This window comes from Amphiura filiformis, unplaced genomic scaffold, assembly GCF_039555335.1.
Source record: "Amphiura filiformis unplaced genomic scaffold, Afil_fr2py scaffold_28, whole genome shotgun sequence".
NCBI classification, from domain to species: Eukaryota; Metazoa; Echinodermata; class Ophiuroidea; order Amphilepidida; family Amphiuridae; genus Amphiura; species Amphiura filiformis.
In genome coordinates this window covers 593,896-654,843 of record NW_027305492.1, presented here as the reverse complement: position 1 = coordinate 654,843, position 60,948 = coordinate 593,896, and the positions used below count along the sequence as shown (strand labels likewise).

The 60,948-nt window shown below is 37.4% G+C and overlaps 1 pseudogene; it reads right to left on the bottom strand.

Moving 5' to 3' along the window:
- Positions 1-8,455: 8,455 nt before the first annotated feature.
- On the bottom strand, positions 8,456-39,465 carry LOC140143787 (DDB1- and CUL4-associated factor 11-like; annotated as a pseudogene).
- Between the last annotated feature and the right edge of the window lie 21,483 nt (positions 39,466-60,948).

The following is a 60,948-nucleotide window of genomic DNA, read 5'->3' as shown; positions in this document are numbered from 1 at the left end:
AATCCGAGAATCCATTCTCGCAAAGATTCTCGTCAACAAAATTGCAAGAATCTAAATCCATGGATTCTTGCAAAATTCCACAGGGAAAATCCAAAAGGATTCTCACACTTGGTTGCTAATTTCTGACCCCGAAGGTCATTTGTGGCGGTGTTAAGAATCACCTTTTGCCTGAATATGTGAGGTCAATAAGGAATGGTTTTTATATGGAACTTGGTGGAAATGGTCAGCATTATATACCAAAATTTACAAGGTCACCTCAAGATTATCATGGATTATCAGGAATTGGCTGAGGTTAAATTATGTGAGATTTTCAGAAAATTATGATGGATAATGTGCTCTTGTCCCCACTCTTGTGGTACTTTTGAACAAGGTAATTACCCAAGTAGGCAAGACTTGTGGCTTGAGAACTGCAGATCGTTTATCACTTTTAATATCATGTATCATTTCTCCACTGTTCACACTGAGGCTGAAGGTTTATAAAGTGGTAATACTGTAGTGTTAATTTGCATGAGGGTTTTATTTTTATAACTTTCACGAATGGTGTTCCGTGTTACAACCCTGAATGGCTGGGCAATCAAAAAATAAATTTTGCTAGGTCACTTCAAGATTATCATGGATTATCATGACAGGTCAAATTAGTGAAGTATGTGAGATTTTCATATTATGGATATTGGGTCGTGGTGCGTACGGTAATTTTAAAAAGCAGGCAAGACTTGTGGTTTGAGAACCATGCACCTTGTTTGTGCGAATCATTTTTGCACTGCTATCATTTTAAGGTAGCAAGTGAAATAAATGTTATTTTCAACGTATTGGGAAAAAAGTAGATGTAGATGTAGAATCATTGTACTGATTGTGATCTTTATTAAGCATAAAATGAGTAAATAATTAAAAATGGAAAACAACTATTGTTTTGGTGATTTTTATGTTGTATTAAGGCAAAATTCTTTTTAAAAACGATTTGAAATACAAAAACAAATTTAAATAATGTTTTTCTTGGCTTTTTCAGAAATAATTGATTACTATACTATTGCCTATAGGTTTTGATATCTCAATCGTGGATTTGGCCCCTTGGGCCACAGACTACAAGGATTTATTAATAAGGATTTGAGAAGGATTTGGCCTGCAGGGCCACTGTCTTGTGGTATCTCAATTGTGGCTTTGGCCCCTTGGATCACATACTACAAGGATTTGAGAAGGGATTTGGCCCCTGGGGCCAATGTCTTACATGTATGGCATCTCAGTCATTGTTTGGCCCCTTTGGCCACAAACTACAATGATTTCAAGAGCAATTTGACCCCTAGGGTCATTTTCTTGTGATATCTCAGTCATGGGTCTGGCCCCTTGGGCCACAAACTGAGACATTTGAGAAGGGATTTGGCCCTTGGGGCCAATGTTTTACAGCATCTCAATCATGGATTTGGCCCTTTGGGCCACAAACTACAAAGATTTGAGAAGGGATTTGGCCCTTGGCCACTGTCTTCTGGTATGACAATTGCAGATGTCTGGCCCCTTGGGCCACAGGTAGATATTTAAGAAGGGATTTGGCCCCTGGGGCCAATGTCTTTAACCTGCATTGTAGATTTGGCCCATTGGGCTGCAAACTAGGACTTGAGAAGGCATTTGGGCCTTGAGGCCACTGTCTTGTGGTATATCTCAATCATGGGTTTGGCCCCTTGTGCCACAGATTGAGATATTTGAAAAGGGATTTGGCTCTTGAGCCACAGACTACAAATATCTGAGGAGGGATTTGGCCCTTGGGGCCACTGTTTTGTAGTATCTTAATAATGGGTTTGGCCCCTTAGGCCACAAATTTAAGACATTTGGAAAGGGATTTCCCTTGTGCCACAATTCCCATGGGGCCAATGGTATCTCAATTGTGGGATTGGCCCCTAGGGCCACATGCTTGGGACATTTGAGAAGGGATTTGGCCCCTGGGCCAACATTACGGCATCTCAATCGTGAGATTGGCCCCTTTGACTACAAAACCCTTGGGGCCATTGTTTTGTGGTATCTTAATCATGGGTTTGCCCCCATGGGTCACATACTGAGACATTAGAGAAGGGATTTGGCCCTTGGCCACTGTCTTCTAGTATGACAATTGCAGATGTCTGGCCCCTTGGGCCACAGACAGATATTTAAGAAGGGATTTGACCTGAATTGTAGATTTGACCCATTGGGCTGCAAACTTCAAGGACTTGAGAAGGCATTTGGGCCTTGAGGCCACTGTCTTGTGGTATATCTCAGTCATGGGTTTGACCCCTTGTGCCACAGATTGAGATATTTGAAAAGGGATTTGGCCCCTTGGGCCACAGACTGCAGATATCTGAGGAGGGATTTGGCCCTTGGGGCCACTGTTTTGTGGTATCTTAATAATGGGTTTGGCCCCTTGGGCCACAAATTTGAGACATTTGGAAAGGGATTTCCCTTGCGCCACAATTCCCTTGGGGCCAATGTCTAATGGTATCTCAATTGTGGGATTGGCCCCTAGGGCCACATACTTGGGACATTTGAGAAGGATTTGGCCCTGGGCCAACATTACGACATCTCAATCGTGAGATTGGCCCCTTTGACTACAAAACCCTTGGGGCCATTGTTTTGTGGTATCATAATCATGGGTTTGCCCCTTGGGCCACAAACTACAAAGATTTGAGAAGGATTTCGCCCTTGGCCACTGTCTTCTGGTATGACAATTGCAGATGTCAGGCCCCTTGGGCCACAGGTAGATATTTAAGAAGGGATTTGGCCCCTGGGGCCAATGTCTTTAACCTGCATTGTAGATGTGGCCCATTGGGCTGCAAACTTCAAGGACTTCAGAAGGCATTTGGGCCTTGAGGCCACTGTCTTGTGGTATATCTCAATCATGGGTTTGGCCCCTTGTGCCACAGATTGAGATATTTGAAAAGGGATTTGGCTCTTGAGCCACAGACTACAAATATCTGAGGAGGGATTTGGCCCTTGGGGCCACTGTTTTGTAGTATCTTAATAATGGGTTTGGGCCACAAATTTAAGACATTTGGAAAGGGATTTCCCTTGCGCCACAATTCCCATGGGGCCAATGTCTAATGGTATCTCAATTGTGGGATTGGCCCCTAGGGCCACATGCTTGGGACATTTGAGAAGGGATTTGGCCCCTGGGCCAACATTACGGCATCTCAATCGTGAGATTGGCCCCTTTGACATGACTACAAAACCCTTGGGGCCATTGTTTTGTGGTATCATAATCATGGGTTTGCTCCCATGGGTCACAGACTCGGACATTTGAGAAGGGATTTGGCCCCTGGGGCCAATGTCTTTTGGCATCTCAATTGTGGGTTTGGCCTCTTGGGCCACAGACTACAAAAATTTGGGATTTCCCCTTAATAAGGGCACTGTCTTGTGGTATCGCAATTGTGGGTTTGGCCCCTTGGGCTACAGACTTTAATCACTTACTACATTTGAGAAGGGATTTGGCCCCTGGGGCCAGTGTCTTATGGGATTTCAATGATGGATTTGGCCACAAACTACAAAGATGTACTACTATTGCCTATAGCTTTTGATATCTCAATCGTGGATTTGGCCCCTTGGGCCACAGACTGCAAGAATTGATTAATAAGGGATTAGAACCACTGTATGTTTTGTGGTATCTTAATTGTGGGCCACAAAGATTTGAGAAGGGATTTGGCCCTCATGGGCCACAAAGATTTGAGAAGGGATTTGGCCCTCAGGGCCACTGTCTTGTGGTATCTCAATTGCTGGTCTGGCCCCTTGGGTCATAGACTGAAGACATTTGAGAAAGGATTTGGCCCCTGGGGTCAGTGTCTTATGGGATGGATCTCAATGTTGGGTTTGACCCCTAGGGCATAGATTACAAGGATTTGAAAAAAGGGATTTTGCCCCAGGGGCCAATGTTTTATGGCCATCCTAATTGTGGATTTGGCCCTTTGGGTCACATACTACAAGATCTGAAGGGAATTGGCGCTTCGGTCCACCGTCATATGGTATCTCAATCACAGGTTGGGCCACAGTCTTGTGGTATCTCAATTGTGGGTTTGTCCTTATTTATTTTGACCTATTTCAGTGTTAAAATTTTCATGGGCATTTGGAAACTGTGGCCCTTGCCTTTGACCTTAGGGCCTGATAACACAAACTGACATCTTTGTCCCCATAGATTTCATGCTAAAGAAGGCCCCATGTCACAGGGGAAATAAAAAAGTTGCATAAAATTGCGCAAAGTTACTTGAGGTTAATATTTGGCAAAGTCAAATAGCAATAATTGTCAATAATGACAACTTTAGGCAATTTCCCATGCGACATGGGGCCTTAAAGAGGTTCAGATTTTAATTTTGCCCCTGAAATAATACACTTTTCCCCAGAGGAAAATACCTTGTGATATCAAGGGGCTAGAGCCAAAAGGCTTGAAGTGCATTTTTGGCCAAAATGAGATTTCATTACCAAAATAATCCTTACAACACTGGGCACCTTATGATTGTATACCATAAACAAGTTATAGCCACAGAAACTGTTAACAGTGAAAATGGAAAGCCACACTCTGCATGAAATATGTGTGAGAGCCAGAAGGCTCCCAAGTACTAAAATGCCTGTATCGTTAAATGGCATTTTTGTACTTTGGGCCTTTTGGCTCTGATCCTTTGAAATACACTCTCACACCGACAGATTCAAAATTTTAAAACATATTCAATTTAAAACAAGGTTTTATCAAAATATAAAAAGAAAATAGTGAATATCACTATAGTATTACAATACAGTGGCGTAACTAGGGTGGGGCAGGGGGAGGCCAAATTGACCAATTCAGCTCCGCGCGCAATTGTTTCAAGGATTGCCCGCGTCTAAGATATTCTCAGGGGTGGGTGGGTGGGTAGGGCCACCAATTTTGTTTCTTGCCCCGGGCGCTACCAACCCTAGTTACGTCACTGACAGTAGTATACTCTGAATGGTTGCATTGGCTTCCAGAGCACCATCTCCCAGCCAAAAATGACTACAGTTATTGGAATACCTTCAGTAACAGTAAATAACTTCAGCATCCTTTTTCCTTTGATGGACAGACTTCAGCTGAAAGACATTGATTAATGAGCACCATCTCCCAAGCCTGTAACTGAGGGGGGGGGCTAGGGAGACCAATTCCCCCCTCCAACACCTAGAATGGGGGAGGAGAAGTCCCACTTGGAAGCACAGCGGGCAAAAAAGTGAGGGTTTTTTTTTGTCTTTTTGGAAAAAAAATAGCCAAATTAAAAAAAAAAAGTCCACTTTGGCAGTGGGATAGCACATTGAAAATAGGACACCAATCCTTTGGTCCATTTCAAATCTAAAGTCCGTTTGAATCAGGGTTCCCAGCATTGGATCCCTGACAAAACTTCCAAATTCCATAAAAAATACTTCCACTTTTACCAGGGTGTGGGCTTTTACAAATGACTCCCTATAAAGACAAAGAAGGGAGAATTCTTTCCAAATGTATGAAATATGAACTTGGTAATGGTTGTTTGTAGTACATCAATTTGGATTCATACTTTCTAACTGCATGGAAGACACATGTATTTCCAAAAAATTGCCCTCTTGGGCTGGCCATTCAAATTCCCTGAGTATTCTCTTCTATTCCCTGTCTGGAAAAATGCATTTTCATTTTCCCAGAATGGCTGGTTATACCCTGTCAAATGAATCCAAATTGAAGGCTCAGAAACACATGGCCTCATCCCCACTACTCAAATATGCTCAGGTCAAAAATCCTATCTCAATACGGTATATCCGGCAAGTCTACTACCTTAAGGGTAGACGAGGTATTGTTGGTCGAAGCAACCTAAAAATCGATTTTCATTATCTAGATCAATATATTATTGAAAATTAACACCTTGATGTTTTGCAAAAGTTCATTCTACAAATCATAACAAACTTGCTTAATTCATTGTTTTTAATGAGTTATGTACGTTTTACAAAAGTGTTGTTGTTTCAGCCCTCTTTACAACGTAACTCAAGAACCACAGCACCTATAAAAGTATATCTGTGATATTTTAATTCTTCTACACGCTCGCTATGAATTGAGCAATGCAGTTTTTGCCAAAGCTCACTACCATTCGTAAGAATGCTGTGAACTACCAAATCACAATAGTTTAAAATAATTAATAACCTTAAAGAGGAAACCCTGCCAGAGCAATTCTTCTGGGGTGACCCAAACCTGCCTGGTTATCAAATTAATCAGCGACAAGGTTATCTCCGAATTTAACAGATGCTAATTAATGCAATTAAACATTAAAACATCACTCAGCACTTGTCAAATTCAGAGATAATCTTAACACTGATTAATTTGATAAGCAGGCAGGTTTGGTTAACCCCAGGAAAACTGCTCTGGTGGGGCCTCCTCTTTAATATAAGAGTTATATTAACATAATTTATAAAAAAATATATGGATTGTTATTGGGAAAATTCTCTAAATTTAACAATTCTTGACTAATGTAATACCAAGTAATGTGCTTATAAAGTATGATCAATATCTTCAATCACCATTTTCTGAAAATGGTTCAAATGAAGATATGGTCATGTGTTTCTGAGCATTCATAATCGAAAGTTAATATCACAACTGCATACATCACTACCAGATTCCTATGTCTGCAGACCCCAGAGTTACACTGCTGCCTATCGTTGCTACATGCTTCACTAGCATGTGCAGTGCCATGTGTACTACATGTAGTAAGTAATTCCTATATGCGTGTCATATCTACAATACCCACACAGTGCCAAATAAGTAGCTGGATAGACTATGAACCTCTGGGGTGTGAGCAAAAGGAATCTGGTAATGTATGTACCCCGGGGTATGTACCTACAAAACAATTATTATATTACATCATACCACACACTACTATAGCTTACTATGAATTTATGAGAGACATAATTTACAAGATAAAACCTAGTTACAATTTTGTATGCACATCACATACATACATGTACAGTACCTACAAACCAAGAAAATACATGAGTATGATTCAATGGCCATTCTTTTGTCCCATGGAATGGATTAAAAATAGTGTAATTATTCAAATTTCGGAGGGGACATTTTTCAGAATTCAAACAAAATGTGTGTGATAGCTGGTTTATAATACATACATGTACAACAGTGGCGTAGATTTCTTTTTAACAAGGGAGGGGGGATTTTTGAAGTATATAAAGTGGATGCAGCTCCTTCTGGTGACAGAATAAGTTTATGGTACAAATGTGTGTGAGAAATGTTGGCATAATTGAAGCTAAACTGGTGAAATATGGAGCAAAAGTGGAATAAATTTGCGCTAAAATTAAGAAATATGAGGTTAATTTGGTCAGAAACCCACATACATGCATCAACATGGTGGTGGTGGGGGGGGGGGGTGGGTAATTGTACATGTATGGACCATCCCTCCTATCAAAATATTGGGGGTTGTCTTGCCCCCCCCCATCCCCGGATCGATGCCTATGCCATACACTATTCCTTTCTGCTGCATTGCTGGGGCAGAAAAATACTCAAAAATTAAAACTTATGATGCTACAGTTCTTTTCTAGACACCCTGTATAAAACACTTAATAATATGTGACAAAATCTGGTCCATGGAGGCCAAAGGAGGCATTTTTGAAAATTTGAGTTAGCCTAATATTTTGTACAAGGTAATAACAAATATTCTGAAAACACCAAATGTCTAGCATACATGATTCTAAAGTTTTTTCTATTGTTTTTACTCCACATGTTTTGCCTTTATCTCAATTTCAAAGTTGCCGCCTATGACCTCCATGGCAGATCGTGTTACATATGCATTGTATAATATCACACACCATTATCAATTCTTTATGAATATACAAATAATTTACAAGATAGTATTACAAAATCATACACAAAACAACATATATATCACACACCATTTTCCTTTATACGAATATAAACATGTACAAAATCTAAAAAATAATAATACAAAATCGTGCAACTATTGATTTTGTATGTATGTATCTATACATATCAATAAATATATATATCACACACCATTATTAATTGTTATATAACAAGATAAAAAAATTCCTCTTCCTCTTCCATATAATAAAAGCTTCATATAATTCTCATGATTAAAATCTAAATTGTAATCCATTATTTTATCTGTAGCTCCAGAGAGAGCTATCAACTGTTTGACCTGTTGTTGCATGGTTACTTTTATAATTTTGTTGCAATTGCTCATTCCTTGCAGAGGTTGTCAGACATGGGTGGGTTGTGGCATAGCGTGGCTCATCATTTCGGGGGGGGGGGGGGGCTGATTGAGGGGGCACAAGCCGTTTTTGGCAATTTTCCTATTTAAAAAAAAAAATTTGAAATCGATTGGGGGCACATGCTCCTCTCGTGCCCCTATGACACTACGCCACTGTCTGCGAGTGGGTAGCACTTTGGTATGAAAGTACCCCCCTCCTTTCAGGTCAATAAAAAGATGAAAGCTCTATCTCGGCAAACAAGAGCGCACAGAGGTGACCAGAAAAAAATTAAATGTCGATAACCATTCTTTGCTGCCTACGTTCTTGTTGTCGTCTCTGGTCCTGTAACCTACGACTCTTCCTACGGAAGGCTCTGAAGATATCGGTATCATCATCGTCACTGGATTCACTATCGTCTGGGTCTTCATCCTCTCGGTAGTCGTCCTTTTGGTATGTCCATAAACCATGAGTGCCATCCCACTGAAATAAAAGATATTATAAGTTACATGAAATACGATCTGGTCTATGGCGGCAAATTTGAAATTAAGATAAAGGCAAAAATATGAAGTAAGACACAATAAAATACGTAAGAAAATCACACATTAAAAAACTTAGCCCAAGAACAAACTTAAGTCGAGGGTTGACAAACAGAAGGCCTTAACTCAAAAAGTGCCTTTTTGAGAAAAATGAGTAAAATAATATTTTGCATTGAGATGTGACCAAGTATTATTGTGCTATATAGATGCAATAGGAAGTTGAATTGAGTTAAGGCTTATGATTTTAAAAATCTGTGGGTATTACAGATTAGTTTGGTACCAAAATCTCAAAATGGCCAAAAGTGAGTTAAGGCCTTCTGTTTGTCAACCCTCGAAGTATGCTAGACCTTTGATGGGTTTTTTCCAATATGTGACACAATCAAGGGAAATAAGTCGGATGTCGCTAATATTGATTTTGAGATATTGGCAAAGAAAGTGTTAAAATTCTTTTGTTTTATATTGTTTTCCACCATTGATAAATTGACGTAACTTTGCAAAGAAAAGTTGTACAGCTCAAATTACCGTACTTTTCCTGACCAGACAGTCCATGCCAAAATTGTTACTACACCTTTACATTTCATCGAATCTCTTTTTGATGTCTGTCATTTTGAACATCACACTTGAAAGATGTATGCTATGTAGAAACTTTATTTTGCAATTTCATAATTTGCATATTATTAGCATATTTGCAAGAAAAAACATGAAAATCAATAAATACCTATATTTTTCACAATTTCAATATTTTATTAGAAATTAAGCATGTAGGCCGTTTGTTATGACTTGATGAATGAAGCTGTTAAACAGATTTTGATATTTTTGCTTATTTTTCCTTTTTTGCCCCAAAATGTGTAAAAATCAAAATTTTTTGGATGACCTATATTTTCTTTGAATATTTATAAACTTTCTTAATTTAGGTATAATACAGTGCAGAAAAAGATGTCAAAAAAATCTGTTAAACAGATTTCCAATAAATTGTTCCATTTTCCATTTTGGGTTAAATACTCAATTTTCATGCACGGGATATTTGAAACATAAAATGAAAACATGTCCATTGCACTTTTTCCTCGAGATGTACTATATAATATCAAGGTTACGGATATATTATAATCCCTTCTTATCTTCACTGATCCATCAGATACCTATTGTTATGATCAATGAAAAGGTTCAGAGCTGCGCTACTAATGGTCTGTCAAGTATCTATAGTTATTTTCATGACTGTGTCAACTCAAAAATCATGCAAGGTCGAATGTAGGAAAAGTACGATCAGTTGAGCTGTATCAACATGGGGTTTTCAGTTTCTGAAAGCTGTAAATGTCCTCTTTAGAAACATGTGTAAAACTCATTTTCGACCAGGGTCGACATGTGACTTCATTCCCCTTGATCACGTCACATATATTATGGTGTTTGTATAAGGAAATAATTATTATAGTAACTCAATTTTCAAAAATGCCTCCTTTGGCCACCATGGACCAGATTATTATGTCGCTTATGGATTCTAAATTGTCCTTTGTTGACCCAACCTCCAGGATATACTGCAAACAGTGGTCGCATTTTCTGCTTTCTGGTATATCAATGATCCCTTTCTCGGGGCCATTTAAAAATATGGATGGGTCATCTTTCCATTTTATCAAAACAAAGGAAAAGTTGTAAAAACTTTTGACAATTTGTTTGCAGTGGCCTTTGTCTGGGATAAATTGGGCAATTGTTTTTACAAAAAATGTTTTAAAAGCATTAGTTATGTAATTCAGCCTTTAAATTATCAAAAATATTTCATTACGTTTCAGGCATAATTGATTTTGAAAGTTTTGAGTGTCAACTTTTCTCAAGCTTTTCCTTATCACAGCTATGACCTGAAAAATATATGCGCAAGTGGAAAACTCTGCGAGTAACGCAAACAGAAAGATGTCGGATTATACATGCCATACTTACTGATGTACTGATAAGCTTGGGTTCATACGGATGCCAAGACACATCTCTTACAGTTTCATGGTGTGCATGAAGCTTGCTTACTACCTCCCTGTTAGCACATCATATACTAGGAGAAAAGACAAAGAGATTAGGATTAGCCATTCACTATATCAGAAATTCTCAGAATCCTTGTTAATTACTACACAATTTTGGTCAAATTTTAATTTGGTTATTCTTTGGCAAATATTATGGTATATTATTACTAACAACTGCTTAACTAATAAGGTTAGATGAAATAAAGGTCACTTACTATCTTTCCTGATAACTCTGTGTTCTATGGGGGATTGAGAGTCATAGTTTTGACTTTAATTCAAACTTGAATTGGGTCACACCCAATTAGGTGTAAGATGGGACATGTGTAAACATTATATAAGTATTATACAGTGAAATACGAGATCGTCGGGGCCGGCATGTTTAGCTCGTATTAAGCGGAGTTCGTTTTAAAAGTCAGGTGCCAAAAATGTGAGACTGTACGAGCGAAACTTCATACTAGATTTGTGACAGCTGCCGAGCAATGTCACAGTTCCAAATTCCCTCGATCGTTATTATATTCCTTTTTGATTTTCGGTATGAGGCATTTTTCTCATAGCGTTTTCTGATGAAATTTAGATGATTTCTCAAGCTGATTATCGTTAACAAAATAATAAACAATTATACGGCAGTGTCGGGATTTCCCCACTTTTACCATGTGTGTAAACAACATGAAGGGTTTCCCACTTTTGCGATCTAGGCGGACTTGAGTTTGTGATTGGCTAGTCGATATTGACGCCAGCAATATTGACCTTATATGGCAAATTTCGTCATGACACGATTTTATAAAAGCTAAAAATAGGAAAGGGAATCCTCCTTGTTATGATGGTTGCTAAGGTTTTGACATGAGCTCATTAAGAATAGCCCCGCCCCGCTAAGTACTGTATGAGATTTTTTTTGGATTTGACGGCAAGTTTATATCTTCATTATTTTACCAATAAAAATCGATTAATTATTTGCTGTAATACTGATAACAAGAGCACCAATGGCGCTGTGGCTCTGCGCTTTTTCGTAACAGTGAAAGTAATTGTTCTTGGAGTCGATTGTGCAATGTGACAGATCACATTTAATGGGTACATCTCATTTGCAGAGCATATAAGAATACATCAATCAATTTAGGGAATTACTATTTAGCGACATGGATCGAATCGGGTGGAATTGGATAGAAATGGGTCCAAATGGACCGAAACTGATCAAAATACATAGGCCAATGTCAAGAATAGTGTTGTCTGTTTATACTAATTTGATCTCAGTTGACCCCAGGTGACCCTGAAATGGCCTTCCAAAACTTTGGCTCTAAATAGTGACTGTACCACCAGGTTTCATGCCTATCCAACAGATTTTACTCAGATGACCCCTGGTGACCCGAAATGACCTTCCACAAATTTGACTCCAAATGTTGACTGTACCCACAAAGTTTCATGCCCATGTGACAGCTGTTACTAAATTGACCTCAGATGACCCATGGTGACCCTGAAATGACCTTCCAAAAATGTGGCTCTAAATGTTGACTGTAGGCCCTACCTACCATGTTTCATGCTCATATAACAGTTTTTACTAATTTGACTTTAAATAACCCCTGGATGACCTCAGGTGACCCTGAAATGACCTTCCCAAAATTGGGCTCTAAATGGCGACGGTACCCGCCAAGATTCATGCCCATCCGACAGTTTTTACTAAGTTGACCTCAAATGACCCCTAGTGACCCCAAAATGACCTTCCAAAAATTTGACTCTAAATGTTGACTGTACCCACCAAGTTTCATGCCCATCCGACAGTTGTTACTAATTTGACCTCAAATGACCCCTGGTGACCCCAAAATGACCTTCCAAAAATTTGACTCTAAATGTTGACTGTACCCACAAAGTTTCATGCCCATACGACAATTGTTACTAATTTGACCTCAGATGACCCATGGTGACCCTGAAATGACCTTCCAAAAATTTGACTCTAAATGTTGACTGCACCCACCAAATTTCATGCCCATACAACAGTTTTTACTAATTTGACCACAAACGACCCCTGGTGAACCCAAAATGACCTTCTTAAAATTTGGCTCTAAATGTTGACTGCACCCACCAAGTTTCATGCCCATACGACAGTTTTTACTAATTTGACCTCAAATGACCCCTGGTGACCCCGAAATGACCTTTCCAAAATTTGGCTCTAAATGTTGACTGCACCCACCAAGTTCCATGCCCATACGACAGTTTTTACTAATTTGACCTCAAATGACCCTTGGTGACCCCAAAATGACCTTCCCAAAATTTGGCTCTAAATGTTGACTGCACCCACCAAGTTTCATGCCCATACGAGTTTTTACTAATTTGACCTCAAATGACCCTTGGTGACCCCGAAATGACCTTCCCAAAATTTGGCTCTAAATGTTGACTGCACCCACCAAGTTTCATGCCCATACGACAGTTTTTACTAATTTGACCTCAAATGACCCCCGGTGACCCCGAAATGACCTTCCCAAAATCTGGCTCTAAATGTTGACTGTACCCACTTAAGTTTCATGCCCATACGATTTTTTACTAATTTGACCTCAAATGACCCCTGGTGACCCCGAAATGACCTTCCCAAAATTTGGCATTTAATGTTGACTGCACCCACCAAGTTTCATGCCCATACGACAGTCTTTACTACTTTGACCTCAGATGACGACCCCTGGTGACCCTGAAATAACCTTCCACAAATTTGACTCCAAATGTTGACTGTAGCTACCAAGCTTCATGCCCATCCGACAGTTTTTACTAATTTGACCTCAGATGACCCCTGGTGACCCCGAAATGACCTTCCAAATGTTGACTGTATCCACCAAATTTCATGTCCATCCGCAGTTTTACTAATTTGACCTCAGATGACCTCTGGTGACCCCTGAAATGACCTTCACAAAAATTGGCTATAAATGTTGATTGTACCCACCAAGTTTCATACCCATACGATAGTTTTTACTAATTTGACCTCAGATGACCCCTGGTGACCCCGAATTGACCTTCCAAAAATTTGACTCCAAATGTTGACGGTACCCACCCCAGTTTCATGCCCTTACGACAGTTGTTACTAATTTCCGAAAGCAATTGGGTCAATTTTTTTTTTTTTTGGTATTAACTTTTTCTGATATTGGGGAATATTTTTTTAAGTGATTTCCCCTACCCATCCACCTCCCCCCCCTGGCTGTCATTGATTGCTTGACATTCCTTTTGATTTCTCTCAAAAACTTAGCTCATGATTAATATTGCACAGCCTGGAGTAAAACATTAAACTTTGCAACTTTCAATCAACATGATCAATGATTTCTGAAACCACTAATTTCAGTCACATTTGAATTCAATAATTATGTACATTTATTTCAACTTTTCTATTTCTGCCACCCCCCTTATGAATTATTCATTGATAACAGTGATGACCTTGGGACCGTCCAATCAGAATCAACATGATCAATCAATGCGCCATAAGGTCATGACCTCTGTGGTGAAACCAAAATAAACAGTCAAAAATGGCGAGATTGGTCAGCACAGTCGATCAAATAAACCGTGGTCTTGAATTTCTTAAGAAGTCCTGGCCTAAAAACTATGTTGTTTTTCAGGAGAAAACATATTAATCTTTGATATTCTGAAGTATAAAATTGTTGGGCAAAGTGGAACATCATTTAATTAGACTGTTTTTGGTATGGAAAAATACGAAAAATTTTCAATTTTGCGAAGAGGGGTAAATCAAATTGAAAATATAATTTCTCCTCAGAATCATGTCCACAATATGGTTTATTCTAACAATTAAATCTACAAAGAGCGTGATGAAATACGAAGAGCTTGCATGACTTTCGGTCCGTGTTCAGATAACAGGTGCACTTGACTTGCCAAAGAAAAATAGTGCAATCCGTCTATTTCCGTCATCTTCTCGCAACTGAAATTATACAGACCAAAATAATCTCTAGCACACACAGGGAACCAAGCAAAGGGATTGAAATTGCTCGTTTCTCATGACGATTTCGGACTTTTCTTTCATAAAATGACTACTTTCCCCACCTCATTTCAACCCAATATGGAGTGCAATCGATTGAAAAATAACTTTTAGAAAGTTAGAACTCAATTTTAAAAGCACATATCGCACACAGAAATAACCTTAGCATAAAAAAGCACCATCGGAAGTGGCCGAAAAATTAAGCAAAATACACCGTCCACTTAGCGCGATCACGATGGCTCGTCAAGCAAGCTTGGAGCCAAAAACTGATTAATGATATTAAATTTAGTATTTAGCTAATTTGCTTCTTTTGAAATCTTTAATTATTTTTTTTATCTAATCTCGGAAAGACTGTGGCGCGAGTGTACTCGGAGATCCTTTTGCCCTAGCCTGGTTCTCCTTGCACTGATTTCTACGCATAAAAGTGCAGTTGCATTCAAGTCGTGCTTTGAGTTTACGTCACTTTTCGAGCAAATATTTTGTCAACTCCTGACATGATTTACATCAAAAATCCACCTTGAGAAATTAGCTTGTTTTATCCGTTGTAAAAACAATAGAAAACAAAAGCTTCGACTCACAGTAAGTGCTCAGTATATATGGATTTCGTATTATTTACCTCAGATTAAACAGTTTCTTTTGTACAGTAAATAATAGGGGAAAATCGGGACCACGTATGACTGTTCGTAGTAAGCGGTTTCTCGCATTAAGCGATCTCGTATTAACAAGTTTCCACTGTAGTATGCCAAAATATCAGGTTTGAAAAAAAATGACCATACATGCATGTACTCATTTTTAAAAGATAGTTTATTATAGTTTGAAACTTGATTGGTACAAGTATACTACTCTGACTAGCCAATCAGCAACATGGTAAGAATGGTAGTAGGGCTGAAGAGGATTGACCTTAAAGGAGTATTTATTTTGTGATTCTTGCATCCTTTTTTGTTTATTCCTAAAATGTCAGTTGATTCTGATTTTGCGTTTGCGAGTTATGCATGATTGTCTATATCATGTTGTTCCATAGACCACTGCTGTAATTTTGTTATTAACAAAACTTGACGTAATTGCGAATTTAATGAAATTTTTGCTAAAGTGAACATTAAGGTAGCCAGATGTTTCCTGTGGTATTAAAATCTTTTTTTGAGAAAAGTGGGGGATAAGGCTGCAGATCACCAAATGCCCCTTCAAATATTTAGAAGCTGTATTTTAATTGGTCACTAAGATGAACAAATTGCTGAGTTAACCAATCAGAAATGAGATAAGAAAGCCAATACTTACTGACAACTTTTCCAGTTCCACATCCTGTGTATATGTACCTCTGTAATACAAACAAACAAAATACATGAGTGTTGTAATAATGCATTACACAATAAATAAACTCACCTAGCCAGTGGAGAATGTGGGTGAGAAAAAGTATCTGATAAGAGTATGCAGTACTCCATGACCTCTGTATGTCATCAGGGCCCAGTCACTATACTGATACCTCTCATTAGGGACTAGTCACAATAAATAAATTCACCTGGCCAATGGATCATCGCAATATGTTAATTAGGGTCAAGGGTTACTAACCCTAACAACCGCACAGTGTCAACACCCTGTATTATAAATATTTTTTCATACAGCTCCATACTCCGTTGGTGAAATCAATATTCTATTGTTGACATAAAGAAAGTTTACATATGCATTGTGAAATACATGTGTGATCGAATATTCAATACAAGCACCTGGATTTTAGGTGAATGGGCTATTTGTGTTCCTTTATATAATTGTATAACTTACTATTTAAAAATCGTTACGCCAAAAATGCAGTAAAAATGTATCCAGAGCCAACAGCAATGGTCGCTAATTAGTGTATTTAATTTCAAGTTAGTGTATTAAAAACAAAACCTGGGGTTTACCTCAAAAAAATTGAATTTCCTTGTAATAGCAACACCATATGGGATACTAGAGCATGCGCAAATCGTAATAATTTGTAGAATAGAACTTGGTGGTATCTCACAAGATAGTCGTACTATGCTTAGTCTGAGTCGCTCGGCCTATCTCGAACAAAATCGCCATGCGTAGCTATTGAAAAACGAGAGGATTCGCCGTACTATCACAGCAATTTTTGACACGAAGATATAGGGATGATGACGCTGTGAACCGTTACCCCTGACCCTAATTAGCATATCGTAATGGTTTGTCTAATAAAGACCCATCTACCAGAATGTGGGTGAGAAATAATATCTAATGAGAGTATGCAGTACCAGTACTCCATGACCTCTGTATGTCATCATGGACCAGTCACTATACTGATACCTCTCACTAGGGACTAGTCACAATAAATAAACTCACCTGCCTAGTGGAGAATGTGGGTAAGAAATAGCATCTGATAAGAGTATTGTATATTGAAGACAGAGATAAAAAGACTAAAATGTGTCTGACTTCATTGTCAATCACATTCCCTGCGATCCTTGATTGGTTAAATAGCACGTAAAAGGAAGGCAGATTTATCTGGTGCTGATCGGAGAATAGCAGAAAAATACGTACTTTTACAAGCTGAAAAGTCTTCGGGAAAGAAAGTTTCCTACTATAAAGACCTAACTTTACCTCTCCCAGTTTCCAAGCTTTTATGAACTTTGAGAGAATGAAACTTATTAAAATACTGAGTATAGGATCGCAGAAAGTAAAGGTAAATTGGGCAAACATTTAAAGAAATTTTCATTTGACCTTAATGAGGATTGAGGTCAATTTGCCTGCCAACCTATTTTTATTTGCATTTCCTCGCCTTTGAACCTCTTTTTTTCACATTCTGTGCACACCCAATGAAAATAACATGGGAAACTTGTCCTTTTGTCTGTTTCATTGTTGTCTGTGTTCGTTTTGTTCTGTCTTTTCTGATGTTAAAAAATTATATATCATAAAATCAGCCATCATTTATATTTTGTAATTTGTTAATAAATCATAGACAGTAACACCATGGCTGTCCAAAGATAAAAAGAGACCTAACTTTTGAGATGGTATGTATGTTTGAAGGTGCAAATTAACAACAAGGCAACTGGTTTTATTACCGCTACGTTCAGCAATTCATCATCACTTGTAAATGAACCGTGCTCGAGTTTGATTGACAGATGATGTCAGACGCATTTTAGTCTTCAATTATAGTACTCCATGAGCTCTGTATGCCATAAGGGACCAGTCACTATATACTTATACCTCTCATTAGGGACTAGTCACAATAAATAAACTCACCTGGCCAGTGGGGAATGTGGGTGAGAAATGGCATCTAATAACCATGACTTCTGTATGCCATAATGGACCAGTCACTAATACTGAGACCTCTCATTAGGGACTAGTCACAATAAATAAACTCACCTGGCCAGTGGATAATGTGGGTGAGAAATGGCATCTGATTAGTGTATGTAGTACTCCATGACCTCTGTATGTCATCAGGGATGAATCACCGCTGACTGATTTCCTATTTGCTGTGGGATGAATTAATATACATATAATAATGCATTGCAGGATACATAGCAAAATGTAGCAAATGTTATTTTATAAAATGCTCCCCAAATTGACCAATAAGCACTATATTGAGTTCATTTGTCAAGACCAAATGAAAACATGTTTTTTCTGCTGACAGTTTTGACCAGAAACATTCTGGCTTTCTTCAGCGTTGATGATATTATTGATCCATCTGCTTGGAGCAAGAACCTTAAAGCCATATTATAACATTTGCTGAGGAAGACGCCCTCACTGAATTTTTAAAATTCCTTTTTTTACACGATTAAATTGTACTTTATTAAATCAATATACCCTGCAAAAATCATGACTCTAAGTGGTGTAGTTTTGTCAAAATCCGTGATTTTGAATTAAAGGCTGATTCAGCGCTTTATTATTACGATGGAATTATTAGTCGAACGCATACACGATGTTCACAACACACAGTACGCCACGGCGTGCGGGACGGTGATATACATTAACAAAGGGTCGTACCACAACATGACCGAAGGAGTGGTACGATTGGCACATGTGCGCTGGTAGTAAATTCCAATTTTCTTTGCTTTGCCGTAGTTGTTCGCTCAAAAATAAAAGGGATATATCTGACAGTAAAAGCTAACATTTTATGGCAAAGAAATGCTAATCTATTTTGTTTGAAAATGTTATAATATTGCTTTAACCGGATGTTTTGATTTTCCCGGAAGTTGTGCTTCTGTCTCCAGCATTGGTCTTGAGCAGAGAATCATATGTGACTCAGAAAGAAACATCATCAACACTTTGACAAAGCCAGAAGGTTTCTGGCGAAAACTGTCAGCAGAAAAAGGTAAGTTTTTCATTTGGTCTTGACAAATGAACCCAAAATAGCTGATTAATTAACAGACATGATGAACCTCTTATCCAGGGCCATAGCAAGCTTTTTTAGAAATTTGTTATGTTTTTCTTCATATCTTTATTTCAATTTGGGCATTTATTTGTAATTTGGCCGCCCCACATTTGTGATGGCCGCCCCACATTTTTCAACCTTGCTACGGCCCTGCTCTTATCATAGGTCATGCATTTCATGAAATATACAAAAGATTATGCATTTTCATGAAATGAGTCAAGTGATTCCAACATTTCTTACACATGACAAAACCAAGCAATTCAGGATGAGTGATCTCTTCTGTGTTTGGACTTTAACCCATTCACTCATCATGAATTACTTCCTTTTGTCTTGTGTAAGAAATGTAAAGTGTGTGTAAATGTACTGTTATTTTGTTACCACTTTAAGATTACACTACCAGATTCCCATGCTGCTAGCCCTACAGGTACATTTGCTGTCCAGCTACCTTATGTGGTTCCAACAACAGTACTCCAGAGTGCCAATGAAGTAGCTGGGCAGCAGTGTACCCCTGGGGCGCCTGGTAGTATACATAAACGATAGGAATTTTTGATTTTACTTTCCTCTACCGTGTGATAGATGACAGGCAGGTCCAATATTTTATCTTAGTGGTACGCCAGCATCCACTACTCAAAATCAAAATCAAAAATTCCTATCGTTTATTCTCATTCTTAGTCAGTTAAAGATTATTTTAACAACTAAACACTGTTTTATTTAGCTAAAATTAAGTTAGTCATGACTAAAACTCCTGTTTTTCTGAAATGAATGAAACTTGTTTACTGTTTTAGTTTCAATCTTGTTCGCGTATTATTATAGAATGCGCTACATACTCGCGCTTTGACATGCGTCTTCCTTGATGATATGATTGCTGCCGTCTGCCATGTGATAGACTGCATACACAAACCAATGAAATTCAGCGCTAACAAGCTAAACCATAGCTACTGATGACTAAGACGACTACTTACATCGTCTTGGCGCAGATTGCCATCTGTAATCCCAGTGTTGGGAAGCCACCGCACGACGGCATTTGTCAATGGTGTTACGACTTGAAAAATTTCTCATATCCCATAGTTTGATGCTCTGGTCTTTGGAATTGGTTATCAAATGCCTGGAATCGCCCTGTAAACAAACAGATATTTTAATAATTATTTACATCATGTTTAAACTTCTTCGAGCAAAAGAGGTGAGCTAGCACACTCCTTCCTAAGGTATTTCATTCCAGTGTTCTAATATGTGACACGATCAAGGGAAATGAGTCGGATATCACTTATATTGATTTTGAGATTTTGGCAAAGAAAGCGTTAACATTCTTTTGTTTTATATTGTTTTCAGTGGTTGATAAATTGATGTAACTTCGTTAAGAAATGTCGTATCAACATAGGGTTTTCAGTTTCTGAAAGCGCTACATGTCCTCTATAGAAAAATATGTAAAACTCATTTTCGACCAGGGTCGATACGTGACTCATTCCTCTTGATCCTGTTACATATCATCAAATAAACTACACATGAATAGGGCTAAGCTATAATTTGGTTCACCTCAAGTTTGGTAGTGACGTCAATACTACTTCACGTTTGCGCTGCAAGCGTACCAACAAACCGCCCATGTATGTGTGAGCTTACACTTATGTATCCTGTAGCCAGCTACTATGCCTAATAAGAGTCATTGTTTTATCAACTATCTACTTATCTTCTATGCGAGTTACTTATCCATCATAAACATCAAACATAACATCCTACCTTTGAGTCAATATATGTGATGCCATCCTGATTGAGTCGATGTTTTATCAACTATCTATATACTTAAATCTTACAATTTCTATGCGAGTTACTTATCCATCATAAACATCAAACCATAAATCCATATCTTTGAGTCAATATATGCATACCTGCCAACCGTAACGGTTGGCAGGCATGTATATGTGATGCCATCCTGATGTCCAGCTAATATGCCTATTAAAGTAATTGTTTTATCAACAATCTACTTACCTTACAATTTCTGTGTGAGTTACTTATCCATCATAAACATCAAACCCTAACACCCTACCTTTGAGTCAATATATGTGATACCATCCTGATGGCCAGCTAGTATGCCTACTGGAGTCGCATTGTTATCATCAAGCATACGCCTATCCCATACTTTACACAGTCCATCATCTGCGCCGGAGAAAATAATATGAGAGCTATCGTCTGCAAAGCACACAGCACTGATATCATCTTCATGTGCATCAATCTGTGAAAAACAATTTTGTCAAACTTACAATATTGTAATTAACCTTTTCAAATATTTTTGAACATTGATCGCCCATTTCATGATCTCCATCAGACAGCAGTGGCGTAACCTGTGCCCCATCCCCCTCCGACACAAAAAACTGGGAATAAGAGCATATTGTTTTTAAAGGCCTATTCAGTGATTTGCTCATCAGAAGGATCGTAAAAATCATCAAAATCCAGTTTTTTGGCACCTTTGTTAGTCTGCTAGTTTTCCATGAAAATATAATATCAACTTTGTCAATACTCCCATTTTCCTAGTTTTTTTTTACCTAAATGTTTTATTTCAAAAATACTTAATGACACTTTTAAAGAATTTTCCTTCACTGTAAGGTAATTTATACACAATTTGCATGTTTCTCGCTTTTGCTGGGATCAATGAATAAGCCTTTAAATTGAGCTATTCAAGTTGAACTCTACACTACTCCTGTGGAAGATTGGGGGACTATGTTTTTCAAATGTAATTGGCCAGAGTTAATCATTTTGAAGGCTGAAATGAGTATTTCAGATGGAATTATCCAAATGTCTATTCCATTTGAAACTCATACTCCCTCTGTGGAAGACTTTAGCTAAATCGTCCACAGGAGTAGAGTGGATTTTAAATGGAATACCCATTATGCAATCCACAGACAATACTATCTTAGTGTCACTTACTCTCAGAATCCTATCATTTTTCTCCCTGTCATAAATGTAAAGATGGCCATCATTAGCTCTGAAAAAATAGTAACAATAAAAATAAAGCATGTTATAGTCCAGTTCTCCCAGGCATGTTAATAGTCCAGTTCTTCCAGGAAAAAGGAATAAAACTAAAACCACTGATCATTCAAATTATCCCATGCTGATCCTTTATTGACAGGACTGTCGTCAGGGTGTAACAATGTGACCGCGGGTTCCATAATAACATAACAACATCATACAAATGTGTGGAGAATTTTAATAAATAACACCCCAAAAACAGCTGGCTGGATTCAAACCGGCAACCTTTGTAATACATGACGCTCCAGCCAACTGAGCCACAGAGGCATGCTGTAGAAGAGCGGCATGGTGGAGAAGAGCGGCATGGTGGAGAAGATCAGAAGATATAAATCTATGGGTATAAGATTCGAATGATGTTCGTTGCATTCCTATCGGAAGGCATCAGAACTTCATATTTATTCCACATCAACGCATGTCTTGTGTAAGAATTTGATGTTTACGTTGCTAAGTGTCAAAATGTGCAAATCTAAAGTGCTGAAAAATTATGAAAATTAATACTTTTCTTTTCATTACTGTCATATTGCCAAATAGTGCAGGAATTGGGAGCCTACTACTTACCCAGCTACAATTTCTGAGTTATCGCTTGAGAATTTTACAGAGAAAGCACAGAAATGTCCGCCACCAGGACGCAAGTTTAGGGCATGATGGGTGTTGTAATCTCCATAGATGTTACATAGATGAACTGAAATTCAAACAGAAACAAAACGCTTATCCGTTATTCTTTATCTCGCTAAATATATGATGAAGCTCTTGACTATTCCATCTCATATCAACGCTGTGCACAATCACTGTTGCTTTGGCACACTGAGCATTTGTGCGGGGATTTGCATTGCCATAGTGATAGCAATAGCAATTGAGTACAGACTGACACCCTCAGTTGGTCAATGCTCACAATTTAAGAAACATAATGTAAAATCTGGTGCCCAAGCCAAAAACCCATAAGTAGCGTCCGCACAATGTTTTTCTTGTTTCTATATCACCAACACCTACTGATTCAGAAACTGACTGATGCCACGTCAGCACCCTAGGACATTTCGAGATATCCAAGATGGCCACCAAAATAGCTGGCATCACATATAAATAGCTATATAAACAGGTATGGTGATGATTTTAGTGTCTTTGAATAGGTTTTAGAGGTCAGCAAATTCATATTAGTCCTTATCTAAACCACGGAAATCTTTATTCATGCTGAAATCCAATATGGCCGCCAAAATGACCACTGCCACATATAAATAGCTATATATTAGCTATCTAAGCAGGTATGGTGATGATGTTAGTGTCTTGAAATTGGTTTTAAGGGGTCAGCCAATTCATATTTAGCCTTATCAAAACCACTGTGAAGTCTTCATTCACATTGAAATCCCATACGGCCGTCAAACTATACCTGCTGTATATACCAAGCTATGGCACTGTGAGTGATTCTCGCATCAACACTGACAAATACCAGGAAAATGACTACTCAAGAACTGCAGCTTCGAATTTGCACACAATAATCATGCATTCGAGGCTACAGTTCCAAGCTATCATGTATTTTTGATAGATCAGCTTTGTCATTTTTGCAAGGCATGTTAAATATTCTATATTTAAATTTGAATGATAGTTATTTTGATGAGTCAACTGCATCTTGTAGAGCAAAGGCTGCCAATTTTGAACAGTCTCAATTGAGTTGAAATTTTTGATGTGATCGCCTGTCATGATCACCTGTGTTTATTTCTGAACTTCCATTTCTTTAGCTGTGTCATGCTTCCTCAATTTCAAATAGATTTCAGTAGCTTTGGACTCGAATGTACAGCTACTGGTGAGCTACTTTGAAGCTAGACTTTCGAGTCAGAAAATGAACATAACTTACTGCATTCAGACCAGCTGGAGTAGATGAGGAAGCAGCCATCAGGACTGAAAAGGAAAATCAAAACACATGTATGATATGATCATGGGAAAGTAGTCTCATATCAAAAATATTGTTTAATCAGTTACCATGGTTACTAGGGTTTCACAAATGGGCTATTCCATTTAAAGTCGACACTACCCCTGTGGAAGATTTAGCTTAAGTCTTCCACAGTGGGAGTATGAGCTTTGATTAGAATAGACAGTTGGGTAACTTCCATTTGAAATACTCACTCCAGTTGTGGAATATATAGGTAAAGCCATAATACAGAAAGAATTTGGGTTTCAAAATGATTAACCCTGACCAATTACATTTAAAAAACATACTCCCCCTGTAGAAGATATTTCCAAAATCTTCCACAGGGGCAGTGTGGATTTCAAATGGAATAGCCCAATTCTAAGATTTGATGCAAGCCACATGAAAATTGAATTTCACGTTTATAATGTATCTCAGTACAAAATATAAACTTTCTGGAATATGTTTGTAATAATTGGATGGATGAAAAATTAACTGAACTGAAAAGACAGTTTTCACAAAATCTAACCAAGTCGCTCACCTAAAGGCAGTATCAATTATACTCCACCCAACATCTCTGGCACGGATTTCTCTGAATTTGTGGAACCTCTCCTTAGTGACATCATAGAGTCTTAGATACTGGTCTTGACACGCAGACAGGAAGACATTGCCATCTTTGGAGTAGGTGCCACAGAACGCTTTTGTAATGAACCTCTCAACGATTTCCATCTGGTTTGGTAAATAGCTGAGGAGTTTAAACAAAAAGAGCATTTCATGTTACAAATAAGTGCTCCTGTCTCTCTCTTGTCAGATAGCCGCCATATATTTAGTTCAGCTTTTACTTGGCAAAGGTTATTCGGATTTTCATACTGCTCATGTCAGTAAAGTGCAACTTACGCTTGGGCCTAAAAAAATGTTTGATTAGCGTAAGCTGACCAGCCTTAAAAATATGCCGATTCTAGACTTTTTTATTTTTTTTGGCAAAAAAAGAAGAAAAAAATTAAAATTGAAGAAAAAAAAAAAAAAAGTTTCAAAGCCTTATCATTCACGATATACAGCTTAAAATGTGTGTAAAATTATTTTTTTTAAACTGTTACGCCAATCAAACAATTTTTTTAGGCCTTGTGTAAATTTGTATTTATAAAGCGAGCGCCAGTACTAGTCACACGTTACGCAAATAGTAGTGATTGAAAGCCTGTAGCGATTGAACTGATGGTGCTACCCCCATTTCTTCATGGCTAGTGATGTAGCGACAAATCTGCCTTGAAGTCAACAGGTTACGATTTGATGCTATAATGGGCTGTGCAATAATTATGAGCCCCCTCCAGGGGGATAAAATTTCCAAACCGTGTGCCAAGAAATGCTTGCCTCACCTCTCGGCCTGCCAAATATTGCTTGCCCCACCCTATACCGGCATGCTAAAAATCTTTGCCCCCCCCCCCTGCACATGGCAAATTTGTGGGATCCCAATTTGCAAACCTTAAATTGTCTAAATATATATTGCGAGTGCAATGAGCATGAGCATTTGCATATTTAAGTATTTCTGTACTTCCTAAGCCTTTTTCGAGCATTCCATTTAAAAGGCACCAGATGAATGTGTGCCAAAAAATGCTTGCCCCCATCTAGCTAGGCTTGCTAAAAATTGTTTGCTCCCACTTTTGGCTGGCCCAAAATATGTTTTCCCACTAATTTCACCCTCCCCCAGGGCTCCTAATTATTGCACAGCCCCTAAAAGATTATAAAAGTTACTCTTCCTTGCAGTGGCCATGGAATTATAAGATATAATCATCTTTGTAACCGATAAAAATATTCTTCTATCATGAGTATAGAGGCCCTGCATATGACGTATCATCCCGTAAATATGGCGGACTACTCAAATGCATTCAGCAAAAGCATGATTGCAATCTACCATGACAGTTCGTCTCACACACATAACCCTGCACTACGATCAAATAGGTTGATGACAACATTTGATTGAATGGACTGCACTCTGCCATAACTACGGTGAAGGACACCGGTTCAAATCCTTTGTTTGGAGCCAATCGATAAAAGAATGCAGGGCCTCTATGGGGTACGTACATCAAGAGTAGCTGGTAAAAATATACTTACTTTGCCCCCACCATGGCACAGTCGTTGGGAGTAAAATGCCCATGAGAACAGCCGCCCAATGACCTCTGAAAAAACAACAACAATATAAACCTGAACCTGAATATCAACTTTTTACAAATTTTAAATTTATATAGACGAATCCAACGAGCCAAGTCATGGTCAGGATTTGGTCGGCCATGACGGGTCCCCGCATGCACCAAACTGGTGTAGTGACTGTCCTTTTGTGTTGTACACTGTTATTATTCTTTTGTCTACGTGTAACACAGGTGATAGAATGGAGTTTAAAATACCCTCCAAGGCTGCATCATTTCACATTTTAGGTGAGATGGAGCCGACGAGGACCCAACTTTGGCAGCCATTGAGGTGTAGGAATGTGTGAAATTGGATTCGTCTATACGCTATCAAGCTACTTTCAAATTTAAGGTGGATCACAAATCTTTCCGGATTTCGCGACCGTCTGCTTTCATCATCATTACCTTTGGTAAAAGTAAAAAATAGGGATGGCGGTCCAAAATAGGTTAAAACAATAAACAAAAACAAAGCATACATAAACAAAAAACAAACTTCAGTTGGAATACACACAAATCTTAAAAAGGCACTTCCTTATCCATATAAATCCACACAAAATCCACTCCAAAAATGTCAGATTTTTATACCATCAGAGAAGCCTGGGACTACATCATGACAATCCAGTACATACATGTGGTCATCATGTTATATTCATTCATTCATTCATTTATATCACAGGAAAATCAAACCAATATGACATGGGATATATACATGTACCTATTAACTTTTCTCAGCAATCTGTTGACAGATGTCAGACACTCCAACAGGTTATGTTTTATCACATGCACATCATACCAATATCACATGGGATGTACAATTTTTTGTACATGTGTAACTATTAAAGCCTGAATGTACGATCTTTTTTCAGAATATACCTTTATTTTTTTCAAAACCGATTTTTTGGCATATTTGTAATATACTTACATATGTTCTAACTTACATCTATGAGCAAACTGTCAAATTCGCCCTATTTGTAGTAAAACAGGATGATTTTCTGTTGGTCGACATATTATCATAATATTTCAGACTATGATAATATGTCGGAACGATCGCAAATCTTAATCTCCTACGAAGCCAGTTTGGAGGGTGCGTAACCAAACTGGCTGCGTAGGAGACTAACTCTGAGGCCGCACTCGGCGTCCCAATCCAAAAAGTGCAAGATATTTCGAGTGATAGAGGTGAAGTTTATGATGTTGTTTCTTTGTAAATTTCCAATGTTTTTCGCATCCAAATGTATTGGGAACTTTCATAATGATTGCATATAATATCATTTTGGAAAAAACTAAAAATTTAAAAAGATCATACATTTTAGGCTTTATCCTTTCTCAGCAATCTGCTGACAGACGTCCAGTCCAGTAGCTATGGGTCATCAAGCTGAATCACATGCACATCATACCGATATCACATGGGAAGTACAGTACCTATTTACCTTTCTCAGCAATCTGCTGACAGACGTCCAGTCCAGTAGCTATGGGTCATGAAGTTGAATCATATGCACATCATACCGATATCACATGGGATGTACATGTGTACCTATTTACCTTTCTCAGCAATCTGCTGACAGACAGTCCAATAGCTACATGGGTCATCAAAGTTCAAGTTGGATCACATGCACATCATACCGATATCACATGGTATGTACATGTGTACCTATGTACCTTTCTCAGCAATCTGCTGACAGACAGTCCAGTGCTACATGGGTCATCAAGTTCAAGTTGGATCACATGCACATTATACCGATATCACATGCACATCATACCGATATTATATGGATGTACTGTACATGTGTACCCATTTACCTTTCTCAGCAATCTGCTGACACTCTAGTAGCTGGGTGGTCATCATGTTTAATCACATGTACATCATACCAATATCACATGGGATAATATGATCATGTGTACCTACATGTATTTACCTCAATCTGCTGACAGACACTCTACATGTAGTAGTAGGTGGTCATTATGTTATTACATGTACATCATACTTACATGGGATGTATAGTGTAAAAGTTAAATCTTTTTAAGCAGTCTGTTGACAGACACTCAAGTATAGACCACTTGACATGTGACGTCATTGCCCGGCAGTATGCACACAAATTATGACAATTTCCATTGTTCTTTGCCCTGCAGTGTGCGCTGTGTATGCATCGTAGTTTGCTCAGGGCACATGCATTTTATATCAGCCACCACATTTCATATAGTACAAGAAAGCCATTTAACAGTGTCGCGATTCGTTCAAGCATATTGAGCCATTTAACAGTGTCGCGATTCGTTCAAGCATATTGATAGACCAGTCCCTCGCCTTTCTTGATGTCAAGTGGTTTATAGGTGGACCATCATCAAACCAATATCACATGGGATGTACATACTTATTTACCTTTCTCAACAATCTGTTAACAGACACTGCAGTAGGTAGTGAGGCATCATGTTTTAAACCAGCTTGACCTAGCATCTGTTGTTTAAACTCACTTTTCTGTGAATAAGAATAAAACACATAAAACAGAATCTTGTTGCAATTATTGATTTTCACTAATAAATTGTGATGTGATCAAGCAAAATCAGTCGGAACTCGGAAATATTGAATTTTCAGTTTCTTATAGGATAGTAAAAAAGATTTTATAAAGCTGCATTTGGCAGAAAACCCCACTGAAATTGAACAACCAGTTCCAAAGATATGAGCAATTAAAGAGTTTCCAAAACAAACGGAAACAAAAGGAAATATTTCCTTTGTTTGGCTGTATCTCAAAATCATTCCAAGTTCCAACTGATTTTGCTTGATCACATCACAATTGGTCATTTGTAAATGTAATGTATGAAAGCATCATCCATAATTTTCGCTTATGCACAAAGCGTATGTAACTTTCTACCCCTTCCCCCTCGAGTTATAAACAAATAAAATGGTGCAAACAATATGAAGGATTTGCTATGAGTACTACTGCTAAATAGATACCAAATACTATGTGGATACCTTAGTGTGGGTCCAGGGTGCGGGTGTATATGATGCCACTTTGGTGCAGCTTATAAATCAAAATTAAACTGCTAGAATGTTTGAAAGTCTCAGAACTTTATTTTCTTCCCACATTTAAGATAACTTTTGGATTAAAGTAAACCCTATATACAGGGTGTCTCAATAGAAATAAGCCCTGTGGATCGGGGGATATAACTTATAATATCAGCCGTAAAATTAAAAGTTTCTTGCAGATTCAAAATCATTGAAGTGTCTTCTATAGATTGGTGCATAAAGCATCAAAATCCGTTCACGCGTCACTGAGATAATTGGCAAACTACAAATAGACTCATTTTTGGACCTTTCCAATGGGACAATACACATTAACAATAATGTGCTGCATTGTAGTTTAGAATTGAAGAAATTAATGAAGTTAAGGGTTGACAAAGTATTGTTGGTCGAAACAGCCAAAAAGATTGATTTTCATTATATTAATCATTTATATTATTGAAAAATAACTCCTTGATGTTTTGCAAAACTTCATACTTTGAAAACTTGCTTGACTTATACTAGTTGTTAATAAGTTAAGTACGTTTTACAAAAGTGATGTTGTTTCATCCCTATTTACATCATAACTCGAGAACCACAGGACCTACAAATGTATATCTGTAATATCAATGCAATTTTTGCCAAAGCTCACTTTCATTCGCAATATGATGTGAACTACCAAATCACAATAGTTTGAAATAGTGTAAAACCTTTAAAATTCAGTGTTGCTATGTAGGAGATAACTTGCCTGATCAGCAACTATGCCTCTTTTCTGTTATTGATGTTGTTTATCATTTTTTGTTTATTTATAACCATCAATACTATCACTTGGACATTTCATTTTGAGGGAACCAATTTCTTGTGAATCAAATATTTCAGCCACTTCAATATAAAGTTCAACCCTACTGTATGGCGACATTTTCACATATTTTTTGTGGGACCTGAGAGCACATCAGACATATCGAATTGCATTTCGAAAACAAGGAATATCCTTCTGATATCAATTTCTTTTAAAATTCGCGATTTAATGCCATTTTATGGCAAATGATTAAAAATTGACATTTTTTAAATTTAACAGTCCTCGAAGTAAATTGTATAAATTTAATGACATGTACGTATACTTAAAGTGTATGTAACTGGGACAAAAAGACGTCTATCATATGAAAATTTGGACCCGTCATATTAAAGATAAATAATTTTTTCCCCAAAAACCACGAAACACACAAAAAATGGATCTTTTTGGTAGGGAAAAAACTTGATATGTTTAATATAAAAGGTGTACATATCATTAGATTTATGAAGTTAACTTCGAGTATGGTTAAATATCAAAAATACAAAAAATATCAAATTTTAATCATTTGCATAAAATGTGTGTCATATCGCGAATTAAAAAAAAAATACAAGAATATTTGATATCAGAAGGACATTCCGCGCATTCAGAATTCAATTCGACATTTCTGATGTGCTCTTAGGTCCCACAAAAATGACTGCGCAAACGTTGCTATCCGAGCCCTTAACCCAAAGAGAAACGTGTGAAGAACATTCTTTGGGAGATTGATTGATCGATTTTGAGCTGCTACTCAGCAACACTTGGCGTTTCCTTTTATTTCTTTTATAATTAACTACACTTTATTGTTTATGTGTATTACCCATTGGAATGGTCCAAAAATGTGTCTGTTTGTACAAATTTAATTAGCTCAGTGACGCGTGAACGGATTTGGATCATTTTTGCACCATTGTTAAGCAGACACTTCATGGCTTTTAAATCTTTAAGAACTTTTTTATTTTATTTTACTGCTGATATTTTAAGTTATGCACCAATTTCCATAGGGCCTATTTTTATTGAGACACCCTGTAGATTCATTCCCAATAGCATGCATGGCAGTTCTTTCTTGGACTATGAGAAATAAGTACTTATCAAACAAAATATCCTAAATCAGGGCGTGCATCCTTCCTTGCATCACAACCCGGTGAGGGGGCTGGGTTCCCAAATCTTGTTTAGGTGGAGATGTTCGGCTGGGTCTCAAACTTACACAGAATTTAAACCATTGACAAAAGAAAGACTCAAATTTATACCAATTTTCAGGAATTTTCTGTTGAAAATTACAGCAAGACACCATATAGAGCATCATATAAGGCCAACAAAAAATGAGAAAAAAAAAAATTTCAAAGCTAAATTTGGCCAATAACATTTTGTTAAGAAGGAAAGCATTGCTGTTTAACTCATAAAACATTTCATACCTGTCCATTCCTGCATCCTTGTTTCCAATAAACTTTGAATCTTTTATGCCTGTATAGTCACCCTAATTGAATCCAGTGGTTTTGTTTTTTTGGGTGGGTCGGTAGGTCAGATTTTTTTTTAAATAACACACTACTGCATAGGCCTAGGCAATGAGCATCGGTCATGTGGAAAGATAAATCGACACTTCAGAATATCTATAAATAAGGCTACATGTATGTGATCCAGGAGGGATATGCACAATTTTTTGCCTTTTGGCCCACACTTTTTTTCAGATTTTTTCCCTGACAAAAAGAAGAACTTAAACACAGACAATGACCTATACGCTAAAATAAAAAATTTAAAAGCAAAAAATGCAATGCAAATGGTCTGCAGAGCATTTTTTTCCCTTGTGCCTATTAACCCCCTGGACACTACTGTCATCTAACAGCCTTTCTGATTGGTTGATAACTTGAAATGCTCATTTCAATTGCCAATTATAACTTGGCTTTAAAAACTATTTATGGTCAAACTTGCATTTGAAGATGATCTTTATTCTCCTTGATTGGTTCAAAATTGGACACAATATTCATTTTAGCCAATCGGCAGGTAGTTCTCATGGGGTTTAAGTATCTTATACTTACATCAATAGCTTTCGTATCAGGGCACTTGTCAGCTGTAAATAAGAATAAGAAATAAGATTTGTGCATAAAAAGCATATTAATGTAGATTTGTTTATAAATAATGCATACAATTTCACAAATGGTGTGTACTTTTTCAGTGAAAATGATTGAAGGTAGCATACACACCTGCTCATATGCCGTGGATAACTACATGTAGCTGTGTTCTTCCAAACTTTTTAAAAACAAGAGAACCAATCAAGTAGTGTTTGGATACCAAAATTTCCTGTGGGCTTATTTCTTAAAGAGTTAACAGCACATCTGAATTTATTCATAAATGTTAGACAAGCTCAACATTTCATGGCAAAACATAATCCATGGAAGAGTCCACCTTGTTAAGGTCCAGACCAGTGTAAAAGAACATTGTGATACATGTAAGGACAAGGTCACCTACTAAATCCTATTCCTAGTATAAACAGTTTTAATTGATGGTATTTAGTTACTGCAAGAATCCAGTACAGGGCTGGATTTCACTCGGGAATATATTCCATAATCTAAATGCAAAATTTCTTACTATGAGGAAGCAAAAATTCTCTACAAATTCTATACTACACCCCTTGATAAATTTGTGACTATATTTGCATTTTTCTCCAAAAATAATAACACACTGGTAACAAAAGTTATTATATTAGAGGGGCAAGTACCACCATTTTAGACACAAACTAAAAGTGCCCTCCCATAAAAATCTCACCAGCAAATGAGGGCACGTACCCTTAACTTTTGTTGGGTTTTTGCAGGAAGGAGCTCTATATTTGTACATGAAATTTACCTCAAGGCAAAGTAGCCCAGGTGCGCCATTAGGCGAACGTTTACGGTATACAATATCTCTGGAAGGGAAGGTGGTATGAAGGTCAAACGACCACCAAAATGTCTATTTTCACCCACACTATAATGTCACATGCTAATAACTCAATTTCAGCCAGAGGTGGATGTAAGGGCTTTTGCAACTAAGCTCTTCACATGTTGTCAGATTATTGCGCAATCACACCCCTTGTGTGTGTCCTTGTTTGTTGGTAAACACACCCCCACTCCTGCACCATAAAAACACACAAACCTTCAGGATTGCATTCTATGTATGGATTTTCATCATCATCATCATCATCATCACTGCTATCATCAAAGTGCCTGTCTTGAGTAAGAAGACGGATTTGACCACTGAAAGAAAAAATTATTCAAATGTATCAATTATGGATTATCAATTATGGACAAATTGGGCTAAATCCAGTTGAAATTCTTAAAACCATGGAATATATACCTTAATTTTCCACACTGGGAGTGTGAATTTAAAATGGGGTTACCTGAATGGGCCACTCCATTTTAAAATTCACACATACGTGATACGTCACTCCGTGTATGGTAGCACAGAGAAGATGTAAGAAAAGGAGAGAGAACAAAATTATATCCTTGAGATAATCCCATTGGTTATCCTGTCACATCTATTCATAATCAAATTCAGTAAACCTTTGACGAGCGCATATTGTAAGTATACATCGCGCATTTACTGCATTGGACGCACTTGTCTCTGATTGGCTGATAAGGCGATCTGCTGTTGCCGAGTGGAAATTTATGAATGAACTGTGCGCCGTACGCGTTGTTAGCGCCGAATTTGCAACATCACAGTAGTCGCGCTCGTCAAAGGTTTGCTGCATTTGACTATAGTCCTTACATAAAGACATCAGCTTGAAATATCCTGTGATGTTATGACCGCCCACCGTACGGTTGACCAATTCCACTCCAGAATTGGAAATATTTCCAATGTTTCTATACAGAATTTGTTGAAAAGTATGAAACATGAGTGTTAGGGACCTGCTGCTTGGATAGGATACCACAAGTGGATAATACAAGAAAGAAATCGAGTGTACGTTGTAAAATTTCCCTAAAAATCCGCCAGTTTTGTTAAATTTTTAAAGAAGAAATTTTTGGATTTATTTTAGAGAAGTGATGATTGCCGGGGATGATTGTTGATCATTTCTGTTTTATTTTTTAATGCATTTTCCTGTCATTTCCTGTAAACCTAATAAAGTAATTGAAAATCTTCTCTTTTAGAAATAATAGAGCCTGAAAGTGACAACAAGTGGCAAAAATTGTTAATTTGCCATGTTACTTCAGTCATATTTTATCTGAAATCTGACTGGACAACAGGTCTTGCATACACATGTATGGTATGCATGGCATAATGAAATGCAAGCACGAAATACAGTACTTAGTATAGTATCATGGATAGCATCATAATGCTAATTAATACTAATCGCGTTTGGCCACTCGTCCCTATACCTTTGTACAGAGGTTTTCTACAGGGAGTATAGGCGACGGGTGGTGAAACACGATTAGTATATGGTCATTTTCACGGTAAAGGGTGTAAAATTTTTAGGGTCAAAATTTCAAACCACTTAAATATGTTTCTGTTTACTGAAATCATGCATAGAAGCAACTTAAATTCCAGTAAAATAATGTTTCAAGGCTTAAACCTTTTGATTTCTAATAAAAAAAATTGACATTTCCATAACATTTTGGTTAAAATCTAGGAAAAATTGTATTTTACATAACCTCAGAAAATTATGACATGAAAGCTGGAATACATGTGAAATCCCATTCCAAAGTAAGTCAACAGATATAAGTTAAATTTTATACCATGTTTTGCTATGTTTGTAATTGCAGTTTTGAAAATTTTTAACATCAAGTGTCATTTACAATGAAAATTTCCAAACCTTAAACATATTTTTAAAGTTTTAATTGGGTTCCTAAAATAATTTGAATGTCTAACTTCATGTACAAATACTACTTGATGAATGGAACCTCCCAGCCAAGTTTCACAGAAATTGGAGTTATTTTTTAGAATTGGCAATTCAAGCGATTTGTGTTTCGGAGGCTTTAGTTAACAACACAGCTAGGTGATCATAAAAGTAAAATATTTGGCTAACTACTACAAGTTGACATAAAAAATAGGTAAAAAATATCACAATTACCAATTTTCATGCTTTGCTTCTAAGTATTGAATTTCAGTTGTGACAAAATTAAATTATCCCAGCAAGTCATTTTTTTTTTTTTGTTTCGGAGGCTTCATGTTAACAATTGTTAAACATTGCAGAAGTAGTTTTTTTGAAAACAACAGTGTTGGGATCATCTAAGCTGTTATTTTCTTGTGTGTATTGAATCAATGATTCTATGCGGCAGATATTGTAGATTTATCACATGTTAATTTTTTCACCCATTTTTGCATGTGAAGCCTCCGAAACAGGCTTTTTGGGATATCAGTATATTTTTCAAACATTAACCATAATGTCAATTTTTTTTAATTTATGACATTCTGCACATATCAAGTAATAATTACAATGCAGATATCAGTATGAAACACACCAATTTAGATATGCATAGATGATAATTAATCTTATTGTTGTTTCGGAGGCTTCAATTGTTAACGGAAAGTTTGTATTGGGTCCCATTTTCAAACGGTGATATATATCTCCACGATTTAAAAACATGTGAGTGTGACTTGAGGATCTACTTTGCTACATTTTGATAAATAGATTGGATGAGCCCTTTTATTTATATTTGCACAAGCTTGCTGAACAGTTTGTTTCGGAGGCTTCAAAAAAGTTAACGGAAAAACGGCTCTTTGAAGTCAAGATTTTATAAAAATTTTAAAAGCTTGCAAATCGACTAATTTTTGTTACCCATTTCAAGTTAAGATAACAACTGTTATGAATCAAGAAGAAGTGAAGAAATAACCAAGAATTATGAACCAAAGCTACACCCACAAAGTTTGTTAACAATTGTTAACGGAAAATGAAGCCTACGAAACGACAAATATCGAAGTCCGGTTATCAAAAATACAGGGCTGTTCACAATTAAATCTAATGTGGCAGTGTTTACTGAACATATGACTGTACTTTCAGGATAAGAAAAATTATCCATGTACTAACTGAAGTAAACACAGGGTTTTACAAAAATGTTACTGTTTTTTATAGTTTTTCAAAATGGCAATATTAAGTACATTTAAGCCTGCTAAAACTGAACGCAGTAACTCCCAAAGCTGATTATGCTACCCAAGGTAGCTGCTAACTAGATGACTTACATGTATGTGGCCAAAAATCATGGAATTCTGTGGCTTTATTAGAACACTACGGATTAAAATGTTAAAAATCCAAAGTTACACCCTTAACCGTGAAAATGACCATATATAGTGTCTTGGATATCAACAAATTTAATTAGTTCCGCCCGGAGAGTGAGAAAAGGGGATTTCTTTGGGAGGATATTTATACCAGCAAAAGAGGGGCTCGGTGGTTTTGGGGGGAAGAAGGTTAAGCAAGAAGGAACGAGTGATCTGCGGGTGGGGAAAATTCTACACATTCTGCAGTAAAGGTATGTACAAAAGAAAAGTATAGGGACGTATATAGTGTCATGAAAACGAAATAAACCAAACTGTGAGTCTGTGTTGCTATTAATTAAAAAAATGTTTTTAAGTTTCAAAACAAATAAAATCTTGTTTGGGCTAGATATTAAAAGGGCATTTCGTGATCCACAGCCGCATCCCCCCACTTTTCTCAAAAAAAGTTGAGATTTTTATATCACTGGAAACCTCTGGCTACATTATGTTAATGTACAAAATATTTCTTGCAGATTAATTCGTTTAGCAAAGATATCGTGAAATTTAAATTTCGTTCTGGTGCACCAGAACGAAATTACAACGCATTGTCTATACTATGGAGCAGGGTAATACACATAAGGCTAAGTAAAAAATAAAACATGTTTCACGTCCGGTTTTGAAAAAAAAGGAGGAAGAGGGGCTTTTTATTTTCTATTTTTATCGCAAAATTGGTGTAAATACCCATACTTAGAGCTGCTTTAGCGTACAATCCGTACTAGGGTGCATCTCTTGCCCCTCATGTTACACAAATTTCTTGTCCCTAGTCTCAAAAGCGTTCCATTGGTCAAAATATTACCCCATACAAAATTTGAAATTATTCCGAAGTCGTTTAGGGGGGCCTCCGTGACGTTGAAATTGTTGGTCAATTGCCATACCATATGCATAAGGCAGCTATTTCGTTTTGCATGGTTAACATTATAAATTACTGCTGCCTTATGTATTTTGTCCATGTAGTTAGGACTATTATGAATCAAGATGTTAAAAAAGCCCATGTCCCAAAATTAAACATAAGGGAGCTATCTACAAGGACCAAGTTTATGTAAACATAAATGGCTGCCCTTTGCTGTCTTTACTGTGTAATTGTGAAATTACTTAAATATTCATAACTTTCCTGTTTCCATGCCAACTTCGAACCGTTAGGCTGATAGTTACTACTACAGACTATGGTGATCACACACTTGCATCTAGACCTTGCTGAATTTGATGAGACAACACACACAGGACTGGGGTTCTTCAAATGGGATATCTCCGACTGGTACTGGCATGATCATTTACCTCATTCAGCTTTATACACTGTCTTTGTTGTTGCCGTTTAAGCCAGTGCTTCTATGTTGGTACTTTGTCAATTGTCACTGCAGAGTGCAACTGTAAAGTGTACCATTTTGTTTGGTTTTACATTGCAACTTTCTTTTATGTACTATGATTTAACTGGCACTTTTTGAAATTATATTATGATTCACATACTTAAGTAACCTTTATAGGCCTATGACTATTTCCATGAGGTAGTTCTTGGATTGGAACCTCAATTCAAGTAAGCAGATCTTTATGGGGAACAAATGTGTTGCCATTCATCTGACCTAGCATCTACAATGCTCTGGAATCTTAAACTTAACTTCTGAGTTAGCTCACCACTACCTACAATAACGCAATTCACAACTTTGCGAAATCATCTCTGCTGAGAACTCCGATGTGAAGATTTGAAGAACCTCAGCCTTCCATTCTTTAAAACGTATAACATGATGCTGTCTCATCAAATTGAGCATGGTCTATAAATGTGCAAGTCTGCGATCACTCTTCTGTAGTAGTATCAGCCTAACAGGTCAAAGTTGGCACGAAAACAGGAAAGATGTATATCTAAGCAAATTCACAATTACACAGTAAAGACAGCAAAGGGCAGCCATTTATGTTTACATAAACTTGACCTCTGTAGATAGCTCCCTTATGTTTTTTTTTTTTTAGTTGGACTATTTTAACATCTTGATTCATTAATAGTCTTAACTACATGAACAAAATACATAAGGCAGCAGTCATTTCTAATGTTAACCTGCAAAACAAAATAGCTGCCTTATGCATATGGTATGGCCATTGACCAACAATTTCAACGTCACGGAGGCCCCCCTAAACGACTTCGGAATAATTTCAAATTTGGTATGGGGTAATATTTTGACCAATGGCACATTTTGAGACTAGGGACAAGAAAATTGGGTAACATGAGGGGCAAGAGATGCACCCTAATCCGTACATACAATAATGCCTGGAAAAATGAGGAGGCCCTTTTTTATTTGTTGTTTTGAGAGTTACACCCCTCTAACAGGCCCGTACGCAGGATTTCATTTGGGGGGTGCTGATTTTGAAAAAGTGGACCTTTTTTTCCAAATTTTGTGAAAAGTGGACTTTCTTCCTAAAATTTGGACCTTTTTGTCCAAAAAAGCGTAAAACCCTTATTTTTTTGGCTCGCTGCGCCATAAATTCTTCAATTTTTGGACTTTTGTATACTTTTCCAAATTTGGGGGGGGTGCGTCGCACCCCCCGCACCCCCCCTGCGTACGGGCCTGCCCTCTAATGATCACAAAACCTTCCTAAAATGTTTCTTGTATCTTAACAAGGCTATAGAAAGCATCCCAACTTCCTAAACATATTTTTTAAAAAGTTATAACTGAATTTCAAAAAATAAAAATTTATTTGAGAAAACCTCAAAAAAGGAAGCGGGAGGGGACGTGAAACATGTTTATTTTTTTATTTGGCCTAATCATGCATAACTCGCGAATGCAAAATCGGAATCAACTGACATTTTGGGAATAGGTTTTTTTCGTGGATATCTTAGAATGAAAAATGACATAAATAGAGGATGCTAGGATCACGCAATACTCCTTTTAGTGCTGTGGATAACTATTAATATATTTTCAATTTAAATGAAGCTAAACTGGTGAAATATGGTCCAAAATCTTCCTATAATGTATGTAGTTCATGAGTTTCTTACCAGGTACGAATTTTGTAAGTAACTTACTACTACTAGCATGACTAGTACTAGTATTTAGTAAGCTTAAGCTTACCGCCAAGTTACTTGTCTTGTCATGCTTGTTCACGCAGTGTGTTGTTGCTTGTCCTTACCTGCGAATCAACATCGTGAATATCCGTGTTGCATCACTCTCAGTCCCGGACGCTGTTGATTCATCACTGTCGCTACTCTCATGTCTGGACCCCATTATTATCAGTGCAAAATTATTAAATTTTAGGGTTATGTCATTTGTCATTTGCTTTCTGCATCACCTGTTCACGACGCAGTCGACGCTTTCTCTCAAATTCTCGGTAAGCGCTGATTTCCAATGGCCGGAAGCAGGTATGAATAATTAATTCTCTGACGTCATCACGAGTTTTCAGAGATTATAGAGGCTTGTCAAGCACTACGTATGATCAGATCGGAGAAGATCTTCTCTGGTATGATTATTTATTTATTTATTTATTTATTTATTTAATCGTTTTAAGACTGTTAAAAAGTAAATAGATATGAATATAATCAGAATATTAATAATGAAAATTATGATAATCATTGTATCAATAACTTTATTTATTTATTTATTTATTTATCAATTAATTGATTATTTGCTTATTTATGTATTTTATTTATCAATCAATGAATTATTTTATTTATTAATTTATTGATCTTAATGATTCATTTTATTTATATTTATTTCTTCAATTTATTTAATCGTTTTCCTTTAATAAATAAATTGATAACCACTGCTTATTTATTTATTTATTTATTTATTTATTTATTTATTTATCAATAAATGAATTATTTTATCTATTTTTTACTTCTTTGTTAATTAATTAATTAATAATTAATTAATTAATTAATTAATTAATTAATTAATTAATTAATTAATTAATTAATTAATTAATTATTTATTTATTTACTTAATTTAAAGGGCCTATATAGTCCTATATTTATGTATCTATTTATTTATTTGTTTGTTTGTTTATTTATCTGTTTGCTTTTGTATTTATTTATCAATTAATTGATTATTTGCTTATTTATGTATTTATTTATCAATCAATGAATAATTCTAGGCCTACATTTATTTATTTATTTATTTATTTATTTTTTCCAATTTTATTAATTATTCTATTTATTTGTTTGTTTGTTTGTTTATTTGTGTTAATTGTTTATTTCTTTGTTTATTTGTTTATAAGTTTTGATTTGTTTGTTTACTTGTTTAATTTTGTTTATTTATTTTTTGTTAATTTGTTTGTTTATTTATTTGTTTGTTTGTTATTGTTTATTAATTATTTTACTTATTTGTTTGTATTTGGTTTCTTTGTTTCTTTGTTTTTTATTGCTTGTTATTTATTTTGTTTATTTGATTGTCTGTGTGTTTGTTAATTGTACTGTTCATTTGTTTGTTTATAGTTTGTTTACTTGTTTGTTTATCTTTTGTTAATTTTGTTTGTTTGTCTGCATTTTGTTTGTTTATTTATAAGTTTGTTTGTTTATTAATTTGTTAATAAGTTTTGTTTATTTTTTTGTTTATAACTTTGTTGGTTGTAAATTTGTTTGGTTGTTTATCTTTTGGTTAATTACATTATTTATTTGTTTTTCTATAAGTTTATTTATCTGTTTGTTATTTTATGTTAATTACTTTGTTTATTTATTGTTTTATTTGTTTGTAAATTATTTTGATGATTTTTTGCTTATTTGTTTATAAGTTTGATTATTTGTTTGTTTTAATATACGTTTGTTTGTTAATTTGTTTATTTTTTGTTAATTATATTGTTTATTCGTTTGTTTATATATTTGTTTATAAGGTTTTATTTGGTTATTTATTTATTTGCTTATTTGTTTATAGTTACTTCCGGTGTGGTGCGAACAATTAAGCAAACATATTCAAAGACGACCGAATAATACTCACTCACTCACTCATTCCTCCAAGTTACTCACCCCTATCATCACTCACTCCGACTACTCACCTCCCTCATCACTCACTCACTCATTCCTCCAAGTTACTCACCCCTCTCACTCACTCACTCACTCACTCACTCTCTCACTCTCTCACTCACTCACTCACTCACTCTCCCACTAACTCACTCACTCATTCATCTACATTGATTGATTGAGTTATGGTGTTATATAGAGCTTACTTATGTATTTATTTTGATTAATTGATTATTGATTAAGTTTTTAATTGGGTGAGTGATGAGTGTGTGAGCAATTGATGAAGGGATGATTGATTGATTGATATATTGATGGATTGGTTAGCCGCGTTTGATTGCGTTAGCGATTGATCGCGCTAGCGTTTGATAACTTGCTTGCTTGATTGATTGACTGTTTATTGTTTTGATTATTTATTTATTGAGATGTGAGTGATCCAATAGATATTAGATCAAATAAATAAACAAGCAAATATATTATTATAAGTAAACCAATAAATAAAATAGATGCAATACGTATGTGTGCCCCGAAAAAATAAACAAATAAATAAACAAATAAATAAGTAAATAAATAAATAAATAAACAAATAAACAAATAAATAAATAAATAAATAAATAAATAAATAAATAAATAAATAAATAAGGCATAGGCCCTATAAATTAATTAATTAAATAAATAAATAATTAAATAATTAAATAAATAAATTAGGCATAGGCTCTATAAATTAATTAAATAAATAAATAAATAAATAAATAAATAAATAAATAAGTAAAAAATAGATACATAATTCATTCATTGATAAATAAATTAATTAATAAATAAATATATAAATAAATAAGCAGTGGTTATCAATTAATTTATTAAAGGAAAACGATTAAATAAAGAAATAAATATAAATAAAATGAATCATTAAGATCAATAAATTAATAAATAAAATAATTCATTTATTGATAAATAAAATACATAAATAACGATTTTCTCTGATCTGATCATACCTGGAGCTGGATCGTACGTGGTGCTTGACAAGCCTCTTTAAGCTCTGAAAACTCGTGATGACGTCAGAAAATTAATTATTCATACCTGCTTCCGGGCATTGGAAATCAGCGCTTACCCAAATTCTCTGAGTTTCTCACAAAAACAAACTTTTGGGTGACCTTTGCCCCCTATTATACCCCTATTATATAATTTGATAGGGCGCCACCAATTTTAAAAGGCCTGCAAGCCTGTGCAAGGTGCCAAAATGCCAGTATGTTCTCTGATGTTCAACTGTGTTATAAACTACTTTTTTTTGTTGTAGTTAATGTTTTATAACATTTATAGGCCTATGTCGGGTTAATTATAACGGTCATGAAAACATTTATAACTTAACGTTTTATCTGAAAAACACAGCAACATCCTTGAAAAATGTTGTCGTAAAATATTAAAATAGGGCCTATATTTGTCAAACAGTTTTTGCAAAATAGGCCACGATGTTAGATTTGCAACTAGTTTTGCAAAAGTTCTCAAATGTTTTACAGAATGCCATTATATAACCCGACGTTTAAAAGTTTTCTGTAAAATTCCAAGATCCAACCTGTAAAAAAAGTTCTTTTAATGTAAATAATAGGCCTATAGTATCATAAATATATGAGTCAAATTTACCCCGACCCCAGAATCCCACTTAGGCCTACCCCAAAGTGTTGGGGTAAGTGGGACAGTTGAGTCATTACTGGGGGCCTATTTGACACCGCCCTTCTGTACTGAATTGGAGTATCACCCCAAAACTAGTCGCCTAACACCAGGCATTGTCCTAGGATTATACCCGAATTATAAAAACATAAGTTCAATCTTTATTCATATAGGCTACATGAGTTTTCCATCCAATAACATCCTTAAGTGTCCCACTTATCCCATCTTACCCTATATGCTGCTCTTAATCTCCAAGTTCATATATTTAGAACATGGATCCAGCATTGTTTGTGATAGGGGGCAATCGAGTGAGTCAGGTAGGCCTATGTGTGATTTTTACAGAACATGATGCCGAGTGCAGTCATGTCTACAGTAGAATTCACCACGACATTTGCAGGACTTAAACCCCATTAAAAGCTATTAAACCAAGATAACACTCATTGAAAAGAGCTCAACTGATTAAATCAGATCTTCTCTGGTTAAATCCACACTACACATGTTTCTGTTTTACCTGTGCGGTATCGCAATGAGCTGGTATTATAGTCAGTTGGGTAACCGATTATAAAGCAAACGCAAGGAAACAATAGACCTACTATGTGGGCCTGTGTTCACGAAATGAGACAATAGTCTGCTTATCGTTAACCAGCATTCTTGAAAATGAGAAACATAATGGTTGTTGACTTAGGACTTAACACGGTTTGGAAATAATTTCTTCATATTTTTTGGTGTTATCTGTCGTTTACATTATCCTTCCTAAAACAAAAAAAGTGCGAATATTTCCAAACACCTAATAGCTTTAAAAAAAAAAGGACATATGTTACAAAACTATATTTTCTAGAATTTCAGAGAATACTTTAAATATTGGCCGGTTATTTTTCACACAGTGACGTTAACTAGGCAATATCCTATAGGCCTACTTCTAACATACACTATTTGTAGAGGTCACGCGTCAATGGTGAGAGCACTTTGTATTGTGTAGAAAACGGACAGTAACTGCAGTAGGCCTATGTCTGTTTTCCATATAGCTCCATATGTTTAACCCGATGATACATATCATAGTATTCTTAACCCTAGAACTACGAAGGGAGGGGTACCCTTAAGATTTTTTATCCGTTACAAAAAAAGCAAGAAAAAAAAGCACGCATTCAGGCCTACGCCCAAACAACCTAAGCTAATCGTAGATCCATCCTCATAGCGCTCATTTTAGTGATAACATTTTTACCCCATCAACACTTCTCTGTGTGTTGCATTGCTATCTACTGAAGAAAACACTTCGCTGCGTGTTGTATTGCTATCTACTGAAGAAAACACTTCGCTGCGTGTTGTATAGCTATCTACTGAAGACAACACTTCCCTGTATGTTATATATTGCTATCTACTGTAGACAACACTTCCCTGTGTGTTGTATTTAGAGAATAAAGGTATTGTTCTTAGCCCCTGGAGTGCATCTGTCGTCTCATATAACACGGGCGACATCATTATTTTAAGTAAAACAACGAGGCGAAGCCGAGTTGTTTTACGCCAAAAATAATGATGTCGCCCGTGTTATATGAGACGATAGATGCACGACAGCGGCTAAAAACAATACCTTTATTCTCATTCTTAAACACTTCAATTCAAATAAAAATATCATACAAATTTTAATCAAATTAAATCTACATTTTGCAAGGAATTACCTAGGGCTTAAAATCGATCAGTCTCGTTGTTGCTGTGCGCCTCCGATTGATCCAAATAGCGAGTACGCGTATCGCGTTGACGCACACGCGCTGACCCGTGTGATATCGTGTCATATCACACGGGTAAAGCTGGGGAAGAACCAATAAGATTGCAGGAACGTTCTCAAGTGCTTAAGAATGCTATCTACTGTAGACAACACTTCCCTGTGTGTTGTATTGCTATCTACTGGAGACAACACTTCCCTGTGTGTTGTATTGCTATCTACTGAAGACAACACTTCCCTGTGTGTTATAGGCCTATTGCTATCTATTGAAGGCAACACTTCCCTGTGTGTTATATTGCTATCTACTGAAGACAACACTTCCCTGTGTGTTATATTGCTATCTACTGGAGACAACACTTCCCTGTGTGTTGTATTGCTATCTACTGAAGACAACACTTACCTGTGTGTTATATTGCTATCTACTGGAGACAACACTTCCCTGTGTGCTGTATTGCTATCTACTGAAGACAACACTTCCCTGTGTGTTGTATTGCTATCTAGGCAACACTTCCATGTGTGTTGTATTGCTATCTACTGAAGACAACACTTCCCTGTGTGTTATATTGCTATCTACTGAAGACAACCCTTTCCTGTGTGCTGTATTACTATCTACTGAAGACAACACTTCCCTGTGTGTTATATTGCTATCTACTGAAGACAACACTTCCCTCTGTGTTGTATTGCTATCTACTGAAGACAACACTTCCATGTGTGTTGTATTGCTATCTACTGAAGACAACCCTTTCCTGTGTGTTGTATTGCTATCTACTGAAGACAACACTTCCCTGTGTGTTGTATTGCTATCTACTGTAGACGAACACTTTCCTGTGTGTTATATTGCTATCTACTGAAGACAACAATTCCCTGTGTGTTATATTGCTATCTACTGTAGACGAACACTTCCCTGTGTGTTATATTGCTATCTACTGTAGACGAACACTTCCCTGTGTGTTGTATTGCTCTCTACTGAAGACAACACTTCCCTGTGTGTTATATTGCTATCTACTGAAGACAACACTTCCCTGTGAGTTATATTGCTATCTACTGAAGACAACACTTCCCTATGTGTTGTATTATCTACTGAAGACAACAATTCCCTGTGTGTTATATTGCTATCTAGTGAAGACAACACTTCCCTGTGTGTTGTATTGCTATCTACTGAAGACAACACTTCCCTATGTGTTGTATTGCTATCTACTGAAGACAATACTTCCCTATGTGTTGTATTGCTATCTACTGAAGACAACACTTCCCTGTGTGTTTTATTGCTATCTACTGAAGACAACACTTCCCTGTGTGTTATATTGCTATCTACTGTAGACAACACTTCCCTATGTGTTGTATTGCTATCTACTGTAGACAACACTTCCCTGTGTGTTGTATTGCTATCTACTGAAGACAATACTTCCCTATGTGTTATATTGCTATCTACTGAAGACAACACTTCCCTGTAGGTTGTATTACTATTTACTGAAGACACCACTTCCCTGTGTGCTGTATTGCTATCTACTGAAGACAACACTTCCCTGTAGGTTGTATTGCTATCTACTGAAGACAACACTTCGCTGTGTGCTGTATTACTATCTACTGAAGACAACACTTCCCTGTGTGTTATATTGCTATCTACTGAAGACAACCCTTTCCTGTGTGTTGTATTGCTATCTACTGAAGACAACACCTCCCTGTGTGTTATATTGCTATCTACTGAAGACAACACTTCCCTGCGTGTTGTATTGCTATCTACTGAAGACAACACTTCCCTGTGTGCTGTATTGCTATCTACTGAAGACAACACTTCCCTGTGTGCTGTATTGCTATCTACTGAAGACAACACTTCCCTGTGTGTTGTATTACTATCTACTGAAGACAACACTTCCCTGTGTGTTATATTGCTATCTACTGAAGACAACACTTCCCTGTGTGATGTATTGCTATCTACTGAAGACAACACTTCCCTGTGTGTTATATTGCTATCTACTGAAGACAACACTTCCCTGTGTGTTATATTGCTATCTACTGAAGACAACACTTCCCTGTGTGTTGTATTGCTATCTACTGAAGACAACACTTCCCTGTGTGTTATATTGCTATCTACTGAAGACAACACTTCCCTGTGTGATGTATTGCTATCTACTGAAGACAACACTTCCCTGTGTGTTATATTGCTATCTACTGAAGACAACACTTCCCTGCGTGTTGTATTGCTATCTACTGAAGACAACACTTCCCTGTGTGATGTATTGCTATCTACTGAAGACAACACTTCCCTGCGTGTTGTATTGCTATCTACTGAAGACAACACTTCCCTGTGTGCTGTATTGCTATCTACTGAAGACAACACTTCCCTGCGTGTTGTATTGCTATCTACTGTAGACAACACTTCCCTGTGTGCTGTATTACTATCTACTGAAGACAACACTTCCCTGTGTGATGTATTACTATCTACTGAAGACAACACTTCCCTGTGTGATGTATTGCTATCTACTGAAGACAACACTTCCCTGCGTGTTGTATTACTATCTACTGAAGACAACACTTCCCTGCGTGATGTATTGCTATCTACTGAAGACAACACTTCCCTGTGTGTTGTATTGCTATCTACTGAAGACAACACTTCCCTGTGTGCTGTATTGCTATCTACTGAAGACAACACTTCCCTGTGTGATGTATTGCTATCTACTGAAGACAACACCTCCCTGTGTGTTATATTGCTATCTACTGAAGACAACACTTCCCTGCGTGTTGTATTACTATCTACTGAAGACAACACTTCCCTGTGTGATGTATTGCTATCTACTGAAGACAACACTTCCCTGTGTGATGTATTACTATCTACTGAAGACAACACTTCCCTGTGTGATGTATTGCTATCTACTGAAGACAACACTTCCCTGTGTGTTATATTGCTATCTACTGAAGACAACACTTCCCTCTGTGTTGTATTGCTATCTACTGAAGACAACACTTCCCTGTGTTGTATTGCTATCTACTGAAGACAACACTTCCCTGTGTGATGTATTGCTATCTACTGAAGACAACACTTCCCTGTGTGCTGTATTACTATCTACTGAAGACAACACTTCCCTGTGTGTTATATTGCTATCTACTGAAGACAACACTTCCCTGCGTGTTGTATTGCTATCTACTGAAGACAACACCTCCTGTGTGTTATATTGCTATCTACTGAAGACAACACTTCCCTGCGTGTTGTATTGCTATCTACTGAAGACAACACTTCCCTGTGTGATGTATTGCTATCTACTGAAGACAACACTTCCCTGTGTGCTGTATTGCTATCTACTGAAGACAACACTTCCCTGTGTGTTATATTGCTATCTACTGAAGACAACACTTCCCTGCGTGTTGTATTGCTATCTACTGAAGACAACACCTCCCTGTGTGTTATATTGCTATCTACTGAAGACAACACTTCCCTGCGTGTTGTATTGCTATCTACTGAAGACAACACTTCCCTGCGTGTTGTATTGCTATCTACTGAAGACAACACTTCCCTGTGTGATGTATTGCTATCTACTGAAGACAACACTTCCCTGTGTGTTATATTGCTATCTACTGAAGACAACACTTCCCTGTGTGCTGTATTGCTATCTACTGAAGACAACACTTCCCTGCGTGTTGTATTGCTATCTACTGAAGACAACACTTCCCTGTGTGATGTATTGCTATCTACTGAAGACAACACTTCCCTGTGTGATGTATTACTATCTACTGAAGACAACACTTCCCTGCGTGTTGTATTGCTATCTACTGAAGACAACACTTCCCTGCGTGTTGTATTGCTATCTACTGAAGACAACACTTCCCTGTGTGATGTATTGCTATCTACTGAAGACAACACTTCCCTGTGTGCTGTATTGCTATCTACTGAAGACAACACTTCGCTGTGTGTTGTATTGCTATCTACTGAAGACAACACTTCCCTGCGTGTTATATTGCTATCTACTGAAGACAACACTTCCCTGCGTGTTGTATTGCTATCTACTGAAGACAACACTTCCCTGTGTGATGTATTGCTATCTACTGAAGACAACACTTCCCTGTGTGCTGTATTGCTATCTACTGAAGACAACACTTCGCTGTGTGTTGTATTGCTATCTACTGAAGACAACACTTCCCTGCGTGTTGTATTGCTATCTACTGAAGACAACACTTCCCTGTGTGATGTATTACTATCTACTGAAGACAACACTTCCCTGTGTGATGTATTGCTATCTACTGAAGACAACCCTTTCCTGTGTGCTGTATTACTATCTACTGAAGACAACACTTCCCTGTGTGTTGTATTGCTATCTACTGAAGACAACACTTCCCTGTGTGATGTATTGCTATCTACTGAAGACAACCCTTTCCTGTGTGCTGTATTACTATCTACTGAAGACAACACTTCCCTGTGTGATGTATTGCTATCTACTGAAGACAACACTTCCCTGTGTGTTGTATTACTATCTACTGAAGACAACACTTCCCTGTGTGTTGTATTGCTATCTACTGAAGACAACACTTCCCTGTGTGTTGTATTGCTATCTACTGAAGACAACACTTCCCTGTGTGATGTATTGCTATCTACTGAAGACAACACTTCCCTGTGTGATGTATTGCTATCTACTGAAGACAACACTTCCCTGTGTGATGTATTGCTATCTACTGAAGACAACACTTCCCTGTGTGATGTATTACTATCTACTGAAGACAACACTTCCCTGTGTGTTGTATTACTATCTACTGAAGACAACACCTCCCTGTGTGTTGTATTACTATCTACTGAAGACAACACTTCCCTGTGTGATGTATTGCTATCTACTGAAGACAACACTTCCCTGTGTGATGTATTGCTATCTACTGAAGACAACACTTCCCTGTGTGATGTATTGCTATCTACTGAAGACAACACTTCCCTGCGTGTTGTATTGCTATCTACTGAAGACAACCCTTTCCTGTGTGCTGTATTACTATCTACTGAAGACAACACTTCCCTGCGTGTTGTATTGCTATCTACTGAAGACAACACTTCCCTGTGTGTTATATTGCTATCTACTGAAGACAACACCTCCCTGTGTGTTGTATTGCTATCTACTGAAGACAACACTTCCCTGCGTGATGTATTACTATCTACTGAAGACAACACTTCCCTGTGTGATGTATTGCTATCTACTGAAGACAACACTTCCCTGTGTGATGTATTGCTATCTACTGAAGACAACACTTCCCTGCGTGTTGTATTGCTATCTACTGAAGACAACACTTCCCTGTGTGCTGTATTGCTATCTACTGAAGACAACACTTCCCTGCGTGTTGTATTGCTATCTACTGAAGACAACACTTCCCTGTGTGATGTATTGCTATCTACTGAAGACAACACTTCCCTGTGTGCTGTATTGCTATCTACTGAAGACAACACTTCGCTGTGTGCTGTATTGCTATCTACTGAAGACAACACTTCCCTGCGTGTTATATTGCTATCTACTGAAGACAACACTTCCCTGCGTGTTGTATTGCTATCTACTGAAGACAACACTTCCCTGTGTGATGTATTGCTATCTACTGAAGACAACACTTCCCTGTGTGCTGTATTGCTATCTACTGAAGACAACACTTCGCTGTGTGTTGTATTGCTATCTACTGAAGACAACACTTCCCTGCGTGTTGTATTGCTATCTACTGAAGACAACACTTCCCTGTGTGATGTATTACTATCTACTGAAGACAACACTTCCCTGTGTGATGTATTGCTATCTACTGAAGACAACACTTCCCTGTGTGTTATATTGCTATCTACTGAAGACAACACTTCGCTGTGTGTTGTATTGCTATCTACTGAAGACAACACTTCTCTGTGTGTTGTATTGCTATCTACTGAAGACAACACTTCCCTGTGTGCTGTATTGCTATCTACTGAAGACAACACTTCCCTGTGTGATGTATTGCTATCTACTGAAGACAACACTTCCCTGCGTGTTGTATTGCTATCTACTGAAGACAACCCTTTCCTGTGTGCTGTATTACTATCTACTGAAGACAACACTTCCCTGCGTGTTGTATTGCTATCTACTGAAGACAACACTTCCCTGTGTGTTATATTGCTATCTACTGAAGACAACACCTCCCTGTGTGTTGTATTGCTATCTACTGAAGACAACACTTCCCTGCGTGATGTATTACTATCTACTGAAGACAACACTTCCCTGTGTGATGTATTGCTATCTACTGAAGACAACACTTCCCTGTGTGATGTATTGCTATCTACTGAAGACAACACCTCCCTGTGTGTTATATTGCTATCTACTGAAGACAACACTTCCCTGCGTGTTGTATTGCTATCTATTGAAGGCATCACTTCCCTGTGTGTTGCATTGCTATCTACTGAAGACAACACCTCCCTGTGTGTTATATTGCTATCTACTGAAGACAACACTTCCCTGCGTGTTGTATTGCTATCTACTGAAGACAACACCTCCCTGTGTGTTATATTGCTATCTACTGAAGACAACACTTCCCTGCGTGTTGTATTGCTATCTACTGAAGACAACACTTCCCTGTGTGATGTATTGCTATCTACTGAAGACAACACTTCCCTGTGTGCTGTATTGCTATCTACTGAAGACAACACTTCCCTGTGTGTTATATTGCCTTCTACTGTAGACAACACTTCCCTGCGTGTTGTATTGCTATCTACTGAAGACAACACTTCCCTGTGTGATGTATTGCTATCTACTGAAGACAACACTTCCCTGTGTTGTATTGCTATCTACTGAAGACAACACTTCCCTGTGTGATGTATTACTATCTACTGTAGACAACACTTCCCTGCGTGTTGTATTGCTAACTACTGAAGACAACACTTCCCTGCGTGTTGCATTGCTATCTACTGAAGACAACACCTCCCTGTGTGTTATATTGCTATCTACTGAAGACAACACTTCCCTGTGTGATGTATTGCTATCTACTGAAGACAACACTTCCCTGTGTTGTATTGCTATCTACTGAAGACAACACTTCCCTGCGTGTTGTATTGCTATCTACTGAAGACAACACTTCCCTGTGTGATGTATTGCTATCTACTGAAGACAACACTTCCCTGTGTGCTGTATTGCTATCTACTGCAGACAACACTCCCCTGTGTGTTGTATTGCTATCTACTGAAGACAACACCTCCCTGTGTGTTATATTGCTATCTACTGAAGACAACACCTCCCTGTGTGTTATATTGCTATCTACTGAAGACAACACTTCCCTGTGTGCTGTATTGCTATCTACTGAAGACAACACCTCCCTGTGTGTTATATTGCTATCTACTGAAGACAACCCTTTCCTGTGTGCTGTATTACTATCTACTGAAGACAACACTTCCCTGTGTGATGTATTGCTATCTACTGAAGACAACACTTCCCTGTGTGATGTATTGCTATCTACTGAAGACAACACTTCCCTGCGTGTTGTATTGCTATCTACTGAAGACAACACTTCCCTGCGTGTTGTATTGCTATCTACTGAAGACAACACTTCCCTGTGTGATGTATTGCTATCTACTGAAGACAACACTTCCCTGCGTGTTGTATTACTATCTACTGAAGACAACACTTCCCTGCGTGTTGTATTGCTATCTACTGAAGACAACACTTCCCTGTGTGATGTATTGCTATCTACTGAAGACAACACTTCCCTGCGTGTTGTATTACTATCTACTGAAGACAACACTTCCCTGTGTGCTGTATTGCTATCTACTGAAGACAACACTTCCCTGTGTGATGTATTGCTATCTACTGAAGACAACACTTCCCTGTGTGTTATATTGCTATCTACTGAAGACAACACTTCCCTGCGTGATGTATTACTATCTACTGAAGACAACACTTCCCTGTGTGTTATATTGCTATCTACTGAAGACAACACTTCCCTGTGTGATGTATTGCTATCTACTGAAGACAACACTTCCCTGCGTGCTGTATTACTATCTACTGAAGACAACACTTCCCTGTGTGTTATATTGCTATCTACTGAAGACAACACTTCCCTGCGTGTTGTATTGCTATCTACTGAAGACAACACTTCCCTGCGTGTTGTATTGCTATCTACTGAAGACAACACTTCCCTGTGTGATGTATTGCTATCTACTGAAGACAACACTTCCCTGTGTGCTGTATTACTATCTACTGAAGACAACACTTCCCTGTGTGCTGTATTACTATCTACTGAAGACAACACTTCCCTGTGTGATGTATTGCTATCTACTGAAGACAACACTTCCCTGCGTGTTGTATTGCTATCTACTGAAGACAACACTTCCCTGTGTTGTATTGCTATCTACTGAAGACAACACTTCCCTGCGTGTTGTATTGCTATCTACTGAAGACAACACTTCCCTGTGTGATGTATTACTATCTACTGAAGACAACACTTCCCTGTGTGATGTATTACTATCTACTGAAGACAACACTTCCCTGTGTGATGTATTGCTATCTACTGAAGACAACACTTCCCTGTGTGATGTATTGCTATCTACTGAAGACAACACTTCCCTGCGTGTTGTATTGCTATCTACTGAAGACAACACTTCCCTGTGTTGTATTGCTATCTACTGAAGACAACACTTCCCTGCGTGTTGTATTGCTATCTACTGAAGACAACACTTCCCTGTGTGATGTATTACTATCTACTGAAGACAACACTTCCCTGTGTGATGTATTACTATCTACTGAAGACAACACTTCGCTGTGTGTTATATTGCTATCTACTGAAGACAACACTTCCCTGTGTGTTGTATTGCTATCTACTGAAGACAACACTTCCCTGCGTGTTGTATTGCTATCTACTGAAGACAACACTTCCCTGTGTGATGTATTACTATCTACTGAAGACAACACCTCCCTGTGTGTTATATTGCTATCTACTGAAGACAACACTTCCCTGTGTGTTGTATTGCTATCTACTGAAGACAACACTTCCCTGTGTGATGTATTGCTATCTACTGAAGACAACACTTCCCTGTGTGATGTATTGCTATCTACTGAAGACAACACTTCCCTGCGTGTTGTATTGCTATCTACTGAAGACAACACTTCCCTGCGTGTTGTATTACTATCTACTGAAGACAACACTTCCCTGTGTGCTGTATTGCTATCTACTGAAGACAACACTTCCCTGCGTGTTGTATTGCTATCTACTGAAGACAACACTTCCCTGTATTGCTATCTACTGAAGACAACACTTCCCTGTGTGCTGTATTGCTATCTACTGAAGACAACACCTCCCTGTGTGTTATATTGCTATCTACTGAAGACAACACTTCCCTGCGTGTTGTATTGCTATCTACTGAAGACAACACTTCCCTGCGTGTTGTATTGCTATCTACTGAAGACAACACTTCCCTGTGTGATGTATTGCTATCTACTGAAGACAACACTTCCCTGTGTGTTGTATTGCTATCTACTGAAGACAACACTTCCCTGTATTGTATTGCTATCTACTGAAGACAACACTTCCCTGTGTGCTGTATTACTATCTACTGAAGACAACACTTCCCTGTGTGTTGTATTACTATCTACTGAAGACAACACTTCGCTGTGTGTTGTATTGCTATCTACTGAAGACAACACTTCCCTGTATTGTATTGCTATCTACTGAAGACAACACTTCCCTGTGTGCTGTATTACTATCTACTGAAGACAACGCTTCCCTGTGTGTTATATTGCTATCTACTGAAGACAACACTTCCCTGCGTGTTGCATTGCTATCTACTGAAGACAACACCTCCCTGTGTGTTATATTGCTATCTACTGAAGACAACACTTCCCTGCGTGCTGTATTGCTATCTACTGAAGACAACGCTTCCCTGTGATGTATTGCTATCTACTGAAGACAACACTTCCCTGCGTGCTGTATTGCTATCTACTGAAGACAACACTTCCCTGTGATGTATTGCTATCTACTGAAGACAACACTTCCCTGTAGGTTGTATTGCTATCTACTGAAGACAACACTTCCCTGTGATGTATTGCTATCTACTGAAGACAACACTTCCCTGTAGGTTGTATTGCTATCTACTGAAGACAACACTCCCCTGTGTGTTGTATTGCTATCTACTGAAGACAACACTTCCCTGTGTGCTGTATTGCTATCTACTGAAGACAACCCTTTCCTGCGTGTTATATTGCTATCTACTGAAGACAACACTTCCCTGTGTTGTATTGCTATCTACTGAAGACGAACACTTCCCTGTGTTTTATATTGCTATCTACTGAAGACAACACTTCCTTGTGTGTTGTATAGGTATCTACTGAAGACAACACTTCCCTGTGTGTTATATTGCTATCTACTGAAGACAACACTTCCCTGTGTGTTATATTGCTATCTACTGAAGACAACACTTCCCTGTGTTGTATTGCTATCTACTGAAGACGAACACTTCCCTGTGTTTTATATTGCTATCTACTGAAGACAACACTTCCCTGTGTATTGTATTGCTATCTACTGAAGACAACACTTCCCTGCGTGTTGTATTGCTATCTACTGTAGACGAACACTTCCCTGTGTGTTGCATTGCTATCTACTGAAGACAACACCTCCCTGTGTGTTATATTGCTATCTACTGAAGACAACACTTCCCTGCGTGTTGTATTGCTATCTACTGAAGACAACACCTCCCTGTGTGTTATATTGCTATCTACTGAAGACAACACTTCCCTGTGTGTTGTATTGCTATCTACTGAAGACAACACTTCCTTGTGTGTTGTATAGGTATCTACTGGAGACAACACTTCCCTGTGTGTTGTATTGCTAACTACTGAAGACAACACTTCCTTGTGTGTTGTATAGGTATCTACTGTAGACGAACACTTCCCTGTGTTTTATATTGCTATCTACTGAAGACAACACTTCCCTGTGTGTTGTATTACTATCTACTGAAGACAACACTTCCTTGTGTGTTATATTGCTATCTACTGGAGACAACACTTCCCTGTGTGTTGTATTGCTATCTACTGAAGACAACACTTCCTTGTGTGTTGTATTATCTACTGAAGACAACACTTCCTTGTGTGTTGTATAGGTATCTACTGAAGACAACACTTCCCTGTGTTTTATATTGCTATCTACTGAAGACAACACTTCCCTGTGTGTTGTATTACTATCTACTGAAGACAACACTTCCTTGTGTGTTATATTGCTATCTACTGGAGACAACACTTCCCTGTGTGTTGTATTGCTATCTACTGAAGACAACACTTCCTTGTGTGTTGTATTATCTACTGAAGACAACACTTCCTTGTGTGTTGTATAGGTATCTACTGCAGACAACACTTCCCTGTGTGTTGTATTGCTATCTACTGAAGACAACACTTCCCTGTGTGTTATATTGCTATCTACTGGAGACAACACTTCCCTGTGTGTTGTATTGCTATCTACTGAAGACAACACTTCCCTGTGTGTTATATTGCTATCTACTGGAGACAACACTTCCCTGTGTGTTATATTGCTATCTACTGAAGACAACACTTCCCTGTGTGTTGTATTGCTATCTACTGAAGACAACACTTCCCTGTGTGTTATATTGCTATCTACTGGAGACAACACTTCCCTGCGTGTTGTATTGCTATCTACTGTAGACAACACCTCCCTGTGTGTTGTATTGCTATCTACTGAAGACAACACTTCCCTGTGTTTTATATTGCTATCTACTGAAGACAACACTTCCCTGTGTTTTATATTGCTATCTACTGAAGACAACACTTCCCTGTGTGTTATATTGCTATCTACTGTAGACGAACACTTCCCTGTGTTTTATATTGCTATCTACTGAAGACAACACTTCCCTGTGTGTTGTATTGCTAACTACTGAAGACAACACTTCCTTGTGTGTTGTATAGGTATCTACTGAAGACAACACTTCCCTGTGTGCTGTATTACTATCTACTGCAGACAACACTCCCCTGTGTGTTGTATTACTATCTACTGAAGACAACACTTCCTTGTGTGTTGTATAGGTATCTACTGTAGACAACACTTCCCTGTGTGTTGTATTACTATCTACTGAAAACAACACTTTCCTGTGTGCTGTATTACTATCTACTGTAGACAACACTTCCCTGTGTGTTGTATTGCTATCTACTGAAGACAACACTTCCCTGTGTGTTATATTGCTATCTACTGGAGACAACACTTCACTGTGTGTTGTATTGCTATCTACTGTAGACGAACACTTCCCTGTGTGTTGTATTATCTACTGAAGACAACACTTCCCTATGTGTTATATTGCTATCTACTGAAGACAACACTTCGATATGTGTTGTATTGCTATCTACTGAAGACAACACTTCCCTATGTGTTTTATTGCTATCTATATACTGAAGAAAACACCTCCCTGTGTGTTATATTGCTATCTACTGAAGACACCACTTCACTGCATGCTTATTAGTATTTGACCTCGTCAAGTTATGCACCCTACAAAATATACTAGGCATGTTAATGCGTTAAATAATTATAATCACCTGCATTTTATACAGTAATCAATATAAATACAAAAGAAACTGAATACTTATACTTAAGGTCATTAGCGAAATGGTTTTGGTTCACCATATCAGAAATGTAAAAAGCATTTTATTGGTCATCATAACAGGGTACGTGTTTATATTGTGCAATTATTAATTAATAACAAACATTCATATTGACAACCTGTCATAGTGACGTCTTGTTTCATTGTGCAAAAAATAAAAATAGAACATATTTTGTGTGCATTGTTTTGAATATTTGTATAGAAATAAGAAATGCTTGGGGAATTTGCAATCGACAACATTAGGTGACGACCCAATGAAGCCAGATATAGACCAGTCGCTTGTCGGTACAGTATACACATTATATAATAATAAAGCTGCCTTGTGTAAAAGTACCACCAGCGACCTCTTCTTGAATTGTCATAAAGTGCCTTTTATCATGGGGAACTTAATTTTTTTAAGCCCTCGTCAACCTATTACATAGTTCCAAGTATACTACTCCAGTAGTCATAACTCTATAAATTATGTTGGAAAATCTATTTTGTAGTTCAGTTCCCTAGATAATGGCACATCTTGGCTAATTCCGTTCTATTCGCTGTAAAATGAAGATGATTTGGCACGTTTCTGGTGGGTTAAAAATCTGCAACTCGTTAAACAATATCGTCAGCCTGCTACGTTAATTGCCTAAGTCATTTGTTGTAATTTTGAGAACAAAGTACAAAACAGTTTTCAAACATGCATTTAAACATATTTATTCACCAATTTTTGCACAAGAACAAATGATTATGATACAAATGAAAGGAAATAATCCAAAATAATTAGGGTGATTACGTAACTGATGCATGCTTGAACCACATTTTGTTCTTTGTTCTCAGAATTACAAAAATGACTTAGGCAATTAGCGTAGCAGGCTGACGATACGAGATCTGTTACCACCAATCACTACATACTCGACGGAACGCTATTTGGGTAAAAAACACTGACGTTGATGTTACTTTGTAGTCTAGCTCGGTCATGAGTTCTGATTGTAGAGAAGTGACAGCTCTTGTTGAAAGCCGAAAGTAATCACAAACATCTTTTAGGAGCAATATTGACTGAAATTCAACCTTCAAGCGGTATTTTGTTACACTTAAATAAATGTTTATGACATACCTTTCAACTGACAATCATTGATTGTTAATTTTAAAACATATACATGCACTGGTAAACAGAAATGGATACCACTGCTCCAATTACCACAGTGGTGACTGAAACAGGAACCATTACATTGGATTCATTTGAAGTCAACATATTCTATGCTATACTTTTACCTTTGCTTATTATCGTAGCTGTAGTAATGAACTTAATAACCATAGCCGCATTTTGGAAAATGCCAATATTACGAGAGGAACCAAGCGAGTTGCTGATATTGAATCTAGCGTGCTCTGATCTGCTGACAGGTGTGACTGTATTACCGCTTGTATCTCCATTGTATATTACACCAGGCAATTGGCCTATGGGACAATTTGGTTGTGGTACAGTAGTGTTTTTCATGAATCTGAGCACAAGTGGAAGTCTTTTTGCTTTAACAACGATTAGCATAGATCGGTTCCTGTTGGTTTATATGGAATACCCACGATACATGAAGATAATGACACGTAATAGAGTGTATAAGATAGCCTTTGTGGGTTGGGTATTTGCTCTGCTGACAGTCGTCATTGAGTTATCACTTTGGGAGAAAGCTAAAGCTATTGACATTACTGCAAGAAATATAGACTTTGAAAAGGTTTGCTTATCGCCGGCGCGGAGAGTCCAGGCATTCGCACTTTCATTCTTTCTAATTCTTTTCGTATTTCCCGTTGTGTTAGTATGTGGTTTGAGCATTGCGTTTCTGTATCAACTACGACTTCGACTTCAGAAAATACGTAGAACGCATTCCGCGGGAGGCCTACCAAGCGATAATCCGTCAAGGCCGGTAGAAAGCAATTGCGCTGGACCATCAGTTTCTATCGCTATCAAGATGCCCGAAGAAAGCGTGGGGTCCCAGTCCACAAGCCAGAATAGTAACAACCGAGAGCTGGATGTAAAAAAACGCTACATCAAACCGGGAATAACTCTTGTTGGTGTTGTGCTGGCGATGGCAATTTGTATGTTACCTTTTTGTTTCTACGTGATCATCACAGAATCTGGTTGTGAACAATGTAACAATACCGATGTTCTATATGGGCTACTGCTCATGCAGTTCTCTAATGCATGCATCGATCCACTGTTATACGTTCTAACTCGTAGGAAGGTCAGAAAGTTCTATATTTCGGTGTTGACGAAATGCACAGCAAACTCAAATTTTATGCCAAGATTCTAGTATGTAGCTAAAAAAGCTCAGTGATTTATAGTGCGTTACGCACAGGCACAACGCCTAAACGGTGATCCACAAGCCTCAGCACACTTTACAGCTTGTCACTGACCACTACGGCCCCACAACCTTCCATAAACCACTAAACAACAAGGGACTTTGCTGCTTCAAGAGCGCATACCCTAGACATTCCACAAATAACCTTCGCAACCAGGATCAGCTCCCAGAGTTTCGTACTGGTTACAAAATGGTCCCCGTACTATTCGCTGTAAAATTAAGATGATTTGACATGTTTCTGATTTTAAAATCTATAACTTGTTGATTATAAACACTACGTGATTTGTTTCTCCCAATCACTACATAGCCGATAGAACGCTATTTGGGTAAAACACTAACATTGAATATGTTATTTTCTAGTTTAGTTCCGTCATGAATTCTGATTTTAGAGAAGTGACAGCTCTTTTTCTTGAATACGTTGAACTTGATGAAAACCGAAAGTAATCACAAACATCTTGTAGGAGCAATATCAACCTTTGACTGAAAATCAACATTCAAGTGTTATTTTGTTACACTTAATTAAATGTGTATGACATTTCTTTCAATCGATAATCATTGATTGGCAATTTTTAAACATTACACTGGTCAACAGAAATGGATTCCACAACAATTACCACACTGGTACCTGAAACAGGAACCATTACATTGGATTCATTTGAAGTCAACATATTCTATGCTATACTTTTACCTTTGCTTATTATCGTAGCTGTAGCAATGAACTTATTAACCATAGCAGCATTTTGGAAAATGCCGATATTACGAGAGGAGCCAAGTGAGTTGTTGATATTGAATCTAGCGTGCTCAGATCTGCTGACAGGTATGACTGTATTACCGCTTGTATCTCCATTGTATATTACACCAGGCAATTGGCCTATGGGACAATTTGGTTGTGGTACCGTAGTGTTTTTCATGAATCTGAGCACAAGTGGAAGTCTTTTTGCTTTAACAACGATTAGCATAGATCGGTTCCTGTTAGTTTATATGGAATATCCACGATACATGAAGACAATGACACGTAATAGAGTTTATAAGACAGTCTTTGTGGGTTGGGCATTTGCTTTGATAACAGTAGTCGTTGAGTTATCAGTTTGGGAGAAAGCCAAAACTATTGACATTACTGCAAGAAATATAGACTTTGAAAAGGTTTGCTTATCGCCGGCGCGGCGAGTCCAGGCATTCGCGCTTGCATTCTTTCTAATGCTCTTCGTATTTCCCGTTGTGTTAGTATGTGGTTTAAGTATTGCGTTCCTGTATCAACTACGATTTCGACTTCAGAAAATACGTAGAACGCATTCCACAGTAGGCCTACCAAGCGATAATCCGTCAAGGCCGGCAGAAAGTAATAGCGCTGGACCATCAGTTTCTATCGCTATAAAGATGCCCGAAGAAAGCGTGGGGTCCCAGTCCACAAGCCAGAATAGTAACAACCGAGAGATGGATGTAAAAAACCGCTACATTAAACCGGGAATAACTCTAGTTGGTGTTGTGCTTGCGATGGCAATTTGTATGTTACCTTTCTGTTTCTATGTGATCATCACAGAATCTGG